Source organism: Solea senegalensis, linkage group LG14 (assembly GCF_019176455.1).
Source record: "Solea senegalensis isolate Sse05_10M linkage group LG14, IFAPA_SoseM_1, whole genome shotgun sequence".
Classification (NCBI taxonomy): Eukaryota; Metazoa; Chordata; class Actinopteri; order Pleuronectiformes; family Soleidae; genus Solea; species Solea senegalensis.
In genome coordinates this window covers 3,219,610-3,276,894 of record NC_058034.1, presented here as the reverse complement: position 1 = coordinate 3,276,894, position 57,285 = coordinate 3,219,610, and the positions used below count along the sequence as shown (strand labels likewise).

At 38.9% G+C, this 57,285-nt stretch overlaps 2 protein-coding genes and 1 long non-coding RNA gene across 5 annotated transcripts; 1 reads left to right on the top strand and 2 right to left on the bottom strand.

Moving 5' to 3' along the window:
• Positions 1-3,387: 3,387 nt before the first annotated feature.
• LOC122780952 (guanine nucleotide-binding protein subunit alpha-11-like) lies at positions 3,388-18,274 on the bottom strand. 2 transcript variants are annotated; one of them, XM_044044395.1, is made up of 8 exons: positions 18,101-18,274; positions 17,628-17,789; positions 14,227-14,411; positions 13,814-13,968; positions 11,954-12,082; positions 10,558-10,687; positions 9,063-9,216; positions 3,388-6,681 (listed from the first exon to the last, which is right to left on the bottom strand). In XM_044044395.1, exons 2-8 carry the CDS (start codon positions 17,776-17,778, stop codon positions 6,476-6,478), a joined length of 1,110 nt encoding a protein of 369 aa, XP_043900330.1. In that variant the 5' UTR covers positions 17,779-17,789; positions 18,101-18,274; the 3' UTR covers positions 3,388-6,475. The 2 variants fall into 2 exon arrangements, with proteins under 2 accessions (XP_043900330.1, XP_043900331.1); XM_044044396.1 differs by having other exon boundaries at positions 18,179-18,274.
• Positions 18,275-24,029: 5,755 nt separating this feature from the next.
• Positions 24,030-56,991, top strand: LOC122780589 (guanine nucleotide-binding protein G(q) subunit alpha-like). 2 transcript variants are annotated; one of them, XM_044043654.1, is made up of 7 exons: positions 24,030-25,216; positions 43,497-43,681; positions 44,393-44,547; positions 44,908-45,036; positions 48,971-49,100; positions 51,461-51,614; positions 52,397-56,991. In XM_044043654.1, the coding sequence occupies exons 1-7, from the start codon at positions 25,081-25,083 to the stop codon at positions 52,585-52,587; spliced, it is 1,080 nt and encodes a 359-aa protein (XP_043899589.1). In that variant the 5' UTR covers positions 24,030-25,080; the 3' UTR covers positions 52,588-56,991. The 2 variants fall into 2 exon arrangements, with proteins under 2 accessions (XP_043899589.1, XP_043899588.1); XM_044043653.1 differs by lacking the exon at positions 44,908-45,036 and adding an exon at positions 45,553-45,681 and having other exon boundaries at positions 24,031-25,216.
• On the bottom strand, positions 37,792-39,298 carry LOC122780591. Its single transcript, XR_006361714.1, has 3 exons — positions 39,197-39,298; positions 38,485-38,538; positions 37,792-38,057 (listed from the first exon to the last, which is right to left on the bottom strand). It is a non-coding gene; the product is annotated as an uncharacterized LOC122780591 (long non-coding RNA).
• Positions 56,992-57,285: the final 294 nt, after the last annotated feature.

Genomic DNA, 57,285 nt, shown 5'->3' with positions numbered 1-57,285 from the left:
CACACACATAATGCACGGACAATATAGCATGTTAGCATGTTATTTGATCTTAATTTTCTATAAATAAGTTACTTAAATGAATAAATATTTAATTTATGTGCAACAATAATTAACTGTTGTGTTGAAGATCCCTGACAGACTCAAAAGATGTTCTCAATGTGCAAAAGCCCTGTACAGGACACACCACTGTGACCACATATTGATAATGCAATATATTTGAAATCATGTCTCACGCAATATGATTATCCAGAGTCTGGTGCCAAAAACTGAACAGAAACAAACAGCTCTCGTGTCCTGAGCAGCTCCTGCTTGTCATTGTTGTGAACATTCAGCAGCACACGGGTACTTTTCCTCTGACCTGTATTGTGTTGTGTTATAATAAGCATGTTATAAAACATGTATACTTAATTGTTTTTGATACAGAGTTATGAGGTTCCTCAATCAAGTCCCCATTTTCCGTGAAAACCCCTACCCAGAGACAAAGAGATAAACATAGGGAAAGCGAGGCTCATAGGAGATCAATACAAACCTGAATGATGTACTTTTTCTATTGTTACTACACTGTGTAAACATCATAATGACTCAAAGTATGTTCACGTCATCAATCAACTCCCATGTTTAGTCTATCGCAGCTCGACGCCCCATTTTGTTGAGGGCAATTAGGACTGATTTTTAAATAAATATCTAATTATTAATTAGCAATTATTTTGACAGGAATTGCGATTGCAATACGATTCCCGATTTATTATAATAATAATTATTATTATTCTAATTTTCATTAAAAAAGACAAAAAAAAAAACATGTTTAATATCATCACTGTGTGATATTTGTGCAGGTCTGTGAGAAACAAAGATGTTCTCTTCAGTCTGTGGAATAAGATGTGAGAGATGTATAGATCAAGACAATAATTCATCTAAAAATGGTATTTTGGCTTTTGATTTGAAATTGAAAATTTGAAAATTGCTGTGGGCTTTATGCAACTTTGATAGAATTTCAATTAATTGTTCTGCCCTAAGGGCAAATATATTCACTTGTTGACCGTAGACCTGTAGTCCTTGTTCAGGTTACATCATTCAGAGTTATTCTTGGCACATCCTCTATATGCAGACAGCAGTTTAAAGTATGTGTTTTGAGCACGTGCACATGCCTGCGGTCCTTTTCATATTTAGATTAAGGGGTTCTGTCCATGTATGTGTACGATTCTCCTACGTGAAGCATGAACAGTCGACATTGCGTGGTCAGACACTGTGGCCTACATACAGCCATCCACATAGGTGTCTGCACATACTATCACAGAAATTGATGGGTTACATTTATGAACCTCAGCAAACTGGCAGATGTGGAAGCTATGAATTAACCCCAATCCAATCCCCAATCTCCTATGTGTGAAAGGTTCTCAGTCATCCAGGTCATAATCTTCTTCAGTAGTTAGCTATGGACTTACTTAAATTGAGTATGTTTCACCCTCTCATCCAAGAGGCTTCTTCAGTTCTGACCAACTAGTGGGAAGAACCAGGTTTAACCTCTGAGGCTGATACCGGTCTAGAGAGTTGTTAAGTTGAACCATGCAGATTGTTCACCCCTCCCAGTTTCAGGTTGTTGGTTTCACCCGAGACAAGGCGTGAACAGGTCGCTAGGGGGTCACCTGAAAACTGGCCCTTGTCCTTCAGATGTAGGTGGACAGCTGAGTCCTGTCCAGATGAGCTGGCTCTTCTGTGCTGTGGCATGTTTATGCAGAGGCTGTTTGGTTTCAATGTAGAGATCAGGACACTCCTCACTACATTGCTCTGCATTAACTGCATACTTTAAGCCTCCACCTCTGCTTCTGTCAACTATAGACGCATAAATGACACTTTTTGTTTCTGGTTTAACTTATGCTTGATGGCCTGTGACGCAACAACCCGACCGAGCATGTTTATTTGTGTGCCTACAAAGTAAATGGAGGTCACCATTTACATGAATGGAGGTTGTTTCTTATTTTCATGTCAGAGGTAAATGGCAGCGTTTTGCTTTTATCAGTGATTTTGAGATGAGTTACAGGGTAAAACTGGCAGCACAGGTGATGAAAGGCGGAATGGGCTTCAGGAGTTGAGTGATGAGACCACGGTAACATGGCACCCTGTCCTTCTGTGGGAGGACAGGGTGCCACACACACACACACACACAGAGGGGAGGGGGTCTGGTGATGGGGCTGTTAAAGTGGCATGAGTGGTTCTCAAGAGTGTGTGTGTTGTATTTTCTGGCATACACACTTTGTCAGTACCCGTAGTCCTCATGGAGATCAAAACCTGGTCCAAAATCCAAATCAGTGCCCCATGTGCACCCTTGGTAAATTGCTGTGGGAATAATACACAACTCCTTATATGGACATCCTGGGGTGTGTGTTTATAGGTTATCTTCAGGCTTATCTTATGTGTTTTTGTGTCAAAGTTATGATTCATTTTATATCACAATAGAATTGAGAGTAGCTTGTGCAAAAGTCACAAAATAGACCATTTTTATTTTGTTAAACATAAAAATGAGCCAAGTGAACGTTGAACTTTGACATATTTCCAAATTCCTCAAATTCAACCCGACCTACAACATTTTTAGTACCTTTAGCTCAGGTATCTTTTCTGCACATTCTTATCGCCTCAGTAAATAGGTTTTAACATAGTAATGGAAAAAAGCAGCCTAAATGCTCTGTGTTCTAAGGGTTAACATTAGGGATGACACTTCGAGTGGACATGCAGTGTCCTAAGAAGAATGGTTGCACAAACCTGTGTGTGTGTGTGTTCCCTGTCTTACTCACGTTGTGGGGACCTTAATCTGTTTCCACAGTCCCAATATGTGGACTTCCATCCTGATAGGGACAAAAAGCAAGTCCCAATCATGTAAATTATTACATTATTATTACATGGTGCACATTAGCACCACATTATCTTTAGCATCAGGATTTTGAAAAGATTGTGAAAGAAACTGAGTCTGTTTGAAAGAAACAATCACAAACACAGACTTGGAGAAAATCATCTGCGTTCTGTTGCTGTATAACAATAATAATAATACTACATTAGATAATGATAAAAAGAATCTCATATTACGACTATTCTATAATGCATTTTTTATTATCACTTTATTCTCTTCAGTTTGGCCGTAATAGTCGTAAATATATCTGTAACATTTTTCTTTTCTACATAGCTACCATGTAACTGTAAAGCTTGAAATGCGCTCAGGGAAGTTTACAAAGTGTCTAGCTGCAGTGTTTTATTTGTACTTTGAGGGTCACATCAAGGGTGTGATTGCAACCCTGTGATGTTATGTTTGTCTTTTTGATGAAGAGAAAACACATCGCCCAGACCGACGGGTGAGTCTGTGGAATATTTGCCAGGAAAAACAAAACAGGAGGCAATGGTCAAAGTTTTTAATGTTACCTAGAAAAAGACACATTTGTCCACTGCCGTCACCGGAGTCTACAAAAAAAAAATGACCCACTGTCACCAAATGAGAGGAGGGCTCCCAATGCAAAAACAAGAAGTTCATTTGTAAATGCATTCTCTAGTCACAGTGTAAAGGCTGTCGGCAAACAACGTTACAAATACAGCAGTTAAAAATCAATCAAAAGTAGAGTAGTCGTTAATAAATGTACAGTAAAATTATACATTCATGTTATAAAGTGTCATTATGATTCAACAATGAAGCTACCGTGTTTGAGCACATAAAGCAGCAATGCAGAGATCAAAACATGTTCAAAATTAAAAAAGGAAAAAAAAAAAACAGCAGCGGAAACCACATGACAGGCACAGTGTGAACCAATATTAGCCTCCCATCGAGGTCAGTTAATTTATTCAACTTCATTGTTGTTTCCCACGTACTTGACACTCAGTGACACACACAATGGCACAACTCACACTTCTGATCAGTTAAAAATGTCCCTCTCCACACACTGATATAAATAGGACACACAAGGAGATCACACTGCTACCTCATATTAATATTCTTTACCCTTTACCCAGCAGAACAGAGGACCTGGTGGATATTTCTCCCCCATCATTGTTGATTGAACACCAAGCATGAATAGAGCCGTTATTCTCAACGGTTTTGTGTTTCTCTCGTGACCTTTTGAAAACATGGCAGCCGCCCAATGCGATTTGTGCTTGAATTCATGATATCAATTTAAAGAAGTGTATTCACTGTCCACAGAGTAAAACTGAACAGACGGACGGACGGACGGACGAGGAACACCAGAATCACATCTGCGACTGTGCTGTTACAAAGCTGCTGCTGGTTTTTGATGCCGTATGGAAATTTAAAAACAACACGGCCACGTTTCAGAATCAATGACAACTGAGAAAAATGACCTTTGAATACTAACAAATGTCTGTTACATTCAAACCCTGGGTCTCTCTAAGTTTCTCAGATCTCACTCTGCGACATTCCCACACTTAAAAACAGATGGATGCGACAGCTGCAAACACAAAAGTCTCAGATGTGCTGATGTCGGGAAAACAAAACAATTTAAAGTGACATGAACATGGGTTATAATCTTCTGTGGGTTTGTGACCCAATTTGCATTAAAAATATGTAACACTAAACCAATTAAAAGCATTGTTTTTCCTTTTTTTCCCCCCGTAGCCCTTGAACATGTTCATGTTCTACCACTGAGATAATGATGAACAACTGTTGAGTTTTGCTTTAAACCTTAAAAAGCATATAAAAGCATCAAGCTTTCATAATTCAGCGTCATCTACAGGAGCATTTCAGCAGAACGGATTAAATCAAATGTGACTAAGACTTGCTAATCATTCATTAATTCAACAATACATTACTGGGATAATGACAATTTCGACTTCACTGCCTGTGTTTTCATCTGTATGGAAGCCCGTTTCTGACACACATAACCAAGGCAGAATATTACGAGAAACTAAATCCGAATTTTAAGATAATATCCCATAATTATGAGACGCTATGTCATAATAATGAGATACTATTTCGAAATGATGAAATAGTATCTCATCATTTACAACTCAGTATCTCATAATTATGACTTAACATCTCATAAATATGACTCACTATCTCACAGTTATGACATACTAATATATATTGTTATTTATATATAAGTGGAAGAGTAAATGTCCTTCCGTACAGCGGGACAGGCAGAAACACAGACCTAAACTGTAACACATTAATCCCTGACTGGTTCTTATTGGTCTTGACTCAACTATCAGCTGTAAAAAACAAAACAACAAATAACTTCTGTAACACTTACTTTCAGTTTCAGTGTCACCGTGGCGTTGGTCTAATTACAGAAACCCTTGTTTTTACTTTTCACCATTGTTATTTCCCATTAGTAGTACTTTCCAAAAGTAGGCAGACAACTGCAGAGGAAAGTATCTGCTTCCTGTTTACACAAGTGTGTGCACGATAAGTGTTTTTCGTAGTAAGTATGGACGCAGATTACTGATACGGTGCTGAAAGACTCATCTGGACACGCATCGTTTTGATCTGAAAACAAAATTGTGTATCTGCCCCGAACAGAGGGAGAACATGTAAACGCCGCGCAGAAAAACCCCGCCTGAACCAGGACTTGAAGCTAGAGCCCTCCTGCTGTGAGCCACCATTGCTAACCACAAGAATGAAGGTAAGAATGTTCTCACAGAGAGACTTCCGACTCCACCTGTGGCAGTGGCACACAACGATCCACACGTAACCACTGGCAGACACCATCCACGTATTAAAAACAATAATATAATATTTGCAGGAAGTACAGCCAATATAACTATAATCAATAAGACAATAAAGAAAATGACAGACACTCCACTGATTCAGGGTGTCTAATTATAAAGAGTGCAGTCACTTAGATGTCATGCATTACCTTACACAGGGGAATAATGGAAGCCTTTTTTGTTTTGTTGACGTGTGCAAATATGTAATTAAATATGTGCAGAGCTCCCATGCATGGTCCTTTCTCCACTAAAAGTCAGTGCTCTGTAGAATGGCAGCACAACACTTCATCTTTGCTCCTGCTTCAATTGTGGATCAGCTCATTCACTACAGGACTCAAACACTTCTTCTTCATCTTCAAAAAACAAAACAAAAAAAAAAAATCATCAAAATGCAGGAGAAAGCTGTGGTCTGAGGGGAATGAGGGTGATTCCTGCTTCCTCACTCCCTGATCAACAGACATAACTCACTCTGGTTCTGTCTCTCCATGTGTTAAGTTCTCCGCAAATGTTTATTCATGTTTTCTCCTGGAGAGGAAAAGGAGAGAGTGCAGTGATTGTGGTGGAGTCGAGGGAGGAGTACAATCTTTTCTCCATCTGCTTCATCATCAAGACCTGACGAGGGAGAGGAGGAGGAGATGTGATTGTTCAGGCTTCAGGAAGAATCTTAATGCGACATCTTGGCCTTCATCAGAGCTTTCACTCCTCCAAGTAAATACCAGACGGAGACAAGAGTCCAAGCGTTTCCCTGTGTTTTCCTCCGCGGAGTGAAAGTTCACATGACTCCATAGTCAATGAGAGACTTGAGCAGCACAGTGTCCTTGACATCGCTGAAGACCCTGCGGATGTTGTTGGTGTCTGTAGCACAGGTGAAGTGCGGGTAAAGAGTCTTCCACTCGTCCTTCTTGTCGTGGTTGATGGCGTTCTGCTCGTACATCTTGCGGATGAAGTTCTTGGCATCCTCGGGATCATGCCTCTTACCTGTTACAGAGATGAGCAGGAGACAAGGGGTTGGACAAAAATGCAAATTTGGTTTAGAGGCTATTTTGATGAATGAGGCAAGACTAGTCTGCAGCTTAGATTCTAGTCTCATTAACATACTTCTGGCTTTCATCTCCACTCATGACTCCGAGCAACAGCGCTGCCATAGACAGAGCCACTTGACCCCCTCGGCTGTTGTAGAAGCCAAAAGTCTATTATGAAAGGCAACATGAGCCAGAATTGGGCTTCCAAATTATTACTATTGCATCCAATAATTATTTAGACAATCCTGTATAATGCTAAAAAAAAAGAAAAGAAAGTAATTCATTTAAGCTTAATATCAACTATTGTCTATCATTTGATAAGCCGATTCACAAAATATAGTTTGAGATTCAATCAGCTGATAGTTCAGTAATTTCTTTATAGCGAAAAACACCAAGAATATGCCGGTTCCAGCGTCCTGAATTCTTCTTAAATATCAGAATCGGTTGCTGTTTTGTAGTTTAATTCACAAAATGTTTTTTAGTCACTGGAGCGGCAGTCGTATTAAACAGCCTGTCAAAACAGACTGACTATTTTGAGGACAAACGTAAATACTAGCTGTGAATTACAGTAATTCTAATTAAAAACAGATCCTTCACTTGATTTGCTGGAAGCGATGATTGGAATTCTGTGTCAAATGACTCATCGTTTAATTGATTCATCATATTGACAGCCGTAGCCTTCAACTGCAGCTATAGTAGCAGCACATCTGCAGCAAATAGCAGCGAGTGGCTGGAGCAGCTCAGCGTTAGTGTGAGGGTTAAACTGACATCAAGGAGCTTGACCCTGTATGAGTCATTATTATGTGCTGTTAAAGCTAATGGTGAAACACAGTGGGCACAGCACACACACACACACACACACACACACACACAGTAATATTCACTCACACCTCACACATGTACACCTGGGGATTTGCAGCGGGAGCAAGCTTTCAGGAAGCACAGTGTCTGTCTGTGGTTGCCATGGGTAACGGAGGGAGAGAAGGTGAGGTGGAGGGTAGGTACTGTTTGGGTACCGCTCAACAGCCTTTCACACCACAGAAGCTACAAGCTGCAGCCACATCAGTACATAAGTACACCAAGTACCTGGAAGTGCAGTGACGTGCGGTCAGGGGAGCCGCCCCTGTCATCATGACAAGTAAAATACTATCGATGGTAAAAGAAAAGAAATTTGTCCACTTGACTGTTCTATAAATTAGTTTTCTGCATGATTTCAACATTTCTGTGGTCAAAACCGCTCAATTCACGCATTTCCTGTTCAAATACGCGGGAGAACAGTGACTGAAGCAGGCAGTTGGCGCATGCCCATTGCTGCCTCTCTTTATATCGCCAATATACAATGTACAATGTACCGTTACAAGATATATATATATATATATATATATACATATATATATATATATACATATACATATATATATACATATAAAGGTAAGACCATACACAATTTTCAATTTTAATTAACAAGAGAGATCAGCTAAAAGAAAATCAAATTTGACCTTATACTAATAAATATTATTTTGTTATTCTTGCTATCGTATTGTTGAACACTATGGTATTGATTAAAGCATAATTAAAAGCTTTTAAAACAACTATATGTTTTTTAATTAAGGTTTAATAATAAATAGAAGCTTCTATTTTGGGTTCATATATTTGCCTCCCCAGTCATGAACCTCACCGCACGTCACTGTTTGTGTGCGAGTGTACGAAGTGAAGTGAAGAAGAAGGAAAGCCGAAGCAAAACAAACAAACAATGATTAAAAATGTGATTGCTTTCTGGCTTTGCTGACATCATGAGGACCCTTTGAGTTGAGGCGGCACCAGAAATCACTCAACAATTCTGAAACATTGTTTACATCAGATGTGTTTGGATGTAATGAGATAAATGTTTACAGCACCAACATCACAGCCCTGTTTGCTCTCTGAAATGATTCTGTGCACGTTATGATGGGACAATGAAGTGGTTTCTTGTTAATGGTGATGAACGTGCACCTGGGCTTCACCTCCAGTGCAGTGACAACCTCTCGTTTAGATGTTTCATCTCCTACTTTGAGTTGTGTTTCAACTCATAGAGGAAACAAAATCAGAATTTCTGTGTAGGAACTATGCTATTGGTCAAATTTAAGTGTCTATAGAATAAGTGTCTATCATATGTTCCCAAAAACACACAGATCTTTCAGTTATGTATTTCATATTTTCTCGTTCACAATAAATGCAGTAAATCCATTTTATTTTACCAGGCTAATAAGCTGATTGATTTACATGTAGTTCATTCAGAACTAACACCACTCCTGTATATCTGTATATCTTCATTTTGAAGTAAAACTAACAGCTTACCTGGGAAGCTGGGGAAGTATTTTTTCAGGTCAGAGGTCTGGATTTTGTCAGCCAGGATGTCAGTCTTGTTGAGGAAGAGGATGATGGAGGTGTTGCGGAACCAAGGCGAATGGATGGTGGTGTAGAACAGAGCCAGGCTCTCCTGCATTCGGTTCTAAAGAAAGAGAGACAGAGAAGGATACAGCATCAGTCTGTTCTTAAGTTTTGATATTGTGTTCGATTGATTGTAATGAACTTCAAGAGTGAAAAACAGGAGATCTCTTTGAAGATTCAGACACTAAAGGATGACGCATGGGGCAGGAAGGAAGTGGTGCCTTATATGGGAAGAGGGGGTGTTAGGCATTCAGGCCACAGTGGAGGTTAATCACATTCAATCAAATACATTTTTTCTTTGTCTTGGTGAGGTGAAGGACATGAGACAACCCTCCACGCACCGCCAAAAAATAGGTGAAAAAAAGGGGGTTCAGGGTTAAGAGAGACATGCAAATCTCACTGTGTTGTGTTATGTTATAGGCAAGGTAATAGTGGTTTACATTATCATTATTATTATTATTATTATCATCATAATGATGACAGTGGTACAAAGTATGGAAATATAGCTGTTAGTGATGATAGAATGAACAGCTTTGTGACAGGATGGTAGGGAGGAAGTGGACAGATGGAGAAGGACGACTGGGGATGCTGAGTGTGTGTGTGTGTGTGTGTGTGTGCGTGTGTGCGTGTGGAGGGTGTTTTCTTATACAAGGGTGAGACCTGCTGGTGGAGAAATGAAATGACTGACTGATGAGATAGACAGATAGATAGATAGATAGATAGACAGATAGATCGATCGATCGATAGATAGATAGATAGATAGACAGATAGATAAAGAATTAAAGAATTTTTTTTATTAAATTTTATTTTATTTCTAACCCTTTCACTTTTGCTGCTATCCTCCTATCACACGTCAGCCCTGAACACTTGTCTGCACCCACTCCACCCGGCCTGCACTCTCTGCTTCACCTCTCTTGTGCACTGTCCATTGCTCAATATCATCTGCAAAAAACATAGTCCACGGAGACTCCTGTCTGACCTCATATGACAACTTGTCCGCCCCTTTGCAAGAAAACAAGAAGGGGCTCAGAGCTGATCCCTGACGTAACCCTACCTTCACCTTGAACCCATTTGTCACTCCCACTGCACACCTCACTACTGTCTCACTGTCCTCATACATACTTCTCTGCCACGCCCAACTTCCTCATACAATACCACAGCTCCTCTCTTGGCACCTGATCATAAGCTTTTACTATATCAACAAAGTCACAGTGTTACTCTTTCAGGCCTCATTACTTCTCCACCAGCACTCTCAAAGCAAAGACCAAATTTTTTTTTTCCAATATGAATATTTACAAATAAGTGTATATATATATATATATATATATATATATATATATATATATATATATATATATATATATATATATATACATAGATGTATATATACACAGGTTCTTACTATGGTCTCTCTCTCCTCCAGGACTTGGTCAAACTCGCTGAGGGAGGCCAGGAAGATGAGGGAGGTTACATTTTCAAAGCAGTGGATCCACTTCCGACGCTCTGACTTCTGACCGCCCACGTCCACGATCCTGTCGGGGACCACAGCAGAGTGACAGTAAGAAAGAAAAGTCTGTTTAATATACTTCACAATAAATCTTTCCACATAGTATTCTATGTTTGACCTGTTATTTATGCTACATTATACTGTACATACATTAATATTCTTATTCAGGTGCTTTCTATATGTATTGTATTTTTTGCATGTCTCTTAGTCTTTAAAGTCCTTATTTTATTCTTGGTTGAAGGAACTGAGTCAATAAAGAGTCAGCACTGACCTGGGATATTTACAGGTTCAGAATAAGAATTAGTGACATCTAATGGTTAGACTGCAGATTACAACAAACAGAAGACTCCCTTAAACTCTCCCATTATCCCTGCCTTTTCCTCCCTCTTCTTCATTGGTTTAGTCACCTGGTTTATGGGGACGGAGCAAGTCTTCACTTCAAAAAATGAAATGAACACTGACTGATTTGTCTGTTCCGACTACTGTGGGAAGCTAAAACAAGATCCTTTCCTTATGTAATGCACTCCATTGTCTACCGCTTTATCCTCCACATGAGAGTCGCGGGGCTGCTGGAGCCAATCGCAGCTCACATAGGGCGAAAGGCCAGTCCATCACAGGGCCACACAGAGACAAACAACCATCTACTGTCACACTCACACCTACGGGCAGTTTAGAGTGTCCTATTAACCTCTGCATGTTAACATGCAAACTCCACGCAGAAAGACGCTTCCTCACTGTAAAGCATCAAAAACCACACAAATTTTATTCTAAAGCAATTATTCACTAATACAAACACACTTACTTGTATAGTATATTCAATTTTCTACCAATTATCTTCCTAAATGTTACCCACATGGACTTTTAAAAATCACTTTAAAGTTCACTACAAGTTCAAATAACGGGATTTGAACTAAAGCAACAGAAAATTGTTGCTTTAGTTCAAATCCCATCACGTGTTAACTTTACTCCATGTCTTTCAAGTGTTCAACGATAATTCTGGGATCTACCTTGTGATTTACTGTAAGAATAGGTGTCATTTCACATAGTAACACAAAGTCTCCTGTGAGTGAACTTTGGTCTTTGTCTGCTGAGCTCTGTTGGAGCAGAACAATACACTGCTCATGGTCAAAAATAAAAATGTACAGACAGCTCTGTGTGGAGGTAGCCCCGAAATGTGATCCCAACAAGAGACATCAACAGACAAAGCCTTTGTAGGAGTCATTTGTAAGGGGTTTTGTGTTTGTTTGGTTTGCTTCTTCACAAAAGAGGTTGTAATCTGAGGAGCGGTCACCTTAGTGTGATGGTCTTGATGTTGAAGGCGTAGTCATGGATGCCCGTGGTGGGGAATCGAACTCGTAGCACATCCTGTTCTGTGGGGATGTAGTCCTGGCTCGAGATTCGGTCCAGATTATTCATGTAGCTGAAAGAGAGGATGGTGGGAAATAATAAGCTCATTTTACAGCAGTGCACACTCGTGTCATTGAGGCTCAGGGTGAGTAAAGCCCCTGTCCCCTATTTTTACGTCAAATCCAGCCTTGCTTATGGAAAACAAACTGAAGTGTGATGAAGTATACGAATTACTGACGGTAAAAAGTGATTAAAAATACAAGGAGCAGGGGACGTGTACAGATTATGGCTTTATGGCTTGTGTTGATACAAGGTGTCATTAGCTAATGTTGACTGGCCATCTCTTATCGTGTGCACACCATGATGACTGAACTGCAGGGTAAACACAGAACAGCAATAGAAAAGAGCGAAAACAGAGGAAGGCTGCCAGGCTTTGTTCTCTGTTACATCAGACGCTTTGAGCGTGAGCCTCACATTATCTCTGTGTTTGGCCTTTTTAGTCTGACGGTAACTCTGTGTTGCTCTTTGGGGTTATCAGTTTATTTCTGATCGATCGATTGGTTGGTGAAGCCACTCTCGTATGACTTGGTCTCTGTTTTCCTTAAAGACTCAAAATATAATAACAGTAATCATTATTTTTACGCCAGCAAAGAATCAGCTCCCTCCACTGGTCAGAGCACAAAATCACAAGTTAAGGCAGGAAACTATGATGTGGGCTAAGCTTAAAGACAATATTGCTTTGAATCTGATTGAAAAAGTATAAACACAGATAAAAATGCAACCGATAGCAATGCCGATTTTCATGTGCATGTTTAACATGCTTGGAAAAAACTTTTTATTGGTGGATTATTTGGTCAATAAAATGTCATAAATAGTGTGAATGACAGCATTTTCTCAGAGCCCAAAGTTGTTGCTTCAAAACAAAAGTCCAAAATCCAGAGAAACATTTTTTAGATGGTATTCATATGTTGTGTCCTTACATTATACTTCAATTTTCTAGCCTAATCCTTTTTGTTGGTTAATTCCAGTTTAATTCAGTGTTTCAGTGGAATGATGACACATCCCTTTGAGATTTTAACCATGTAGATAGTTTTTTGCTCTCACCACAATCATCTCGATACAACACAGGCATCATCACATTGTTCCAAAACAGTTTCCCTGATTAAATCACAAGCCTCAACAGTGAGAGTACTTCGCCTGTTTATTTATATGTTTTTTTAACAAATGAAATTGTTTCCTATAGGAACTCTTCACAGCACAGTGAATAATCCAAAGTGACGGGGGACACTGTTTCCAGAAGGAGATGTTGTTATTGAATTTTGAGTCATTTGTCAACCGGTCTCTTAACCAGGACAACTAATTAACTTAACTTATGAATTGAAGCTCAAATTATACCAATTTCATAGACAAAAAAATCCATCCATGCATCTATCCAGTCACAATGCTTATCCTACAAATAAAGTGTATCATTGTAAATATCTGGAGTTACACTAAAGTACAGACTGATCTATAACCATAATAAATGAATATATAATTAGATCAATGGGTAGGGCTTTGTTTCTAACGTGTGCAGTAAATGAAAACACTGTATTATATGATTTTTATTTTTTTTTTTGCTGTTTGATCACTCATTGTCATGTGGTGCTTGCTGCCTATGACAGATTTCTGTAATGTGATATCACCTTTGGTAACTTTCACCAACAATGTTTCATCATGTGACCCTCTCAGATTCCCAGCACTAACTCTCACTAGGGTGTGGTGCAGTGTAATGAGCTCGGACTGTAGCTACGACACAGCTACTCACTACTCTGTGGAGTCCAGTAGTTGGTATTCACAGCGGCGGCTGTAGCAGACGCGGATGCCCGGGTCTGCCCACAGGCGGCGAATCCCCTCAACATAGCCTCGTTCCAACTGGCTGATCTGAACTGTGTTTACGTCCTGCAGCCACTTAGCAAACATCTGAAAGGCAGCAAACAAAAAAAAAAAAAAAACGTGTTAGAGGATGTCCAAATATAAAAGACACTCAAGTGAATGTGACAGTGCCAGTTTGTGCCAGTTTGTTGCGTGCGTTTCCTTTAATGTCAGCATTAAGCTGAGTTATCTTGCATCAGTGCTGACATCTGTGTTTCTGAGGGAAAGTGTTCATGTGTGACTGGGCGTGTCCGGGTGTGTTGTTTCTGCTGGTGAAGGTCTGAGGACTGTTTGTGCCAGGTTTACCTCATTCTCTGGGTTGGAGTAGGGGATTCTGAGCGTGTCCATGGCTCCGGTCATGGCCTTGATGGCTGAGAGGATGTTCTGAAAGATACATTTGGCAAAGGTTTTCCTCTCCTCTTCAGAAAAACCTCGCCCATGGATGATCTTCATTTGTCGGATGAAAGTGGTTTTTCCACTCTCCCCGGTCCCTGTGCCAACACAGAATATGAGTTTCACAAATGCGGCGCGGTGGTGTCAGGCAGGTGAGCAGCACAGCACGTATTCAGCAGGTTCAGCAGGTTCAGCCCACATCTTTTATTTCATGATCTGCAACTTTTAATGCCTTATCTCAGCTGAAAGTTCTAGACTTTAGAATCCGTTACGTTTATGCACACACAAACACACACACCGCTAAACCCAGTGAGTCACATGACACCTGGAGCTCTATATTTTAAAAGTCAAAAACATACAAAGATGCCACAGAGGCTGTACGGCCACGTACTCTATGGTGGAGTAGCTAATTGAGCAACAAGCAATTAGCAGCTTTAGCAATTATGACAGACTTTGCAACAACTTTTACTGAAGTGATTGTTTGTAGGATTTAGAGGCATAAAGTGGCAAACTCGTGTGTTACGACTAATTTAATACCCTTCCACCCACCCATCCATCCACCTTCTACCACTTCATCTTCCACATGAGAGTCTTGTGGGGAGTTGTGCCAATCTTAGCAGACCCTGGACAGATCACCAGTCCATCACAGGGCCACAAACAACCATCTACTCACACTCTCATAGCTACAGTCAATTTGGAGTGTCCAGTTTACCTAATCCTCAAATCTGCATGTTTTTGGACTGTGGGAGGAAACCGGAGAACCCGGAGAAAACCCCCACACACACAGGTAGAACATGCAAACTCCATACAGAAAGGCCCTTGTTCTGACCGGGTCTCGTACGTGGGTCTTCTTGCCCCAAATCACCCCTTCTAAATGTGTGGTATAACCCACAGTGACACTTTGGTTTGTCATTTTTGCGCTACTATAGAAACATGGTGGTGGTCCATGGCAGTCCCACTCCCAGTGTGACTTATAAGTGAATGAAAACACAATGACGCTTAGTTTCAGCTGATTACACAGGGAAGAGTAATGATGAAGCTCAACATGAAGTGTTTACAGCGTCTATTTTACCTAGTTAAAAGGTGAAAATGTGAACACCCTTAAAGGAAACCACAAAAAAGGAACTGGATTCCTGACGGATACTGTTGAACCAGACAATATTTAAACACATACATACTTTTTCTGCATTGTTAATTGTGCTTGGATTACAGATATGAGGGAAAATTGTTTGTTTGTTGGTAGCCGTATGTTTGCTTGATTTAACAATTTTACATCTTTGCATATATTCATATAAAGTTGTCTCGCTGTTTATTGTTTGTAGTCTCTTCCGAGGCAGGCAGATGAAGACATAACCAAGTACTGACATGCCTAACAGAAAAAACTACAACTAGAACCACTCCTAGTTGACTGAGCACAGATAGAACAAAATATTGTGTCTTAGTAAGGAAACAGGAACAGATAGGGAATTGGTCAGCAGGAGCGAGTCTAGGGCTGGGAAATGCTGGCCGATGTCGGCTCACATTCCCACAACAAATCATCATCACAAACTAAGACCAGAACTAGTACTCTGGTAAAATACCCTGCGTGTTATTTACACTATAGAACCTGGGACGATGCTAATACTGGCATCTGAGGCACAACATTATTATTATTATTATTATTATTATTATTATTATTATTATTATTATTAATAATAATAATAATAATAAAAATAATAATAATAAAGGCTGGAGAGCAACAGTCCACCCAGTGGAGATTGGCTTCAGGGCTTTTTACTGTAAAATCCACCACTCAAAGACTCAAGAATATATGGACAAGCCCTGTGCTATTATTGTATACTATATCATTGATGGCTTTCCCCCAAGAAGTTGTTTATCAGACGTGGTAGGCCCATCATGACGATTTATTTTAATCATTATCCTTTTAGTGTGTCATTAATAAATGAGCAAATAGGCCACATCAACCTTTACAGTTGACGTCATAAAATAGTGGCTCTGCTCTTTCAGTGAATGCATGATTTCAAGTGCATTTGGCAAGGTTGCACACCTTCACCACTAACACTGCGGAAAACCCCACATGCAATTGTCATATCAAGAAAGTTATTTATTCATTTATTTGTGTTGTGACTTTTGTGTATTACAACTATTAAACAATTCTTTTGCCCGTGTGAGCTTAAATACGTAGGTATTACTACTACTTCTAATAGTACTCTTAGTACATGTCGGTTTTGAAAAACTGAAACTTCCTGATAGATTTGATTTATGTTGCCTTGTAAGACAAAATGGAAACATTTACTTTACAATGTACTTGTCTTATGCCTTCTCAGTTACTGTGACATCTCGGGGGGGAGTAAACTTTAAACAAAGAAAACCACTTAGGTCTGCAGTGCTCAAAGCAGCTGTGAAGTAGACCTGAAGATTTCTGGACGATGCAACTCTACAGTCCCTGTGGTTTTTCAGGTATAACCAACCCCAGATCGAGACCATTCTTTAAATACTTACCGATGGTGACACATGCCTTACATTGTTTTCTCACTTGACTGCGGGCTATGAAACAAGCCTGGCAGTTTTTATTTGTATACAGGGTGTTCCATAAGTCAATTTTATTTCGTTAATTTGTGCAATTAATGCCACTGGTATTGTTGAGTGTGTGTGTGTGTAAGACAGAGAGAGCGAGAGAGACATTTCAAGTTCGACATATAGTTATGTAAATATAAGGACATTTTGGCCTCACAACTTCAAATGGCTTTTTAAGGGTTAGTTTAATGGGTGTTTTATGGTTAGAACTGGGCTAAGACATGTAGTGAAGATTATTAAGGTTAGGGTTAAGGTTACTCTTAACCCTAACCAGGTCTTAACCAGGTCTTAACCCTGAAAAGGCCCTTTAACTTTGTGGTGGCTACATAAAATGTCCTCATTAAGATAGGTTTGTATGTTTCTTGGTCTGCACGAGGATAGATAATAAATAAATTCATCTTTATTTATATAGCACATTTATAAACAACCAGGGTTGACCAAAGTAAAAGGTAAAAAGGGCTAAGTTAAGTTAAAATCTGACCAGATAAAATATTGCCATGCTGAAGGGAAGACCAGAGAGAAGAGGGTTGTTCAATATGTGTTCAATGTTCAATAGTTAAACGCATTATTCCTAACCTGTTGTGGTGGTTAGGGTAAGGGTGTGTGTGTCATGTACATACATGTTTTTCTACCCTTGTGGGGACCAAGAAACATACCTATCTTCACAGGGACATTTTGTCTGGTCCCCACGAGGTTAAAGGGATTGTTCAGGGTTGTGTGTGTGTGTGTCCACTTACCCAGCAGGAGGATTTTAATTTCCCTCTTCTCCTTCTTCTTCTGCTGCTTGAGCTCCTGCCTAATGGCCTTGTCCACAGCAATGGTCCTCTTCTCCTCCTCGGACAGGCAGCACACGCAGGTGCGGTGGCACCACTGCCAGCAGCCGGCCATGGCCAAAACAACTGAAATGAGACAGTTAATGAATGATCAGCTGCCGACAATAAACGCTCTATCAAGCTGCCGCGCTGTGCCCAATCGTTGGCCTTTAGTTTTTGTTCGGAGTTTGTTGTAACACCTGGTCCCAGGAAGTTTTCTTTGAGGCTACAAACATAATCACTGCCTGCGTCAACACGTCGGTGTTCAGCTTTGAAAGTGCACTCCCACTACACTGCCTTTAAAATATTCATCATCTGCTTGAGTAATTATAGTCTTCTCTCTCTTTTTTTTTTAGACTTTTGAGAGTTATAAAGTGAAAACAACACAAGCTCCTTACCTGGAGTCGGTCTGTCTCCCTCCCTGTTAACGAGCAGGTTCAGACTCTAATTGCTTTTTATCGTGGTCCATTTCTCACCGTGTCTCGTGTCCGCAGCGTCTGAGGCGCACCAGCATCGTCCCTGACCCACACTGACACACGGTTTGATCAAACTTCAATAAGAAATTTCCAAAAAAAAAATCCGGTTCACTGTCAAGCGAGCGGGGAAAGTCCACCGCGCCTACAGAGGAATGCGCAGCCTCTGTGGTCCGCTGCGAAAGCACTGTAACCGGAATGCGCTCACGGCTACGCATGCGGTAAGAGAGCGGCAAAATACCGCGGTGGCGCCGGAAGTCAGGCGTTGCTCGTGTAAAATAAGAGCACAATGTGACAACTGGACTAGACTTAGAATATATTGATTGATTGAGAATCAAAGTAACTCCGCGGATTTTTGAGAAATTTAAATCGCTGAAATATTTAAGAAATGTCATACAAACTCCATGGTGTATTGTTTCTCTTTAACTTCATAACACTTGTTGCCTGTGCTCATGGCTGGTCAATGATTCAATAACTATATATATATATATATATATATATATATATATATATATATATATATATATATATATATACACACATACTACTAATAATAATATGTATATGTTCATGCATTGCATCAACACACTTTATCATATCCCAACAGTCAGCCGCTTTGTCGTTTTAGCTCAGATGTATGGAATATTTGTAAAAATACATTTTACTGGTTTCTTATTATTTTCTTTTAATTTTCCCCAAAAGCAAAAGTCTACCTTTAATTTTAATTTACCAAATGACTTCTGAACATACCGTGCCATAGGTTTTTTCAATGAACAAAAAACAAAAAGCCAGGATGGGAGAAATATATTCATATCTGTGAGTTCTAGTCCAAAGGCATGCAGCAGAATTCTGAAAAAGCTGAAGGCGAGCAATTGGAAGTGTATGAGTTTCACAAGGCTGTGCCTTGGCAGATATAACAGAAATCTAAAATCATAGTCCATTATTACCCCCAGGTTTCCAATCATGGGTTTGTTGTAAAGATCAACAGCGGTAGAGGTGCTGCCTGGACTGAGTAGTATAATTTCAGCTTAATTTTCATTAAAAACTTAGAACATTTCAAGCCATTTAAAGCATTTAATCACAACACTAAAGTTGAATTAGCCTCTTTGTTCAACCTGAGAACTATCTGCAAAGCTTTGAGAAAGTTTTTGATTCTGGGATCAAATCAAACCAGTGAATCTTCTTATGGAATGCACTGGGAAAGCTGCATCATGTTGAGCAATTTCAGTCCATAAAGTGCAGTGTCTCAGTTCTGCTCTGCACCTCTGTGATTCACTGTTGATACTGACCACTCCCCAGTGACATTGCTGCAGAGTAAATTCACTGCTGCATGACTCACCGCAGCTTGTTGCATGCATGAATACACCAATGTTATGAATGCATCAAAAGCGGATGGATACTGTGATTCTGACTGTGGTTTTGGATGTTGTGCTGAATGTGAAAAATGCAGCCATGTGGGTTCAAGAAGCCAAAGAAAGTACATGATGAATTTATTTCAAAAAGGAGTTAACGATATGTGAGTGCAACATATACAACTCATTTCTAGTTTCTTAAAAGCATTTTTCATACGTGCCCCTCACGTGGAGGGAAAAGTGGTAGAAGATGGAGCTGAAATAATTAACCGACTTCTCTTTTTTCATTATTAAAACAAGATTTCTGATTGTTTCAGCTTCTTAAATGTGAACATTTGAGAATATCAGCAGCAGCGTAACCCTGTGACTTATTTTGAAAGGCTAAAACCGGAAAACAGCTGTGTGCTGTCTGATCTGACAGGTCTGTTTATGAATGAGTGCGCTGCGCTGAGATGCGGATAAAGTTTCGTCTGCGTGAGAGACTCGATGCTTCTTGTTTCCGCCGAGCTCGAGTGGAAGCAACCAGAAGTCTCAGTGTTAAACCTCGTCCGTGAATTTTCTAAAGCAAACACACACATTCGAGTTTATTAGGTTTTGAGAACGATAGGATTTTGCTTTGTTTTGAGCTCAATCTGTGCTTTTTTAATTCCCCATGACAGATGTGTTAATATTACAAAAAGCGCACACAACAACGAGGGAAAGTTATTCTCTCACGGGGAAAAAATGTGAATATGTCAAACAGTGCAGCAGGTGATCTGGTTTTCCTGAGTGTACAGCAGGTATTTAGTCACTCCTTCTCCTCAGCTGCTGTTTGGATGTCAAGCTTTTGTGTCAGCCAGCAGAACCGGTTTATCCAGGGTTTCCTGGTCTTCAATAGTGAGATCGCCCACTCTGCGTTGTCATGGTAACAAAGTTAGGTGACAGAGCAAAAGAGGTCTGCATGGACTTTCTGGAACAGTACATTAAGTACATGACAGTTTAATGTAAACCTGCTCCCAGGTCCTTACAAAAACAATGTACCTTGTCAGGGTGAAGAGTCATGGTGTCACAAGTTACAGGGTTAGAATCAAGGGTTAGGGGTTGGACATGGAGTTGAGATCTGTATGATTGTAGGGTATAAGTGTCAGGAATGCATTATGTGTATGAAAGTCCTCACAACTGTTGAGGGATAAGTGTGTGTGTGTGTGTGTGTGTGTGTGTGTGTGTGGGTTGTATTTGTGACATTTTCTGGCATAAACATTGGTTTTTGACAAACTTTGGTTATAGTTAGGAAGGCTGTCCAAGTGGCTGTAACTGGATGTGGATCCATAAAAGCACAGCTGTACCAACCTGTTTGTGTGATATTTGACTTACATTTAGGTAAACAAGTTTCATAAGATGAGCGCCAGCAGACAGCCTATCTATTTCATCCCTGAATGTATGGGTCTCCAATGTCATGTGCTCTTTGATGAATAATTATCCTCAAAAGGTCATTTAGTTATCAGTATTTTTTTTAAAAAACAACTCAGTCAAAACACATACATTTTTTTGGATGAAATCAACATTATGTCAAGATTTTATTTTATTTTATGTAAAATAAGATACAGTGAAAGAAGAAGGGGTGGATGGGCTGGGTGGAGGACTAAAAATCAAAGACAGTGTGTTGGCAGAGTGTGGTGAGGAAACATGCAAAAATGGATGGGTGTGGACCGAGTGGAACAGAACATTATAGGTTTAACTTTATTTTATCATCACTGCCCATAACAGCGACAACGATAATGTATATACAGTCGTGTCATCGTCTGATAAAATCCTGCTCGTAGCCACAGCAGCACAGAGACCACGGGAGAAGAGAGTGAGGAGACTTTGTCCCCTGCTGCCGGCTGGTATAGGAAACAGGATGATCAATAATTAATCTGACAACAAGCATCACACCCTGTGAACATGGACGGGCACAACCCCAGGTGGCGCTCAAGCACCTGCTCTTTTGCCCTCTGACCCTTTGAATGACATGTTTATTCATTTTTTTTATGTGGCCCATAGCATGAAATACTGTATGTAATATGTTCTACATTATAATATCTAAAAGCAACGGGACTGATGTTTTATATTTTGTTGAGTAGCAGGTGCAAGCTTTTGAATTTTAAGTATGTTCGGAGAATGCCTCAAAATGTAGAAAGGGGAAAATGCAAATCATAAGAAGGAAAGAATTTTCCTGTTGAACTCCGCTTCTGCAAAGGGTTTTTATTGGACATTTAGCACAGTCACTTTAGTCACTCCTGTGGTGGGTGGAGTCTTGCGATATGATCAGCAGCCTGGTGCGTTGTGGGCAGGCAGGTCAGGCTGTAATCCTGTGAGTCATGACTAAAGATTTTCTTGATCATACCAAACATACCAACTGTGTTGACACCTGAATCACTTTGTTCTTTGGAGTTATATTGTGTGTCTTCAGGAGCTCATACTCAAAACTGCCACAGTTTATCATTATGAGAATTTGAATGTGATTTGAGCCTCAACACATTTATATTTGTATTTTATGTATAATACGTAAAATTGGGATTATATTTTTTTTGGACGAGCATTTGCTTCAGATTAAAGAACACAGAAGTTATCACCAGTGTTGTAATGTGAATTTTGTACTTCAGTACAAATACTTTGTTACAGTCACATAACTGTACTTTACTTTGTTATTTATATTTCTAGCAACTTTTACTTTTACTCCACTACATTTCCCCTAACTATTTTTGTTACTCGTTACTACCAAATAAAATCAGAAGAAGAAGAGTTACAGTAGTAATGGTCTGTATTTATATAGAGCTTAGTCTTCATAAGCTGCTTTAACAGTTTTGCCATTCACACACTTCAACATGAGGTTATGTTTCTTGCTCAAGGACACAAATAGACTAGCTGAGCTAGGAATTGAACTGAAAACTTAAGTACATTTTATATCAGAAAATGACTTTTGATACTTCGGTACAGTAAATGCCATCTACTAAAAGACTTTAACTTCAGTAATATTACTATATACACACTTATAGACACTTCCCTTCCCTTTCAGGTACTTTATACAAGAATGGTTATCACCACAGTTCTCTAAAATGGTGCGTTTTATGGAACCTTACTCTTGCAACTGCATCCTGTGTCCACAAGATGTCACTTGGCTCAACAACACTGTGTGCGAGCTCATTCCAATAGAAAATACCTTACACAGAGCGAATTTGTTTAGTTTCAAGTTGCTACAAACTGAAAATAAACACCTAAGAAATAGTTTGCTATTTACTTCTGTCACCATCACCATCATCTTTCTGCTCCAGTAAACACTGCCGGAACAGTGGGAAATAAATAAGTAAAGCTTAGTGTAATGTAACATCAGGATACCCATGACTGATTATTTCATTTTTGTGTTACTGCAAACCAAGAACATGAGGCAACTTTTTCACATTTGACTTCTTAAAAGTACACTAAGTCATTAGAAACATTTTGCTAAATCTAGAACTTCCATCAAAGTATGCCATAAATGTTGCAGTTATTACACGTTTTGCATTTTACTCATAATAAAGTACTTTTACTTCCAAATACAGTGTGTAATGTATGAGATTGCAGACTGTAACAGAGGATTCACGGACAGATGTTGTTGTTGTCGTTTTCTAGCATGGGCATTATCAATCATTTCAAGGCACCGGTGAAGCAGAATACATTTGTTTTTAAGTGCAGACCATGAGGGCAACACTTGTGTGTATTTAATATTTAGTTACAATAATATTTACCAGAAATTCAACAATTCTTATTTGCTACAGATTCTCCCATGATCTGAATGTTTTGAAAAGAGAGGAAATCTGCATCTATGGTTTTGGAAGACATCCAGTTGTGCAGCACTTTCCATAAATCCTGAATTATATCAAAAGCATAGAACAGTTCTCTACATCAAACTAAAATATTTTTCTTAAAAATTAATTGGAGGGGTGTATGTCGTTTATTGTTTTAAAGTGTATTTCTTTATGTTTGGGGGAAGTTTGAAATTTTAAAAATGTTGTTTTAATGGCTGATATTTCAGATTTGTTGAGACTAATTTTGAAGATTAAGAGTGTTTTTTTATTTACTTGCTTGTACAGTGATATTGTCTTAGAAACGTATTATTGCGCTTATTCACAAGGTCCATATAATACATTTTAATGTTATGTAATCATGGTATTCTCTTCAGATTGTTTTTAATTGATTGAATATGGACTATTGGAATTGTTGTGTCTCTTTCATATAAGTCTTAATAGAACAGTCAGTATTAAATGTTGACATAAAATAATGCAGTTCAAGTAAATTATCATTTATGTTAACATATATGCAGGTCTTTGACAGGAGCTGGGCGTGGTCCATCCAGTCAAATGTCAGCCGCTTTTCGCCGACACGCCTCCAAGAGGAAGCCTTCCGCTCAACCAAACATGACAGGTTAATCATTCAGTAAAGACACGCCTTCAACACCCACAAGCTCTGATTTAATTCGATCTGCCTCCGTCAATCAACTGTATCCCGAACTACGTCAGCAGCAGCAGGAGCTGAGGCAGCAGCGCCACACCGGGGTTTAGGAATGGGTGACGAGGAATGATCACCACCACCAGGAAAAATCACCAAGAACCGTCAAATGCACGGATTAAGATGTGACTGCCAGTAAGGCGTTTTCGCGTTTACGAGTCGAGTCCAGGAGAACTATTTTGGGGAAACTTAAATTTTGCCGGAGGTCCTCTGTCAACCCGAGCGTTGCTGTTTTAAAGCGAGTCTGTTGCATATCCAGGGATGGCTAGCTGAGCTAACCTAGCCGTAACAATTAGCCTGTCCATTTAGCTATCCTGGTTACTGGAGCCGCGGTCTGTGAGAGGACACCAGCTCCAAACGCCGCTGTCTTGCGGTAGTTTTAGTCGTGTTATTATTCGGCGAGCCGTTTGTAGACGTTGGAGTTTGCCCTTCTGTTTGTACAGTGGATGGGCAGTTTGACGGGCGCTCATTGTCACTGCGCGGGCGTAAGGCTTTGCTTTCGGGGCGGCTAGGTTTGTGCTCGGCCGGGCAACCAGCGCAGTGTTTGTACAAATGTGGCAGTGGCAGTGGCAGCCAACTGTGTCCCACTGTGTCTGGGGCCGAAGTTTGTATTCTTAAATTCATAACCGTTTTATGATTGAATGCTGTAGTTACACGGGAAGGGAAAAATATACAGTATTGTCATGGTAGCCTGTTTGCAACATTAGCAACGTTTAGCTCGCCAAGTAATATCAGCCTCTCTGAAAAGTGCTGCAAATAAAATGGTAATTTGCACCGTCGTTGAATATCGTACATGTTTATGGCCATGTTGTGTTGTAAATCTTCTGTGATCAGCTGTCAGACCCCGTAGCCTGATGATTTAGACGTTGACGAAGCTGTCAAATTTTTCATACCGTTTCACCCTCGACGTGGAACGGCCGTATTCTCCAGTGAACTTGGTTAACAGCGTCTGGAAGTAACTCTTGAGTGTTTTTCATTTAATTGATAAATTAGTGTGAGGTGTAGCCCGGCGCCCCTTGTCACACGGGCTTTTTAGCTCATGTGGTGATGACTTTAGACTCCATGATGGCTTGTTGCCTGAGTGAGGAGGCGAAGGAATCCAAACGAATCAACGCTGAGATCGAGAAACAAATCCGGCGAGACAAGAGAGATTCAAGACGGGAGCTGAAGCTGCTTCTGCTGGGTAAGACCGCTGCATCCACACTGACTCACACTTGACTGGAGAAGTGTGCTTCACCTCAACTCTGACACACACACACACACACACTGGTTTTACGTAGCTATTCCTAATAGGACACTACATTGACTCTCAGTCATTTGGATAGCCTAACCAAAACCTTATCTCTAAGCTATATAACCTTTATGTCCAAGCCATAATAGGTTATAGCTAAACCTTCATCTTTACATGTAACAACAACTAACATATTTATCCTAACTTCCACAGCTTCAGAAATTAGGTTCCACCTCATTAGAACCTACACACACACACACACACACACACAGACACACACGCACACACAATGGTTTTGATTGTTTTGCACAGGCTTCACATGCAAAACACTGCACCCACAACTGCACAACTGCATGACCCATGTCACCACAAGATTTGTGCTTCCCATTTAACGGGAAATAGCAGTGGGAGAGTTATAACTGATAAGATTGATCATTTTAGTTGTATTTAATTTACACAGACTTAAAGGTTGCATGTGATTCTTACTATAGTTACTGTACCATCCATCTTTGACCACAGACAGCCACAGTAAAATAAATTAAAAATGGCTATTACTTAGATCTGTGGTTCTCAAACTTCTTATACCAAGTACCACCTGAGAAAATATTGAGCACTCAAAGTAGCACCATTATCACCAACATTGATATACAGTGGTCTAAATAGGGGGGTGGAGTGGCTCAGTGGTTAAGACCGGTACCCTGTGCGCGAAAGACATCATGGCCGCAATGGTCGCAAGTTTCCACCCCTCGCTGATTGTACTCAATTCCACTCTAAGTCGCTTTGGATAAAAGCGTCTGCTAAATGACATGTTATGTAAATAAACCCAGTACAGTCCTCTTCCTTTATACATCAGACACTGGTAAATTGAAATTACATTAAGATGGAGTGAGTGGTAAGGTGGTTATTGTAATTATTTCGTTATTCGTTTAATTTTCTGCACACTTGGGTCTAAATTCCTTAGCTCCACTTCAAATATGCACCCTGGTATATTCAGACGGTATTTCTGATATTTCTCCAAGTACTACCAGAAGAAGCTCACGTACCACTGGTGGTACACGAGCCACAGTTTGACAACCATGGAGTTAGATCACATGTGTGTCACCATTTCAGTTTTGGGGTGGGAATCACAGGGTACCTCACGATACGCATGGATACATGGTCCATGATACCAATAATATCACGATTCGATTCTGTGATCATCAATATGTTGCAAGACAATCATATAGCTATACATCATGATATCTGTCTGACTTGAAACAAAATGTCTGTAAAAAGCTATAAGTGCAGGATTCTGATGACTGTTTACTTTAGAACTGCTTTATTTAATTAAAATATCCATATTTGCCCTGGCATTTCAGTAATCATATTGCATGAGGAAAGAAAACTGTGTCACCAAAATAATATATCTGTTTGGGGAATTAATTGTTCTCCAGAGAATAGGCTATGCCACCTACAGACACATTTTGAAGGAAGACTGGCAGAGCAGTGTTGAGCATTTTAAATGTAATATCACAATGATTGAAAATTCTGTTCTTTTGTTCACTGCACACTAGTGCTGGGTGATATACAGATTCATACCGAAAACTTTATTTTTTCTGATATGAATCACACGACTAGTATATAGAAAACGGAACACGGCACAGCAAAACACCATTTGGGCAGGGACCCTTTACACTGTTGCACCACACATGCTAAGGCCATAGCTGAAGAAGTAACTGTGGTAGCAATTGCATCAATGAGCAATTTTCTTCACCACCTTAGCAGTAAACACATGTTAGGGCTCCAATGTATGTAGTTACGTTAACCAATACACATAATTCTGCCACGCACTCTCCCTTGCTTGATCACTCACGTAATACAAACACACACACGCAATCACCTTCACCTCTCTCGCTGGAGCACTCACTCTGTTGTATACCATGAAACCGTTGAAATACCGTGATATAAATGTCTGATCATGCTGCCCAGCACTACTGCACACTACAATGAAACTAAGTTAGGGTTTCATTGTATCAGACTTTAGCCGGTATCCACTGTGTGGATAACAAATGCCCATATAACAGTGTATGTATATATACACACACACACGCATTCCCCATGTGCCCAACTGCAGGTCATTTAGTCTCTTTTGTAGTAAAGTTAATATTTTGCCTACTCAAGTCACAGCAGATGTAGACATACATTTGATTTATTGTGCATAATAAGTAAATATAGAAAAATAATTGTTGATGGCACTAGCACTTGCCAATATCTGATAAAACATTTTAAATTAGATTAGACTGTATTGATCCCACACTGGGGAAATTGACATTATCGATACAGTGCCAATAATATTTTTTTGCAAAATTTTGCTACACCACCAACCACAGTTTTCATTATTTTATTAACAAATGTAATTATTGTTACTTCATTAACAGTGCTGCTAGAAGTAGTGTATTCATAACATACTGCACTTATAAGTGTAGGGAAAGGGAAATCACTGACAACAGGAGGAGGCTCTAACAACTAAATTGTGATAATGGTAATCCGTTTTATGTTAAAGCATAGAACCAAACGGCCCATATTTATTTCTGACATTATTTGCAAGGAATCTCTTTTTACAGTATTGCCTGCTGATAAGAACACAAGCTCAGAGTACGCAGATGTCCCTGGCACACACAGACAGCTTCCAGAGAGTATTAGGTTAGGTTATTAGCAGGTTTTCGGTGCACGCCAAGTATCTTCATCAAAAGCAGCGGGTGCTATCCGTAGAGAGGAGAGGGAGGAGTATCGGGCTTACATCTCTAAGATGTTGTGCCTGCTGTGCTTACAGCTGACACTCATTTGATATGGTAGGAAACCTTATGTGTGTCCTTTGCTGGATTCTAAGGGGTACTACTTATTGCATTACTGCATTTCGACCGTGAAAATGACATCCAATGTTCAAAATAATATGGGAATTCAAATAAAAAGGGACAGCCCTAGCAGAGATACCAATATTGTCCTGCTTTTCCTGCTCAGAGATGAAATCCTGTTACCATGACTCATTGAAGGAGACAGAATTGGGAGACATCCCTTTTCCCTCCACAACCCAAACTGTTTTGATGAAGATGTCAACAATCATATATAAACAATGTATTATGTAACCGCACATTGTTTTGCAAATATTTTCCTTTTACTTTAACATAACTATGCAAATAATGATTCTTTTGGTGGTGGACAAATTTGTTGTTGTTGTTGTTGTTGTTATTATAATAATAATGATGATAATAATAATAAGCTTTTTTATCACAATTTATCACAAAGAGCTCATCCACATGCCTTTGCTTAGTAGAACTCACACTGCAGATACACCTGGACAGTTTTTTGCTACGACTGATGTGAGCATTCAACTTATTTCATTGGTTTATTTTTAGTGAACAGTTTCAGTCCCAATTTTTCTGCCTTTGCACCATTCTTCATACATGTACAGGGCTTGTGTAATATCTGAAACCAAATATATACATTTTAGCTTGAACTATTAAAGCTGGGTATTACTTGAATTTCCATTTGCAATTTCCACACAAAGTTTATTTAAATGTAGTGGCTTCACTGTAGTACTGTGGATTGATGGACTGTGAAATTTGCTTGTGCTACCTACTGAGGCAGACTGGTAGTTGTGTGGTAGTTGTTGATGTTTTAAGTGGAGGTAATTATTGCAGCTGTTTATCAGCAACAGGCTGTCTTTCCTCAGTGGTGTGGTTAGTTAATGCATGGAAGACATGCAGGCTGAGGAAGAGCCAGGGTCAGAGGAGTCCTCTGCCTTTTGCTCTGTAGCTAATGAAAGCTCAGACTGTACATTTAACATGTACAGTCTGAGCTCAGGGATCTGCAATTACTATACCAGTTTTTGAACTTCCTTTAGAAAATAAACAACGTTTTTTTTTCTTAATTAACCTTAACTTAATTATTGGAGTGACTGTGTTACACCTGTTACTGCTATTATTTTAAGTAATTTAAATCATCAGCTGAAGTCCTGGATATGAAAGGAATCCCATGCAAGTGTTACCCTTCAAATTACACCACTTCCTATTAAAGTGCTTTTTATGTCAATTTAAGTTATTCACTGGTCACTACAAGGTAAGCCTTGCTTGAGTTGGACCATTTTACATTTAACCCTTATTCTTCATAGTATACATTCAACAAGGCATTCGAAACATTCCTCAGAAATTGTTTCCATGTCCATGCTGACTGACATGATGGCATAATGCAGTTGCTGCACATTTGTCGGCTGCACATTCATAATATAAATCTCCTGTTCCACCACATCCCAATGGTGCTCTATTGGATTGAGATCTGGGGCCTCATTTTTAAAACTGTGTAACTACTCCTGAAAAGTTGGTGTACAAATAAAAAACAGAAAATGCTCACGCACATAAATATTCTGATTTATAAAATCACACACACACTCTTCCCATGCTAGTTTTCCTTTATAAATCACAATCAACTTGCAGTTCAGCGCAGCTATTGCAATCAGAATCAGAATCAGAAGAGCTTTATTGCCAAGTATGATTTGCACATACAAGGAATTTGTTCTGGTGTCATTGGTGCATAACAGCATACAAAATTTTTAAAAAGTTCAGGTAACGCCCGTAGTTGACCACAAATATTCAAAAACCACCTCCAGATTAATATTAAAATTTGGGAAAAAAGGAATCAGTAGTCACTGCTAATGTAGTCGCCATACCGAGAAGCAGTTGGGGGTTAGGGTTTCTGTGCACGCTGATGCTGGATCCAGTGGGGCAAAGAGATCCAGCAGGACACAGTCGGAACTGGCTCACAATCCATTCATCATCACTGGCTAACAGATCTGACAGGTCTCTGAAAATCCTCTATCTTGCTTTCCCTGAAGCTTCCATTTGCCTCATCCTCTAGCAGAGCCAAATAAACTATTTGTCATCTTTTGTGCATTGTGATTGCATTTCTTCTTTTCCCCTCCCCATTTGGCTTCAGTTGTGGCAATTAAACTGATCGTAGATAACAGTCCTGCACAATGATGATGATCATAATTTTTATTTAATTATTATTTTTTTAAATTCCAAAATTTGTGCAAGCTTTTTAAACTAGGCCCCTTGTGACTGTGGAAGGCATTTCAGTACAGTGGGAGAAACTGTTGTCAGGTTCAAGGTTTGCTATTTGAGCTACATAGCATGGTACTATCCTGCTAGAAGTAGCAATTACATGGGTACACTGTGGTCATAAAGGGATGGACATGGTTATCTTGATCATATCCATGTCCTAAATCCATTTTGAGTTTGTCATGTGGTGGGCTGAATAGATATTTGAATTAATAAGTAGTTGAACGGGTGTTAAAGGAACAGAAAAGTTTGTCACGCATTGTGACCGTGTGCAAACAGTGAGACACTTTACTATGTGGATCTGATGTTGACTGATGTCTAAGTCAATAGTATAAATGGAAAAACCTGTGTAACATGTACTACTGCAGTGCTGCACAAATTGTTCATATATTTCCTATTTGTGAAAGTATATTCATATTGAAAAAGCAGAACATCTGACCTACCTGACAAAATTGCATCATTTGTGGTTTGAATATTATTTAAGACATAATCGTATTAAGTTGTAGGTATAAAACTATGTTGGGTAATGCTAATTACAAACTTCAAACAAGGCAGCACTACAAGAGTGAGTGTTTTAACAGGAATAAATCCCTGGCAGTACTAGACTCAAAGATGTGCAGCTATTTGCCTCGGCCGGTTGGGTTTGAATGGAAAATAAGGGGCAGGGGAGAGGAGGTGGACAGAAAGGGGAGTAACAAGGCGACAACAAATCAACATATCAATGCTAGTCTGGGGTGGGAATCGCCAGAGACACCACAAAATCGCCACACAAAATATCACAATATTTCGCTGTATTGATTTCCCCCCATCCCAAATCTTAGTACAAAATAACACACAAGAACGACACAGCAAAAGGACAAATCAATAGAATAATTACATGGGAAAGCTAAAACAGACCAAGCCTTAACACACAAGTTTAAAAACAGAAACGCACGTCTTTTTCTTAGTTCCTACTTTAAACACTGTACATTAGCAGCATGTCAGTTATGTGTGCCAATTATTACAATGCTGCTGTGTCACCCTGTTGTTAAAAGTTCTGTTTGAGTTCAAAATATACAGCCTGGAAGTTCATTGCACCATCAGAAGTAATTACCATGTGCATAGAATAGGATGAGGTGAACACCGCTTATCCCTAGTTTCACTTTGAATTCATCAGAAAAATAAGACGGCGATGCTATGTTACTCTGAGAACCTAAGGTTTTGCTGTAAAAGTTAAGGGCATAAACAAACATCCTCTTGCTCACAATTCTGCTTGTGTTCTTCATTTCATGTGAGTGTGGAAGTATTTCAGGTTCCTTACTGTAGATGAGAATCTAATCAACAACTCTGCACTCACCTGCAGCTTAAGAGGCATTACAGACAGTGCATCAAATGATCGACCTCACGTTAGTAATTGTAATATAATGTCATCACATTTGTGCATGTGGGTAAGGGTTAGTGAACAACTGGATAACTTTGAAGGAATAACCTGTCACAATATTAATTCAAATATGACTTCTGGAAAAAAGTGACAGTCCTAATAATTTCCATTCCTGGAGGGCACACACAGGTGTCGACAGTTGTAGTCTGCTCTGACTATGTGTCAGTATCTCACACAACCACACCTCAGAAACTCGAAGTATCACTTGAATATTAATCATGTTTGCTTTATTTAAATAAGAACTAGCTTTCAATTAATATGATCAAGCATGCCATATTTTAAGGAGTTAATGCACAACTGAGCAGCAACACTGTGCTTTGCGCAGAGAATCACTCCAGAAATATGTAAGCTGAAAGCTAAAATTAGTCACATTTGACAAACATTTATCATTCACTTTATCAAACAACTCCTTATGCTCCCATGCAGTATTTGTCATGTGAAACCTCACAATATAAGTCGGATTTTAATTAACCCTATGAGGAGCATATTCTCCATACATGAATTAGCTGATGCACTAAGCAAAGGACATTCACCTGAAATGAGTCAGGATATACAGCAGGGGTTCATTTGTGCCAGATCCTTTTCTGGCAGGATCCTCTTGGATTTGGCCTGCCTGCGTTCCAGGACTTATTTGGGCCGACCCAGTACCTCTTGTATAGGAAAAAAAGAATATATATATATATATATATATATATATATATATATGTATATGTATGTATGTGTGTGTGTGTGTGTGTGTGTGTGTGTGTATATATATATATATATATCTATACATACATATATGTGTGTGTGTATATATATATATATATATATATATATATATGTGTGTGTATATACATATGTATGTATGTATGTGTATATGTATATACATGTATATATGTGTGTATGTATGTGTATATATGTATGTATATATGTATTCTTTTTTTCTATTTACATTGTAACGAGAAACTATCACAAGATAAGATAGTTTCTCGTTATAATGTGATAACATCTTTCTGTGACTTGGAAAGATATTTAAATTGTTAGCTAGCTAGCTATATATAGACAGAATTGTCTTGGCTTTTCACATTGGTATGTTACTGTCATGCTAAAGATCCTCTTTAGGAAAGAACAACTCCTTTGAACAAATGTGTTGTAGTAAGTTTAGTAAGATGACTTACTAAATTAAATTAAAAATAGTGTTCAGCTACATGTGAAAAAGTGTAGGGCACCATAATGCTACACACTAATCAGGTAAATGATTACTAATAGGACTGCAATTAATGAGCCAGTTAGTTGCAGCCTTTTGTCTTTATTGTAGATACAATAAATACTTGTACTTTGTATACTTGTTATGTAATGCAATTCTACTAGTTCTGTCATCCATCCTAACTTTTCTTTCATAGGGTTATGTATGCTGTCTTATGTATATGTACTGTACTTTATAGATAACCCCCCCCCCCAAAAAAAAACAAAACAAAACTGAGTATTGCAATGTGGTACGAAGTCAAGGCAAGTGTAGATGTTTGTAGTTCTGCACTATTTGTCTGGCTGTTCTGTTGGCTTAGTGAACTGATGTTGACACACCCAGTTTCGGCAAGGTATGTGGCAGCCTGTGAAAGACAGCCCAATCCTTCTCATGTCACTGCCTGTCTAGCTTGTTATGACAGAAACGTATGGCCCACATTAAATTGTCACATTATTTTTATGTTATGATGTATATTCAAGTGCTTTAAAAATTAAATGTATATGGACACGTTTAGGCATTGTGCAAAAACCTGCCACTTGGGAGCAAAAATCAATCTTTGAATATCTGACCTGTATTATGAAAATAATATTGACTGATTTTTTTTTTTTTTATTATTGTTATTTTTTTTTTTAAACATTTTATTTTGATCATGTTTCTTGGCCATATCGAGCATGAGGTTGAGTGAATCTTGAGAATGGTGGAGAGGAAATATGGAGTTATGTAGCAAGTGTTGCTGGCAGAGCCTGAAAGGCAAATATGTGTTCAAGAAGAAAAAAATAAAGTTAAACTGAGAAGAATATTCAAGGATAACTGAGAGTAGACTGTTCTTGGTAGACAAGAGTGTATGCCAAACTGGCTGCAATGGTGATTTGTGTATAGAAAGTTAGGTGATCAGGCAGGTGGGAGAGAATGAGGAGTGTAACACCCACACCAGCAAGACAGAGAGACAAATATGACAGAATCACGTATTATCACAAATACCCTGAATTTGAAGTGACATTTCGACTAACTGGAACTTGTTAGAAGAACAACAAAAGTCGTCACCTCATTCATATTGGTATGCGATCCCATATTGTGTGCTGCCGGCCCACAAATCCCATTTAAATTGCTTGTCAATGTAATCAGCTTTTTCTTGGCATACATCTACCTCCTGAAAAATCTCATATCTTGTTACTTGACTTTCAGACAGATTTTGTCCCAGTTGATGACTTTATAAACACACTAGACACCATTTAAATGTCCATATTAATTAGTTTAGTGTCACTTTAACAGCTGTGCATTGTGTAAAAGAGGTGCGTGCTTCACATGCAACTTGGAGGAAAAAAAAGCTGAAATAGAAAACAACATGGGGATCACTTAGTCGGGAAAGTAAATAAACAAAGGAGGTTGCAGCTCTACTAAGGGATTGTAATAAATAATGCTGCTGGTTTGGCTGGTCATGCTTTCTGCACCATTTCGGGCTGGATGCATATTCCTGTAGTCACTCCTGTAGTCCCTGGCACTGACGAGAAGTTTAAGAGATTGATGCAGTGAAGAATTGATATCTTAAGTTACTGTGTGTGCAGGGACATAGTGTGACATCATTGACTTCACATCATTATGCTCATAAGTAAACTTCTCAAGCCTACTACATGGGTCTGGCCAATATATTAATATTATATCTATATGGTGACATGAGATAAGACATTGCCTTACATTTTGGATATCTTTGTATCGTGATGTATAAGGTATCTGTGATGACTTTTGCTGGTTTTATAGACTGTTGCAATGACAATGAGTCATATTTATTTCATTGAATACATTTGCCACTTACACAAAATATTTATTGATCAAGAAATACATGAAATCAGCAAAATTCTGTTTAAAGAAAGTAACTTAACACTTGAATTTTAAGCCAAATTATTTGTGTGATAGCAAAGTTTGACTATATTTATGTTACACAAGAAATATCCTTATTTTTTTTATTATATTTGTATTATAATTTCAATTTCTTTACAAGGAAAAGTATGTCAGGGATTTTCCCCCCCAAAATCCCCAAAGCTCTCAGTTTAGATCTTGATGTGCTCCTATAGTATGCTTGCTCTATGTTGACATACAAAACATCCAAAAAGCAGCAAGGGTGGACTGCCCGATTGCACTATTTTTAAGATATATATATATATGCAATTCTGGAACTCTTGAAGCTAAAATCTTAATGGTACAGCAAACAAAATGTACAACTGTTACCATTTAAAGATGTAATGTTTAAGCAAAGTTGAAGTTCTTTTCTGTGACACCCACAGCATTACTTGGAATCCTGCTCACATAGCCAAGGGCTTGAGAAGGCAAGGGAGGCGAGACTGGATGTGTGAGTGTCAGTGTTATGGGTGTCCTCAGGTCATACAAAATGTGGAGCACCACAGACTCGTTCAGCAATTAAACCTGTGGTAGGCAGGATTGACAGAAAATGTGTTGCCTGCTGAGTTTCACTTGCAAACTGTAAATATACTAATGTTTTGGGATCCAAGCTCCATGTCCTGAGCTCCCCTCATCAGATGAGCTTAACATACTTGTTTCACATGAGGCTGTGTTTTATCCTCTGAAACTATCTTATGTTGACACTAGGTTTTGTCACCTCATTTTTTTTTAAGTTTCTTTTTTGGGGTTGGAAGTCATGCTGGACTAGCTTTCTTTCCAACTACCCCCTCCAAAGGGAGGTAATTCATGTGGTTGAAGACATTTCCTGAAATTATGTAATATTTATGTGAAATTATTTCAAAACGACAAAGAAAAGAGTGTTTATGTTTTGTGTCGATAGGGCCTTATTAGCTCAGGTCATAGGAGAACAGCACAAGATGGGTAGCTGTTGTGCCAAAACAGTCGGACACAGGCTTATGGGAGAACATTTTACCGGATCCCCACACATCCAGAGAGATGGCAGAGATGAGTTGCCGTTATGAAATGAGCTCACGGTGAGCAGAAGATGGAGTGATGGGAACCCACAAGGAATGGATTTCATCTCAAGAGCTAGTGTCTGCACAGCAACGTTAACGCCGCAATTATTTACATTACACTGTCCATGCAAATTCTGACATTATCCTAACCTGCCACTTATCCTTCCAATGACAACAACACTATCTTTAGCCGGTAGACTCCAGAGTTGAATGTTCATCACAAATCCAGATTGTGTCCATTTATTTCCCTCCAGGCTCTTGTCAACTTTAAGTGACTCTCCAGAGTAAGACGAATGGAAGCTAATGAGGAAGTTAAAGATATCAGGATACTGCAGGTCTGGAATAATGTCCTCTCTGTTCCCAAACTTGCTAAAAGCGTGTCAGGGGCATTGCAGGTATCAGATATATTCAGTCAAGTTTTGCGATATTGGTTGGTCTTTCAAGTGAACTCAGACAGGTTGAATCCACCACAGGTCCATATCAAGAATGACACATTGCCATCCCTACAATATCTCAAGGTATCAACAGCTGTGAATCAACATTACCTTAATTCTTATGATGAAAAAAGGTGTCAACTGTGCAGCTAGTACATGAGTATTAATAACTTCAAGTCATGATACCAAGAGGCCCCTAACATTCTACATAGGTGGTGATACAAGCCACATTAAACCTATAAAAGTAGTTTAAAAATAAATGCAGGTTTTTATAAAAAATTATAATACATGTGATATGAACACCAGCATTCATGTTTCATCCAGCCATCATATAACGCTAGTATATATAAATCAGTCAGTTTTGCGGGATATTCTCACGGCTTAACTCTTCCTTGGCTTTATTTTCCTAATTCATTTCTGGTTAAAGTTTCTTCAACCCTATAAAACCCGAATTCCCTTTTTTGTCCCATGTGCTTTTGTCCATAAACTTTATATTGAGCTATATAAAATTAGTTTCTGGAGGATTTGTTGGGGGTTGGATGCAGTGACAAGAGAAAATAATATGAAAAAAATGTTGTTTGTGCATGTTATTTTTTTCAGGCAAACAAGAATTCCAGTATCTATAGCAGCCATAAACTGAAGCATTTACCAATATGGCAGTCCAAGCATGAAGATGCCATCAGTAAGGCAGCCAGCTGGTTCTATGTGAGTGAGACTTAAATAGCTTCTTAAATCCAGGACTAGCTGTAACTAGCCCCAGGATCTAGAAGCTTTCTCATGTATGTTGGTTTTTACTCAACAACTGGAAAGGCAAATAAGACTTATAATAGACAAGTTATGCCTTTTGTATAATAACTACATTAAAGAAGCCAGCAGTAAGTTGAAAGGGTTAGTGAAGGTACTATAAAGCAAGCACATCAGATTGTTGAGATCTGCTCGTTTTTTCCCCTGCCTCAATTACAGTGAATCAAACATGCACATGGGTGACACATTAAAGTAATGATCTGAATAATTGAGTGGCTAACAACAAATGCTGATGCTTCAATACATCGTGTAAGGGGGCAGGCACTTAATGAAAAATGTTATTTATCTGAATGAGTGCTTTAAACAAGGTAAAGCAATTTTGAAACTAATTGGCATTCCAAAGGTCAACCCCAATATTTCTTTATGGCATAATTCCAATATTGTTATGGAGTAGGAAATGTCATGCTTTTTTTGTTAACCAGTGATTGAGTTTGTAGATGATAGTATGTTAATTGTTAATAAATTATAGAAAGGCACCTAATTTTCGTAGTTAAAATGCTTAAACGTTGTACATTAGCATATCTCATAAAACAAAAGCTTTGCTCGAAAAAAAGCTCCCCTTCATGTCATTAAGTAAACCTGCAGAGAAACACACGGATACTAGCTGACTAACCTGGGGAAATGTGGTGCATTTGCTTTTTGCCAGTCAGCTTCTGTTTCATGGCTGTTGAAACGTAGTGATCCATGAGCAGTAGCATTCTAGCTGTAGCCGTTCTGTCTTCTGCCCAAATTGCAGGGTTATGTCCCAGTGAAGGTGCAGGTCAGGGTTTGCTTCAACTCGCTTCAATTCCAGGACATTTCTACTTCCTCTCCTGCTGCTAATTACTTTAGTGGTTTGGTTGATGTGTGGCCTCTGGTTTTTTTTGAGTTGCAGAGAACTGACCCATAGATTGGAAAAAAAAACAAAAAAAACAAACAAAAAAAAAGACGGTTTATTTATTCATACAGTTTTTCATAACAAAAATAAATTCATAACGGTAAATTGATTAATAATTAAAGATTTCATAAAGCAAATTCAGCATTTCTTGTCTTCACACATTATATATGTTCAAATATAGTAGCTGTGAAAAAAATCACACATGTAAAGTAAATAATTATGGCGTTAAAACTGAAAATAGTTTATCTTCAGTAGTCTTCTCTAAAATATTTAGGCATGTCTAAAAATGGCTTCATGATGCACAGGAGCCATACTTAAATCAACTCCTCCTCAAACGCAGTGTCGATATGTAAAAACTCAGCGGCTGTAACTGCTGCCATTGCTTTGCTAGCTAGCTGAGCTGTCTTTGTCTCACAAATGTGTCTTACCTAGAAGAAGATCTGAATGAGGAGCAGACTCCTGCTGTGAGGCTGCAGGTAAAACTGAAGAAGAGGGACAGAGAGAGAGGGTTGAGGATTGCTGCTACACTAGCTCTGTTTATGTGCAATAGGTTGTTGATCTACCACCAAAATGGTTAAAATGTTGCTTCTCCACACGTTATCAGAGTGTATACATTAATAGTCTGTACAAACACTGACAAACCGAGACATTCACAGGCTCTGGTCCCCACTTGAATTGGAATTGGTCCACACACACACACACCAGTGGCTGCAGTGGTCAAGCCCCATAGTCTCAGAGCAGACAATTAAGCCGAGGGTTTACATGATTTAAAACCTATTTTTTAAACACTTGGTGAGTTTTTTAATCACTCAAATTTAGTGAGGTTGTTACTAACGCGTTTTCTTGTGGGGTGATAAAGTCAGAAGCGATATTTTTTTATTACTTTACAGGATCTTTAATGGTCAATATCCCTAGTATGGAGCATGAATCTCTAAAAAATGCTGAAACTGACCCAGGAACTTTACCCAGGACTATGCTCTGGCAGTCAAAACAAGAGTCTAGTTTCCTAGAAATGTCCTTGGAAATGCCCTTGCAGACATAACAGGTCACCAAACAGCTAATCAGTTATTTACATCTGTACAGTCAGACAGGCCTTCAGCAAGCATTTCCCAATACTGAGCTCAAGTGAATGTAGCTTACTTTTTGTCGTGCTTTTGGATGATTTAAAGGATAATTTGCTCAGAGCACATGTCTCCTCTTCTGCCATGTTACTCTTCATGAAAACCATAGCTAAAATGTTTCCTATGCCCTCCAGCTAGTTCTGACTGATGTGACAGATCAGTTTCAGCTACTCCCCTGTTCTTTGTGAGTTAATGGTTATGTAGCAGAATGACTAATACCTTAGCCAGTCTATGATGTGGGCAGGGTGACGTGATGGTTATGCTTTGGTTAATGGTCACAGCAGTGTGACTACTGGGCTTCACTCTGGTCCTGGCTTTGCTGTGTTAGAGATTTTGTAATGGCTCGAGGTGGAGGCAGATGATCTGATCCTTAAAGGGAGAGGCCGAAAGAAGAATAAACCAGTAACATAGTCAGGATTTTTTGAGCAGAAAATAATTGCTTTTAATAAAAACCTAAATTGTAGTTGTGAAATTGAAAACCTAAATACCACAAAAGTGATTGTATTGTAATAATTTACTTCAAAAAGCATTTATTTAAATGTTTGTGTATTGAACTCTATGGGTTTACAAATTCAGTGAGTTCAAGTGCACATTAGTCAGTATGAGATGCATGTAAATATATAGACATTATTTTCTTCAGAAAAATGTAAGTAGATATCCACCATTTTTTGTGTGTGAGACTTCTGGTTTGGCCTTTCCTGTCAGTGGTTGTGTAGCTTTACACTGCAGACAGGACAACAACCTTTGACAGATGATATCACTTCTAGAAAATGGGTATCATGTGTGCCCGTCAGGGGTTGATATAACAACCGTTGGTTGAAGTGGAAGGATTTAACGGAATGTTTTCATCATCAGGCACAAATAAGACTGGAATGTGGATCCAAAGTATAAACTTGTTTTACTCCTCCGAGGAGTTGGTGATCTAGTCATGTAATTTCAACGGTGGTATATTGCTGATTTTTATCCATTCATTGTTTAATTTCTTTCATTCATTCATTCATTCATTCATTCATTCATTCAACCGTCCACACCGAGCAACAGCACAAAATAATTTAAAATACCCTCATACGTTACCTGAGGCCACTTCCTCATGTTGTCCTCCCCATCCATGTAGAACTGACCTGCCATTTCTATTTGTTGTCGATAGCTGTGAGTAATTGCACAACATTTTCAAGAAAGCAGACTTGGTCCATTCACACATATGTACAAGGAAAAAATAATATGGAAGTGCCACACATGCACAGGACATTGGACCCTTTGTTATTTCCTCAATCAAAAATAAGGTCTATATGTATCTAAATGTTATATATATTTTTCATTTCCATGCCCTGAGAGCAGAATAGTGGCTAAGTGTTTTGGGATTAAAAGTTGCTTCTGTGGAGATGTACCAAAGCCTATCAGCTGGTGTTTTCTGCCATGTATTTATGAGTCTAGAGCAGGAGTTGCCATGGGAACTAACATTACCCCTCAGGAGTAGCTCCAGTGAATGTACACTAGCTTGACTCTGAGAAATGCTTCTGCTTGGTTTTCCAGTCGGGCAGAAGAATGAGATCTGTTGAATGAAGCCGATCATGCCTACAAGACCTGTTATTCTTGGAATTAAAATTGTAGTACTAATTGTCCCACATGAGCTATTTAAATTCATGCAGAAACTGCAAATAAAACGTTATATGCTGCAGGGCAAACATAATCAGCATTTCAGTCTAAAATCAATAAAAGAAGTGGGTATTAGGATAGTACTTTTTTGCAGTCTTCCTGACCAATTAATTTATTTCTGTACTGTAAAAGTGGGGCCAGCTTGAGCAAGGTCAGAGAAAATGACAGACGGACTGCAGTCATTTAATAAATAATTTGGCAGAAATGGTGAATATTATAATCATGGAGAGTACTTTTCTGTTGCCTCTTTAAGCTCTAGCCCGGTGCTTCTGGAGTTCTACTGGCCTGCTGAGAATTGCATGTCTGTTGCAGCAGTGAACATAGTTACAGCTGAAACAATAAGTGTTTTACCATGTTTATGTCTGACAACACTAACAGAAGGTGAGACATTAGTTTTGAGGTTGCAACAAATCTTTTTTCATTTCTTATTTTTTGATAATATTCTCAATTACAGTATAAATGCTGCCTGCCATTATGTAGTTCATACAACTATCAACTGTTCGTCCTCTTCAGTAACCAAAATCTGGAATACCTGCAGTCTGCCTTGGATGTTTAGACCCACTAAACTAAACCCAAGCTGGTGGTTAATGCAGAACAATCCTAATTCATGTTATTTACTGTACAAATGGCAAAGAACCATCTAATCTTCCAAAGATCTCAACTACTCAATAGATTGAAATTGAGGTGGTCACATCCTACACGTACTTAGGTATCATCATTGATCAGAACCTGTTATTCACCACACATTCCGAACCTTATCTCCAAGCTGAAGGTCAAGTTGGGTTTCTTTTTTAGTAACAAATTCAATTTCTCACTCAGGGCAACAAAGTACTTGATATCAGCAGCTTTCTTACTTTTGGTGCATTGTATTATGGTGATTTGGTGTTTATGAATCCCCCTGAACAGTATCTAAAGATGTTAGACATTGTGTACCATTGTGCTTCTAGATGTTTCTGTAGGGCTGTAGCCTGTTATTCGCTATTTAATATTGTTTTGAACATGCAAGCCCTGTGAACGTGGGCCCTGCTATGCAACACCTGTAGACTGTAGGGCTGTAGACTGTTATTCGGTATTTAATATTATTTTGAACATGGGATATTTAGTTTGAGTTCAAACTGTAATTACCTGCTCGAAATGCATGCTGCCACCTCATAAGCACGTAGTGAAATAGTAACCCTCAGAATCTAGCAAAGGGTTCACATAGGGTTTCCTACTATGCTGACAGAACCGTTAGAATGCCCACCGCTAACAAAGACCCATATATACTATCAACCCACAAAACTGATGTGTCATGATCACAGGTCAGTTTTAAATTGTCTGTCTGCTCATCAACACTGAGTGAGGAAGAGCGAATCAGATAAAATACACTAAAGTTGGTAGATACCTTTTCTTTCTTACTCCATCCCACACATCCCAGAATCTCCTCTGAAGCTGTTCAGCTCTTTAGTCAATGAGAAAGTAAACTCTAGTGCTGTCTTGACAACTGCTATTTATGTCTCTCTCAAAGACATACTTTGTCTGAGGGGGAAACTCCAATGTTGCTTGACCTGCTTCCTGCAGTGAAAGATCCTGTCTGGTTAGAGGGCAGGCGACGTTCATGGCACTCCTTCACTGTACACAACTCTGCTCCTAATCCAGCGACAGTCAAACACCACTCAAGTAATCCTGGAAGACATTTCAGTTACTTTGCCTTGGGGATACCAGCTGTACTTTCTAACACAGAGCACAATCTATTATCTAATGAGCCACTGCAAAAATGGTTGTTCTGTATATATTATCAGTGTTTCATCAAGCCTTACATGTTTGTTTCGCAGATATTTTGTTCCCAAATGGTATTGGTATGCTCTACTGTCAATATGCAGTTTTACTTTCACTTATGAAACACTCCCTTGGTTGTTTAAGGAGGGGACTATGAATGATTATGTCAGTATTTGTTATACTACCACTGTCCTAATATCTTGACATAAGATAGACAGTCATTGTAATGTAGGATGAATTTTAACATTCTAACAATTTGTCAGTGCCACTATAAGGGGGCGTTCACATGTTCATGCACAAATACATTACTTTAAATGGAGATGCATGTCAGGCACTGGCACATACAGATTAATTCCTGGAACTGGTTCATATCTAGCTCTTTTTGTATCAGTTAGCAAGTCATTATAACAGTACTTTGTTCAGAGGCCATGACAAAATGCTCTTCCCAAAAGATGATGAGAAAAATATAAAACAGAAAATAATGTACATGCACTACACTGATTACAAAACAGTCATAAAGAATAATACATTATGTGTTCACCTAGATTATGGCTGTAATTTGCCACCCCTAAATCTTGATGAGAATTTCTTTCTGCACTTATTTAGGAAGATCTGTTGATTGTATTTTGTAGGAGTGGACCAGTGAGTTCACTTTAAAATAACTCTTAAACTGCTCAGGGATATTCCTTTGAAAATAGTTATTAAAATACATGTGATTATTTCATAAATATTTAAAATCTAGAGTCTACAGTTTTATGCACCAGACTCTGGTCGGGTTGTAACGCAAAACGTTTTTATTTTTTATTATTATTTAGTATTAGTATTTCCCCAAACTAAACTACATTATGAAAACGTTTCAACATTTCCAATTACTAGCTAACTATATTTTCATGTCATCTTCTCAGGTACTGGAGAGAGCGGCAAGAGCACTTTCATCAAACAGATGAGAATAATCCATGGTTCAGGCTACTCGGACGAGGACAAGAAGGGCTTTACCAAACTGGTGTACCAGAACATCTTCACCTCCATGCAGGCCATGATCCGTGCAACTGAGACCCTCAAGATCCCATACAAGTATGAACAGAATAAGGTGTGTACTCAAGTATTGTGGTACAAATATTATTTGTGGCATGTGAGGTTCCATTGCAGTATTCTGTAACGTATTGTGTTCTCTGAACGAGATGATGAAGATGATAGTGATGATGATTATTGTTATATCATTCTCAAATACACTTGTTATACAACTGTTCATGGTCTCTATTGCCAAGTGCTTGCTCATTGTGTTCCTGTGTGCTCTCTCTATGATGATTGTAAGGTCTTGACCTTACTATATTAAGTGCCTTGAGCTAATGTATGTTATGAATTGGTGCTATACAAATAAAATGTTTTTTTTGGTGAGGTATAAATGCAGGTTTTGTTAGTAGACCCTTATCTTTGAATATTAAGTGTTGTGAAAAGTCTTTTGTGTATTGCTCTTCCACAAAAGACTAACCACTCTGTGTGGAATCTTAATTCTTAAAGTCAGTCTCTTATGAAATGTTTCGCTGCAGTCAGAATAATCACGGTGCATCATTTTATATCACACCAGCTAATGTAAACATAATTCTGGCTGTGAGCTGCCCTTCTCCAGCCAAATGTGGCCTCCCACAATGAATGTGGTCAGTGGTCTGACATAAATAAGTTTCCCTAGAATAGTTGATTTTTTATTTTACCAATTGAATTTTGAACAGAATCTGAACGTACTAATTTCAAATGCTATTATTGCAACTTTTCCTTTTATGCACTGTTGCTTTTCTCTCAGAATAATGCCCAGCTTGTGCGTGAGGTTGACGTGGAAAAGGTGTCGTCATTTGATCAGCCGTACATTGGTGCGATAAAGATGCTGTGGGCCGACCCTGGCATCCAGGAGGCCTATGATCGCAGGAGGGAGTACCAGCTCTCTGACTCAACCAAATAGTATGTCTTTGAATAACCAATTATTTGCATAATGTTAAAGTGATGAAGCACTCAGACTTGGGTTTAGGCAAATGTTGGGAAAATGTTGCCAGGTTTTTTAATGACTGATAATTGTTGCATTAATCAATTTCAGAGAAAATGTATCTTCCTGATGTTTAGGACTAAGAATGAATTGTAATAAATGTATTTTTTTGTATTCATGAGCTGCATCTGCTGGCTATATTCATATTTGTTTTATACTTGTAGGTTTTTGATGGACAGCAATTGTTTGTGAGTCAGTACTTGTGCATGTGGTCTCATATAGGTGAGATTGGTGAATTGCCTACATGTGCATTCCATATGTTCCTTCCACCTCCACAGTTACCTTAATGAATTAGAACGAATAGCTTCATCGGGGTACGTGCCCACTCAGCAGGACGTCCTGCGGGTACGAGTGCCTACCACCGGTATCATTGAGTACCCATTTGACCTGGCGGATAGTATCTTCAGGTACTAGTGTCAAGTGCTGCTGATCACTGGTTGACTAGCTGCTTGACAGTTAGTCAGTTAGTTGGAAACCCGCCGATGCCGCTATTCCCGTCTACCTTGTGCTGCACAGCAGAACTTGGCACTGTAACGCATCCCTGATGGTGTACTCTCAAAGACATCCTCTCGAGGCTCATCAGAAAGGCACTTGCATGTATTTTCTCTCAGGCAGTCAAATGTGGCCTTATAAGTGCTAAATCATCCATCTGGAGGCAACTTTAAAGTCCCTGCTTGCCTTAAAATGTCTAACTTATTTTGTCTTTGGGAGCTGCCATCAAGGATGATCTTAAATTTCTAAGAGAACATTTGTGGGGTGGTGGTACTAAATGTCACCTAATCCCCTCATAACTCTTGGGAATGTTTTCTCCTTTGGTTATATCTGGACTGTTCTACTTGCTTTTGGAGGGGGTGTGCCGTATCTGCTGTTATGCTTCACTTTCTCCTCCCTCCCTATGTCCTTGTTGTCCTTCCTGTCTCTAGCTATCTAAGTGATCTGGATCGTATTGCTGAACCATCCTATCTACCAACCCAACAAGATGTGCTTAGGGTTCGAATCCCAACCACTGGGATCATAGAATACCCTTTCGACTTGCAAAGCATCATTTTCAGGTAGAAGAAGAACCACTCTTTATTTTTTTTCATCGTCATTTCAAAATCCAAAAGGCCCTCTGAAGTCTGAGTCAAGATGTTTGTGTGTCCTATAACAGCTCATGTCCCATTTGTACAATAAAACCTAATGTCTGAATATTTCCAATCTGTTATTTGTTGCACAGTCAGTAGTTTTTACCGAAATTGAAATAACAGTTTATCTGTTAACAGACAACACACCATGAATGTTAAATTAACAAACATTAGGACTTTTTTTTTTAGTTGATTCGTCAATGCCTGTGGTTACCATGGCAACAGCAAGTGTTTCACTACAGGAAACACTACTTGGTTAGAAATACGACAGTGAAAGAAAGTGGTGTATCCGTTTACAGCATGGACTAACAAATCTGGTGTGTTGATAAAAGAAGTATGACCAGAATCTGAATTCATGCTGTTCCATACCTGCTACATTTCTGTGTACGGCCTCTGACCTGAACACCACACTTGTCTGCAGTTTTTGTTCTTTTAAAAATTAAAGATAAATAAAATGACACTACACTATGCATGCATTGTTTGAAAGAATCCCACATACATATCACTTAAAGCGGAATAGACAAATGTGTTTTATCCTCTGAAGTCAATTAATGCAAACCTCTAACAACAAAATTATTTCCTTCATTTGTAGAAACTGTACTGCTGTGAATAGCTCATCCAATCATGCATCAAATCAGCTAATTGTGGCTTTGGTGGGATGCATGAAGGTGTTTTAGTTGTTGTTATTTTTTTCTCAGTACTTTTACTATACTTTGAAAATCTCTACTGCTTGTTTTTTTTTTCATCATTGCCAACTTTACTTTTAACTGCAGCATAGAGTTTGGCATCCCTCAATCATAGTGATGCATTCCAAGGCAAACTGTTCCTTTTGTGTGTCCAGACACCGAAATGCTGACAAAAGACAACACATTTTACATGATAATCCCAGTCTATGTTTCCCAGAGACACAGGTCCCAGGAATTGGCACAGAGACGGTCTTAGGACCTGACACAAATAAGCAGAGCAGAGCTTCCATTTGTAGAAAGAGAGCTATTGCAGAGACGTAGATACACCCAGGCAACAAGAGCATTTACAGAAGAGCAAATCAATAGGAAGCCATCATGTCAGCCCTCTCCTACGCTTACCAAGGCTTGAAATAACTCTGCTTGCAGTGACGACGTGCTGAAGAGGTTCCCAGCTGCCCTGCTGCCCTGCTGCTGTTGGCCAATAGACTCCTTTCTGCTTAGCTGTACTGCTCATGATGAATCACTTACATGCTCTCATTGACATCAATTATGTGTAGAATTGTGCCCAAAAAAACCCCCACAAACAAATATGAAGTGGGCATACTCAATTTATTTAGTTATTTATAAGTATGTTTTGTATTGTTCAACCCAATATGTTTAACAAGGAGGTGTGGGATTAAGCTGCCTCTACTCGCAGCTGACAGGCCTGTTGCCAAAAAAAGGACGCCGTTCATAGACATCAGGCTCGCATCCCTCTCTTGTAATTGGCTTTTGAAGTAATTGAAAATGTAATTTTATTCTGGCTTATCCAGTGTAGGAGAGCTTATTGTACAAAGTAGGTCACTCATCCTTGCTAGAGGAAGAAAAGGAGGCTGTCTGATGTGAAGGAGTTTTATTTTGGGCATCTTTGGAGGACTCCATTTATCAATGCCCTCCCTCCCTTAGAGTCAAAGACTGAGTGCACCTGTGTGATGTATTTCCTTTGTAGGTGATTTTAGATATTTGGTGGAATTAATTATGAAGCTCTGGCAGTTGACATCAGAGTGTTGTAATGCAACATTTTGATAGGAAGCTGCGTTGTTCAAATCCATAGCGTTGTGACCAGGATGCCTAAACAGTCGGAACAAGCAAAGACAAAATCATTGTACCGTATCGCCAAAGACCCTGTGAGATGGCAGTGGTGGATCGCTGCTATAAACGCTCAAGGCGATCACAGGAGTCTTGGGAACCCTCAGGCAACAAGTTCTGCGTGTGTAGTGATCACTTCATTTTAAGTATAGAATCCAGGGCTAATTAACTGTAATATCATATTGTCATAATAAGTTCATAAGGAAGTTGAACATGTCAGAATGTTGCAGGTCTGAATAATGTGTCTGTGTCACGTCTGTTTACTCGTGAAATGCCTTTATAAGGGTCACGTATATTAAGCCCGCCCAGTTCTGTGATAGGTTGATCGATCTCCGTGGATTTAAAGTGTGTAGAGAACTCTGACGGCTTAAACCAGCACTGGTGCTGTTCATTTTCGCAGAGAAGAGCAGAGGTGTAAACATGGCAGTGTGTGAGTCACATGATATCTGGACCTCTATGGAAGTGAGACTAAATTCCAATGAATATAGTCAGAGGGCTTTTTTGTGGTTTTTATTTCTGTTGCTCTTCAGTAGACCAAAAAAAAAAATAAAGCAATCTGGATTTTTGCTTATACAGCAGCAGGATGACCTCATTCGAATTATATAATTACCATTTTGTTGATTTGAAACAGGAGTGACAGAACATTAGCTGATCTGTGAGTCGATCTAGGTCTCCATCTCCAGAATTGAAACCGGTGTCCTTGAAGCTCTTGTTTGACTATTTCTTCGTATTTCTTTTTTTTTGAAATTCCTTTTGTTCTCCTCCAACTTTAATCTGTGACTCCTCTTATCCCTCCCACTCAGTACCTCTTTGATAGGCACCTTTTAAAAGAATAATATGTAGCAATATGTTCTTTGTCTCTCTCCTGCATGTGCTCTCCAGTGTCTGTGTTGCATAGAATGAAGTGGATCGTGTACATGCATGCTTCCTTGTAGATATTTTTGATTCACTTCAGGGAAGCTTTGCTTGGTCCTTGCTGCGGATTCTTGTTTCTTTTATACTCTTGGTGCGAAAAGGACATTTGGCTTGGACTAGACTAGAATCCTTAAATATTATCTTAAAGTTGTCATATCAGTCGGAACACATTGGCTTTGATATATGTTTATTGGCCACCATTTTATACAAAACGCTGGTGCAGTTTAAATGAAAATTTGGCCCAACCATTGCAAGATAAACGCCTCTTTACAATGATGGATTGTGTACTGTAAAGTCCCACTCCTATTCTGTACTGACCCAGACTGTCTGTCCTTGACTAAATCACCTGAAGGTTTTCTTCTTGTGGCTTTTAAATGATTTGAATATCATAAATGGGATGTTGGTGCAAATAAAGGCGTAGGAATTTTGTGCTAATTGTAATTTTCTTTTCTTCTGTGGCCCTTCATCTCCTGTCACGTTCCAATCAGGATGGTGGATGTGGGGGGTCAGAGGTCAGAGAGAAGGAAGTGGATCCACTGCTTTGAGAATGTCACCTCCATCATGTTCCTGGTGGCGCTCAGCGAGTATGACCAAGTCCTGGTGGAGTCGGACAATGAGGTGAGTCGGAGGCACAGAACAGTTTGATACAGCATATGCATACATTTAAGTCATTTGTTTATTTGGTGCTATAAGATGTGAGCAACTTAAGGATAGAGGATCCAGCGAAGCCGCATTTGAATTACACATTCTAACACATTCTAACACATTTTCACTGGGCCAAAAAGTCATGTTTTATGTTGCAATAAATATTTGGTCCAAATAGTCCCTAAGTGTATGTAAAAACTGTAAATTACTTTACAATAACTTTTCCGTTTCTGTTTTATTTTATCAGCTCTCTCACATTTAATGAGGTGGGATATACTGTAGTTATTAATATACCCTTTACAATTACAACTTCACAAATACCTTAAAAATGAGTTATTTTTGCACACACCCACAAATTAATGATTCCTTTCCTCTTGGCCATGGGCTGCCAAGAGACTAAGTACTGTTACGTTTACAATTACGTAAATCAGGAATGAATGATAAACTGTTGTTAGGGGTATTTGTCCTCTCCTGTTGACTTTCATTTGAAAAAGACATGTTTTCATTGTCTTTTTATGATGACAAACGTGCAGATAAGTGGAGGTGTGTCATTGGTGCCGTCCCGAATCATATACGCAAACACACAGTAATGATAAATGCAAGGTCAAGTAAGCTCTCCATCTGTTTACTCCATAGATTTGCCCATATCACTGGCTCTATCTCTCCTGAATGTTCAGATAGAATTAAGCTAATGCGATCAACCCCTGCAGCCCTCCGCTCCACCCCGATGAACGTTCTCTGACCTGGTCATTCCTGTGTTTTATAAAACAGCCTCACTCGCTCTCCTCTACATCACTTTAACTTCACTGTCGCTGGTTAATTTCAGTTTACTCGATGTGATATACGTATGGCCATTTAACAACAACAACATCAGAGACACGGTAGTAGTACATTATCACACAGACCGTGCATCATCTGCCCTGGTTCTTTGTAGGTGTAGTGTCTCATTAAACACACAAACAATTGTGATTTGTGAATGTGGGCTATACAAATAAACATTTTGTTTAATTAAATATATTTTCCCCACTAAGGGGGTTATTTTTCAGCCGTGTCTGTCTGTCTGCCTGGTTTGTTTGGCTGTTCGTGATCAGTGCATCTTAAAAAGGGCTGCATTTGATGAATTATTCTGGGAATGGACCTGGTTATATTTAGACTACAGACAAATAGATTATTTTGGTGATACAGAATCCATTTTTATTTTTTATTTATAAATTGTATTATTTTTTTACTTCATTGAGTCACGTCTGACCAGGATCATATTATGAGTTACTGTAAATAAACTGAGGGAGTGAAGCTGGAAAGAAGTTAAAATCAGAGGAAGATTGTTGTTCCACTTTTTATGTGTGTTTGACTGTTTTATTTAGAGGAACAAGTCTTACATTTATAACTTGTTGGGATCAGTTAACAGGAAAAATTTCACATTCAACCCCCTCAACTATTTCTCAAGCTTTACTTCAGCACTGCTGTATTCACTGTAACACATCAATTTTAGATGCAGTGCCATGATGCCATCAAGCTTCATCAATCCTTTGTGTTCAGTGTTTTGCTTAACAAATACATTCACACAGTCTCTAATGTGATCTAAAATAAAAGCTAACTGATGCTGGCAATGTTAACAACCGTATGATATGATGAAGTAACATAACACATTAGAGGGGATGAATGCAAATAAATCACCAGTAGCTGCTCTCCGGTTGTCAGGTTTGTCTTTAAAGAGAAGCTGAATGTTGGTTTCATTTCTTTGCATTTTCATTATAACTAATAATATATTTGCTGCCATGATCTAGCTTGGTGATTATGTTTTGATGAATTCCACTGCCCCTACCCACCTAAATACATAACTGTAGTCCTGTTCTTATATGGCTCTAATTAGCCACATATTCAACATTTCATCATACACAGATTCAGATAAATGTCAAAAGTAAAGGTTGTTTGCAACATTTTCAGATTCATAGACTTGAAACCAGAAATATAGACACACAAAGACACACAACTCCTCAATGCTGAGAGACTAGGAAGAAGTAATTGTGTACTTTTGTAATAACTTACACTCACCTGTCACTTTATTCGGTACACAGACAGGACGCTGCTGTTCACTGCATTCGAAGTCCCTTAAGTCAACATTCTCAGATGCACGTTTTGAACTTGAGCAGGTCGTCTTGACTGTGTCTACATGCCTAAGGGCACTGAGTTGCTGTCATGTGATAATAATAAATAATGAAACCTCCATTTTTATAATTTCATTCACAACGAAGACGGAGTTGAGCAGAATTCTAAATGTCTTGCATACCGAGCGCGTGCTAACGTTGTGTTTCCTCCTCGTCTGCCGTCAGAATCGTATGGAGGAGAGTAAAGCTCTGTTCAGGACTATCATCACATATCCTTGGTTCCAAAACTCCTCGGTCATCCTCTTCCTCAACAAGAAGGACCTGCTGGAAGAGAAGATCATGTACTCTCACCTGGTTGACTACTTTCCAGAATTTGACGGTATTTTATAATCCTTTTTATTTATTTGTGTAACCTCTGGCTGTGTTGTTATACACAGAAATACAACTTCCTGGTTTCTGTCCAAGTGGTCCAACAGTTTCTTCTGAATGCTAGGGTTAAAATGATCCACCTGTATTGTGATTGTAGAGTGACATCTTATGGTTGTAATGCTGTACTGCAATGCAACCAGATACTCTCTCCCCAAAGTAAGTGAACACAGTAGCTCTTGGTGCATTTGGCTTATGACCTTCTAAGATGCCCACTCACCCCAGCCCATCACAGTGTAATCTAGGATTGGCACATTGCCCAGAAATAATCCTCCTCTATTTTTATCACATTTATGGATATTTTATTTTATGACATATTTCAACTCAAACTGAGAATAGTTATAGTTACTGCAAATACGTTTTTGTGATACCAATATCGCAACCTTAAATGTGTGTGCAAGTCATAAACAGCCATATAAACTCCCACTGCCTGGCAGACATTTGCACCCCTTGTCACAGGACGGTGGTGGTGCACATCTGTCTTTACAGCATGTTCCCTGTGACTAATGAAGCATTTACATTATATTTGTGATGTGTGAAATCGTACAATCATATTTTTTTTAACCAATCCGGTTACTTGGGCCACTGTGGAGTGGATACCGATACTGAGCAACGTATCGTCTTATCCCTCACTGAAAAGTGATGGAATGACACCAAAGAACAATAGAGGCTGAATGAGGCTAACCTGATGCTCCATAAAAGCTAAACAAGACCAATTGTCTGTTGTTCTCCCAGGTCCCCAGCGCGATGCCCAGGCCGGCCGCGAGTTCATCTTGAAGATGTTTGTGGACTTGAACCCAGACAGTGACAAGATCATCTACTCCCATTTCACGTGCGCCACCGACACGGAGAACATCCGCTTTGTCTTCGCTGCTGTCAAAGACACCATCTTGCAGCTCAACCTCAAAGAGTACAACCTTGTTTGAAGGAGAAACGGAAAATAGAAAGTGATGGAGTGAGAGCCAGCAAGAGACCTGTAGCCACCCCACCCCACCCCACCCAGACACACCAAAAGCAAACTCCACACACACACATGCACCGACATGAAACACACAGCTGCATAGAGATGAGCTTTGTTTTCTACTTTACCAGACCAACTTTACTCTTGCTCTTTCAGTTGTGTGTTTGCTTCTTTTCTTCTTTCTTTTTTTTTTAATGGTTTTCTTGTTTTATTAATCACTCCTCTTGCACAGACACACATAAAACACACTAATATACACTATAACACTCCTATCACCCGTTTTTAATAGTTTTGGTCTGGGGGGGTGGTCCTCTTTTGGGCCTTGTCGTTGCTCACATTTCTTTCTTTCTTTCTTTCTTTACACTACATTATCCACAGTGTTTGTGTATGTGAGGTGGTTAGAGGGCCTTCTTTGGGCAGAGTAAGCTTTTATGGAGTAAGGGCTTTCTCTTGTTATTTAACCCATGCATGCTATACACTACAGGACGAGGGATCGAGGCCAGGCTGCAGGCTCTGGACTCACTAACTATGATAATAGGGATATATTATCAGGCAGTGCTGGGCTGCAGCGAGGCACCTCTTGGTTCCCCTCCGGTCTTTAGTTGTGTATTTGCAATTTTCTTTTGGCAAACCTGCCCCAAACCGGAGCACAGGAGCTCTTTTGAATGTAAATAAAGTTTTTGTGGTGCTCATACAAAGGTGAGGGGTAGATAAAGACAACTACACATTCTCTATATATTTTAAATATTTTCCGCTATATTACTTTCTTGGTTATATTATTGCTTTTATAGTTCTCCTGTTCAAGTTGAATTGAAGATGACCATCCTACAGAAAGAGTCACAATCTTTTCCTTTATACGCTGCTTCTCACCGTTAAGAGTCGACCAACATCTTGAAAGACAAAAAAAAAGATCGAGACACAGCACTTAAAAGTATTTACACACCACGTATCAACTCTCATGTTATTTTTTTACCACGTTGCCAAATTCAAACCACACACGTGTTCTGTAAATATAATTACATTGCCAGTATCCTGTTCGTCACCTCAAGTCGTTGAGATACCAACAAAACATATTTGGAAACTGGCATTGCCGTAGCAAATGTTTTCTCGTATTGGATCTTTCAGACATCGGCGTGGCGTAACAGCTCACTTTTGTGTGGCATTTCCTTCCATGTCGACGGTTTGTCTTAATCACACGGTGTATCAGTACCGTCTCCACTGATCACAACCTGTGAATGACGACACTACATTAATCCAGTGCGGTCGTCACTTGTAGATAAAGCTTTCGCGCTGCCAGTTCACAAGTTGGTCTTGATCGTCCAAATCGCTCGTCATCAAATTGATTTGACACCATATTATTCAACTAACATTTGATAAACTGTAAGTGATAGCACGGGAGTAAATACTTCTTTTTTTGTGTCTAATTTATCAATCAATCTATGTATTGTCAACAGTAAATGAGACTTCCTCCCTAGTTTCCGGTGCAAAGTTTTTCCAGCTGTCGGAGATGGAAGGAGATTTTATACTGCTGTAATATATCAAGACTATTTTATGGACAAGTGTTCTATCTTTCTAATGATACTTAATATTTTAAGTTGTTGGAGTTCTGTTTTTGAAATTCTTGACAACGGACAAACCGTTTCCATGTCGGGGTTTATGCTTTATGCAAATAGGAAAATGAAAACAGACAAAAAAAAAAACATAGTGGTTGAATATTTACTGTTCAAGGATGCTTGCTTTTTTTGGAATTTGTATTTGGCTCTTGGTACCGATCCCATATTGTGTCTCTTGCCTGATAGTTGTTTGAATATTCCATTGAGCTGAACGTTGATAGATGGCTATTTTTTGTCTTCACAATGTAATTCAGGTAAGTTTTCATAACTTTTTCATCACAAGGGCTACTTCTAGCGGCTTTGGTAGAAATGAAAGGACTATAGACGGTGTACGGTATAGCAACAGGTGAGGTTTATTAATCAGAAGTGAGATTACGTTTGTCGTCCCACTGAGGATGAGGGACACTGGTTTAGTGGGGGGCGGGAGGGTGCAGCGGTCCACAGATGCCCACTTGGCGTTTGTGTGCTGGCTGTTAGCTCTTTGTCCGCTGTTGCCTTTAGAAAAGGTTAATGACTAATATCAAAAGAAAAGGCGTTTCCCAAGGTGCAAAAGCACATTGTTTGTGTCGCAGCTGTTGTACCTAAACATTTCTTTTGGTCTTTTTTTTTTAATTTTTTTTTACAAATTTTGTGCTGACATTATTGGCTTTACGATCATTTCTACTACGTGGTTATGTGTTCTTGCTTCATCTTCTCATTGGTAGTGTAGCCATGGTTGACTTTGCCGTCGTCTGTGTTGGATTCAGAAAAAAAAGCTTGGACATCTTAAAAAAATTTAAAATGGTGCAATGATTTAAACCCATTCAGACTAAACTTAACAGAAATTATTTATTTTAAATCGTTTGCCAAAATGTTTACACTTAAAATGGTCTTTGTTCTACTTATTTAGATGATCACAAATCTCATGCAAATGTACGTTATATTAATGATGCCATTTAGACTTAAATGTAATCCGAAACGTTATTGAGGGACATAAAAATATGTATTTATTCTAAGTGCCACAATTTTGAATGATCTCAGAACAGACTTATGAAGGTAACGGTTTTATTTCCAACATTTAAAAGCCTTCTCTTCCTGCTAATGTAAGGTTCACACACTTTCGTCCTAACAAATTAGTTTTCTGTGTACTACATTTCAGCCCATTTATCCTTTTGAAATTAAAAGCCTATGTAGTTTTGGATGAATAAATTGACTTGAGCGGTCTGTTTTTTCGCTGCTGGGGAAACATGCTGATGTCCATCTGTGTGTTGTGTTTTTTTAATTTCTTGGCATCTCCTTAACTACAGCTTTACAACCTTTAGACCCAGTGTGTGGCTGGCTCATTGCACGTCATTCTCATGTAGATGATTAGATGTCTAGCAAATTGACTTGAATGACTGCAGCGAGGATGATAAAGGTGACCAGTGTCGGTGTAATAGTTTTGACTCTGATGAGGTGGTGGTGCCTCTCTGGTTAATCCAGCGCCAGAGTCGACACAGAGAGAGCGTCAGATGGGTACACTTACCAGTGTTTGAATGCGGAGCAGAGCTGGTTCATTTGTCTAAAAATCCTCTGCATTTGTTTGTACTGTATTTGCTTTATCTGCACGGAATGCAAGTTGGAGGAAGTTTGTGCGACAATCCAGTACAAAAACACTGTGCCAAGCAGAAAATCAATCAGCAATTGAAAAGATATCCAAAAGTAAACATTTGGAGTAACTTGACCCAGATTTGCATCTTTAGTTAATCCAATTTGTTTTTTCCAAATGAAGCTTGAGTGTTGAGCCTCAGTATTAATGTATTTATTGAAATTATTTCAAAGTGAAGGTACTGAAATGGCTATTAATATAATATTTTGGTGGTTATGGTAAGGAGCGCGTTTACATGTCCACTATTGTCCACTTTTCTTTGGTTTCCTCCCTTACTTGATTGGACTGTGTATTCTTTCCCCGGGTCGAAGGCACTGAAACTGCAACACTGCAATGGGCCTGCATTCATGCAACTTAGACGTCCTTTTCAAACGCGCTTATTGGTACTCTAAGGTGTGCGTGTGTGCGTGTGTATACACGTTTGATGGCTATTGCTTATGCTCGAGATCCATTCTGTTAAGAGGGATGGACATACAGTGATATTAAAAGCTATCTTTGCTTTTTTTTTTCTTCTCTTTTGTAAGGTTGACACACCTTAACATGTGTATTTAGGACCACTTAAGATGAAAGACTTTTTTTAAGAGTTAAAATTTGTGTAGTGGTGTACAAATTGAAAGTAATGTATTTTTGGTTTTTTTTCTCTTTATTTTTTTTTTTTAAGTATACCAAATGTAAATTATGTACAATGAGTGTGCCAATCCCCTTTCTTTGTAAAGCCAGACTCTTAACAAGTGCCAATGTTGTGAAAAATAAGAGGGCCTGTGAGTTTCATGGTCCTGTTTTTAAAACAAATAAACAATAAGTATGTGATTAATTAACAAAAAAAGGACAGTTTTATTCTATATTGAAGATTAATAATGAACTGCTGTTTTTAAAAATAACTGTCATTTTAATTGCATGTGTTTACCAGGTTAGGGAGGGAGTGGGTGGGTGAGATACTGTATTCATGCAACACCCTCATGAAAAGGGTTTTAATGGTTATTGATTTACTGTATTTTAGCCATATTTCTCTTTTGTATGTTTCATTTCAACCACTGTTGCCTGAACCTCATTCAGACATGAAAATGATTTTTCATAGCCTTCTCCTTTAAATGTTTTGAATTGGAATAAAATATGTTCCTATACTCTCTTATTGCATCCCTGTACATTTCTGTGTTCAGCCACATCATTAAAATAAGGCAACTGTTTTTTTTGATGTGATCAATCTGTGTGTTTTTGACTTTGTCAGCAGGTTTCAAATGACATAGCAGAGTTAAACATGAACTATTTTAAACCACAATGCAGATTATACACTGCTCTGCCACAGCAATAAAAACAATTTCCATGTATGCTTTATGTTACTGCATACATATTCAGAGCATATCATAGTTTGGACAAGTGCATTTGCAGTTAAATCAGGTGTTTTTTTTTTTCAATCTTTTGA

Excerpts from the sequence above, each read along its gene's own strand:
- LOC122780952 (XM_044044395.1), bottom strand. The coding sequence starts at position 17,778 with ATGGCCGGCTGCTGGCAGTGGTGCCACCGCACCTGCGTGTGCTGCCTG. Across the intron at positions 13,969-14,226 it reads ACTCCAACCCAGAGAATGAG|ATGTTTGCTAAGTGGCTGCA; the intron begins GTAAACCTGGCA and ends GCTGCCTTTCAG. Across the intron at positions 12,083-13,813 it reads CTACTGGACTCCACAGAGTA|CTACATGAATAATCTGGACC; the intron begins GTGAGTAGCTGT and ends CCTCTCTTTCAG.
- LOC122780589 (XM_044043654.1), top strand. The coding sequence starts at position 25,081 with ATGACTTTAGACTCCATGATGGCTTGTTGCCTGAGTGAGGAGGCGAAG. Across the intron at positions 44,548-44,907 it reads CTCTCTGACTCAACCAAATA|TTACCTTAATGAATTAGAAC; the intron begins GTATGTCTTTGA and ends CCACCTCCACAG. Across the intron at positions 45,037-48,970 it reads CTGGCGGATAGTATCTTCAG|GATGGTGGATGTGGGGGGTC; the intron begins GTACTAGTGTCA and ends CGTTCCAATCAG.